The sequence below is a fragment of the Phocoena sinus genome, chromosome 18, assembly GCF_008692025.1.
Source record: "Phocoena sinus isolate mPhoSin1 chromosome 18, mPhoSin1.pri, whole genome shotgun sequence".
In the NCBI taxonomy this organism is placed as follows: Eukaryota; Metazoa; Chordata; class Mammalia; order Artiodactyla; family Phocoenidae; genus Phocoena; species Phocoena sinus.
This window is the reverse complement of record NC_045780.1, coordinates 50567476-50639564: the sequence shown is the minus strand read 5'-3', so window position 1 is coordinate 50639564 and position 72089 is coordinate 50567476.

Here is a 72089-nt window from a genome sequence, read left to right as displayed (position 1 = left end):
GACTTTGTAGGAAGTATTCTGGAGAGCTTACACATTCCAAGTAATTGCCGAATCCCCAAGCATCTGGAAGGACAGGATTAGGAAAGTTGGGTGGTCAAAGCCTGCTGGCAGTGATGTGATACCTCTTTCTTCTTTCTCAGATAGGCATCCCTCATTGTTAGAAGAATTTTTTTAAAAAGTCCAATCTACTTTCTGTTTATTTTAGCCCCATAATTATAATAATAGTATGCTCTATAATTCATGCAGATTATCTGCAAATCTTAATAAGAGTAACTGGAAACCAGTGCAATCAACAGTCTATATATACTTACCTCGACACTGGGAATTGCCATATATTTGAGTGTAATGACATAAACTGCTCCCATCTTATTATAGTAGCATAATGAGATGGTTTCTATATCTGACATCCATCTAATTAAAAGAATGTGTCAATGATAGGCATATAGGAAATAATTTAGATAATGAATGATAAACATTGACATTACAAACAACTCTATTTTTATATATTCCCATCTTTTCTCCATTCTATCAAGAGTTCTGTGGTTCTTGTCTTATTTAAAAACAGTCTTGCACAATATTTGTATTTCTTTTAGGAAAATTCTCCACAATTTCACTGACTTATAGGCAGAGGTGGGTTTACTTTGAAGCAAATGAAGCTTTAGTTTCAGTACCCCTCACTTATCTGGGCTCCTTCCAAGCCCTGTACCTAACTTTGTATTTTTGTGGAATTTTTTTCTTTAAAAGATAATTCCTCAAATTTTATCACTTTAGGCCCCAGAAAACCTGGCTCTACCCCGCCTTTAGACTTTATGTATGTAACCAATGCAATGTTAGCCTTCCCTCAACCACACCCTAATTCTGTTTTAGGCTGCATCAACCCAAATTTGGAACATAGTACATTCAATGGTTTTGTCAAGAAATCCAATAAACATCAAGAATTTTTGTTAGTGTATTTTGGGTTTTTTTGTTTGTTTGTTTTGCGGTATGCGAGCCTGTCACTGTTGTGGCCTCTCCCGTTGCAGAGCACAGGCTCCGGACGCGCAGGCTCAGCAGCCATGGCTCACGGGCCCAGCCGCTCTGCGGTACGTGGGATCTTCCCGGACCGGGGCACGAACCCGCGTCCCCTGCATCAGCAGGCGGACTCTCAACCACTGCGCCACCAGGGAAGCCCTGGAGGGCTTTTTTATATTGCACATGAGAAGATACAGAGACAGATTGTGTAAAATGATGAATAGACTTATGACAAAGACAAAAGCTAAGTCATTTTGTTCATTTCAAATATTCTGAAACCTACTGAATACTATCATACAAGGAAAAGCAATTTTCAAAATAGCAGTTGAAGAAACAAAATCTTTTTAGGTTCCCAAAATGGCTTTCTATGTTATAAGACTCCTGGCTTGAAATAAATTGTAACTTATATTTCCCTTTTAATTAGTGCCAATTCTCTTCTCAAAGAGGATACATATTTTCTGTTTCCACCAACATGTCCCCTTAGTATCTTCTGTCACTGTTGTCTCATCCCTAGAGTCGACGGGGGCCAACTCTTGGTTCAGGTTAGTAGGAATGCAGTAGTCAGGGATGAAGCCTTTGACTGATGTGCCCCGGGATTCAATCAGTCATGTCTTAGATCGGGTTTTGTCACATAGCCACTTGACGAAGGTGCTATTATTATGCTGCTGGAAATGCTCACTGGGGCTATTGAAAGGATGGATAAAGGGACTAAGTTAGTATTTTAGTGGCAATCTTACTATCAACCATTTCCTTAAATAAGCTTCCAAGGCTAGTTATCTACTCTTAGTGCCCAGTATCATTATTCCAGAGAGACAACATTAACACCAGAATTTTCCATGATTAAGTCATGATTGGGGAACTTTTTTGATTCAGCAGATCTTATATGGCATGAGATTTAATAGAATACAATAGAGATTAAAAGAAAAAATAAGCATTCTTCTTTCTTTAACAGGTTTCTATGACACTATTTATTGCAACTCCATCTCCCATTCCTCCTTAACAAGCTTAGTCATCATACTTTTTTCTTAGCATAGACAGGAACTGAATCAGAACCTAAAATATTTTTAGGGGCAGATTGACAGGAACTGGACTTAGTATTAGGAGACGTTGTTAGTTTGGGACAATATGTTCCTTTAAAAACTACCCATAGCCTGGGACTTCTGTAGGGCTTCATTTTGTAAATTCAAAGTAAATAAAGCAAACATAAGAAAAAAATTTTATTTTTATTTACCTTGTCTTTTTTTCTTGTTATTATAGTAGTTAAAAAAATGACAGCAGCCTCCATTTACCGCTTAACCTATTGATGTAACCATCATCAACCAATGATAGTGGTAGCATTGATTTCCAATTTTCAGGAAAACCATCCTGCTGGTGGAAGCCCAAATCTGTTCATTTATTATTGTGTGTATTCAAGGGAGGAATATGAGCCCATCGATCCAGCAGTGCACCAGCTGGTAAATATTTAATATTTATTCTCATCACTGAAATTATTTCAAGTTTGAATATTGACAGTCACTGGCATGCATGGTCTGGTGTGGCCTCTGGTACATATCTCCAGCAGGCTACAGTTCACTTCATCTTTGTAGATTAACTTCCTTGCTGTTTAGTAGTTTTGCAACATTATTTTCAGATGGCTGTCCTGAAGTCCAGATTTGAATTTCAGTTAATCTTGATGTCTTTTGGTGGAAGGATTATGTAAAGGACACTTGAGTCTACTCTTCCTCACCGTTTGAATATTATTCAGACTTTAACATCCTCAAGTGTACTTGAGAATTATTGACCTTTATAATGACGATAACACCTGTGTCTTCTCATGCTATTTCTTTTTTTTTTGCGGTACGCTGCAGCCTCTCCCGCTGTGGAGCACAGGCTCCGGATGCGCAGGCTCAGCGGCCACGGCTCACGGGCCCAGCTGCTCCGCGGTATGTGGGATCTTCCCGGACCGGGGCATGAACCCATGTCCCCTGCATCGGCAGGCGGACTCTCAACCACTGCGCCACCAGGGAAGCCCTTCTCGTGCTATTTCTTACTAGAGATACTTTGCTGCACCAAGAGAAAGATGCTGCTTTCAGGTTTTCACCACGACAAGAACTATTTTGCTACAAGCCACTAAGGTTATTCACATTTAAGTGTTTAAATCTTGGCCTTTATTTTGAGATCCATGCAAGTCTGCCCAGCCTCAGTCTTTGAAGCCATTGTCATCTTCCCAGCCATCATATACCTTCTGGCTCCTTCAAGGGAGCATGAATACCTAGAAGTAGTGGAGACACTTCTCCTGAAAATGCATGTCTTGTTGGACTGGTTCTGGTCCGCTAGAATTTTGACTTCAAGATCAAGGGCTTTTTGTTTCTTGTGTTGATTCTTGCCTTTTACTCTTGGATTTGACACTAAGCTTCTCTCTCTTGGGCTTTTGAACCTCATTTTTTCCCAGTGGTTCTCCATCAGCTCACCCCCTGGCCATGAGTATTCACTGCCTCTACAGTTTCCATTAAAACCTAGGGAATCTGATCCTGATCTCGACCAAATACTTAATCATAAGCCATGTTGGGTCAGATCAGCAGCCTGTTCAAGAAGAAAAAAATCATATATTGTTCGACTGTTTCTATGTTCTTTACAACAAAATAAGTATAAGACTCCTGCTTTCTGGTTAGGGGGTCCAGAGGTTCTGTGTTATTATAGCAGTGTTTGTACTTCCATTTTAAAATTGTGAATTAATATTAACTACAGCTTATTCATTAAAAATTACACATTCCCTACGAGGCCACCATCACCTTGATACCAAAACCAGACAAGGATGTCACAAAGAAAGAAAACTACAGGCCAATATCACTGATGAACATAGATGCAAAAATCCTCAACAAAATACTAGCAAACAGAATCCAACAGCACATTAAAAGGATCATACACCATGATCAAGTGGGGTTTATTCCAGGAATGCAAGGATTCTTCAATATACGCAAATCTATCAATGTGATAAACCATATTAACAAGTTGAAGGAGAAAAACCATATGATCATCTCAATAGATGCAGAGAAAGCTATTGACAAAATTCAACACCCATTTATGATAAAAACCCTCCAGAAAGTAGGCATAGAGGGAACTTTCCTCAACATAATAAAGGCCATATATGACAAGCCCACAGCAAACATCATCCTCAATGGTGAAAAACTGAAAGCATTTCCACTAAGATCAGGAACAAGACAAGGTTGCCCACTCTCACCACTCTTATTCAACATAGTTTTGGAAGTTTTAGCCACAGCAATCAGAGAAGAAAAGGAAATAAAAGGAATCCAAATCGGACAAGAAGAAGTAAAGCTGTCACTGTTTGCAGATGACATGATACTATACATAGAGAATCCTAAAGATGCTACCAGAAAACTACTAGAGCTAATCAATGAATTTGGTAAAGTAGCAGGATACAAAATGAATGCACAGAAATCTCTGGCATTCCTATATACTAATGATGAAAAATCTGAAAGTGAAATCAAGAAAACACTCCCATTTACCATTGCAACAAAAAGAATAAAATATCTAGGAATAAACCTACCTAAGGATATGAAAGACCTGTATGCAGAAAATTATAAGACACTGATGAAAGAAATTAAAGATGATACAAATAGATGGAGAGATATACCATGTTCTTGGATGGGAAGAATCAACATTGTGAAAATGACTCTACTACCCAAAGCAATCTACAGATTCAATGCAATCCCTATCAAACTACCACTGGCATTTTTCACAGAACTAGAACAAAAAATTTTGCAATTTGTATGGAAACACAAAAGACCCCGAATAGCCAAAGCAATCTTGAGAACGAAAAAAGGAGCTGGAGGAATCAGGCTCCCTGACTTCAGACTATACTACAAAGCAACAGTAATCAAGACAGTATGGTACTGGCACAAAAACAGAAAGATAGATCAGTGGAACAGGATAGAAAGCCCAGAGATAAACCCACGCACATATGGACACCTTATCTTTGATAAAGGAGGCAGGAATGTACAGTGGAGAAAGGACAGCCTCTTCAATAAATGGTGCTGGGAAAACTGGACAGGTACATGTAAAAGTATGAGATTAGATCACTCCCTAACACCATACACAAAAATAAGCTCAAAATGGATTAAAGACCTAAATGTAAGGCCAGAAACTATCAAACTCTTAGAGGAAAACATAGGAAGAACACTCTATGACATAAATCACAGCAAGATCCTTTCTGACCCACCTCCTAGAGTAATGGAAATAAAAACAAAAATAAACAAATGGGACCTAATGAAACTTAAAAGCTTTTGCACAGCAAAGGAAACCATAATCAAGACCAAAAGACAACCCTCAGAATGGGAGAAAACATTTGCAAATGAAGCAACTGACAAAGGATTAATCTCCAAAATTTACAAGCAGCTCATGCAGCTCAATAACAAAAAAACAAACAACCCCATCCAAAAATGGGCAGAAGACCTAAACAGACATTTCTCCAAAGAAGATATACAGAATGCCAACAAACACATGAAAGAATGCTCAACATCATTAATCATTAGAGAAATGCAAATCAAAACTACAATGAGATATCATCTCACACCAGTCAGAATGGCCATCATCAAAAAATCTAGAAACAATAAATGCTGGAGAGGGTGTGGAGAAAAGGGGACACTCTTGCACTGCTGGTGGGAATGTGAATTGGTTCAGCCACTATGGAGAACAGTATGGAGGTTCCTTAAAAAACTACAAATAGAATTACCATATGACCCAGCAATCCCACTACTGGGCATATACCCTGAGAAAACCAAAATTCAAAAAGAGTCATGTACCAAAATGTTCATTGCAGCTCTATTTACAATAGCCCGGAGATGGAAAGAACCTAAGCGCCCATCATCGGACGAATGGATAAAGAAGATGTGGCACATATACACAATGGAATATTACTCAGTCTTAAAAAGAAATGAAATTGAGTTATTTGTTATGAGATGGATAGACCTAGAGTCTGTCATACAGAGTGAAGTAAGTCAGAAAGAAAAAGACAAATACCATATGCTAACACATATATATGGAATTTAAGGGGAAAAAAATGTCATGAAGAACCTAGGGATAAGACAGGAATAGAGGCGCAGACCTACTGGAGAACGGACTTGAGGATATGGGGAGGGGGAAGGGTGAGTTTTGACAGGGTGAGAGAGAGTCATGGACATATACACACTAACAAACGTAGTAAGGTAGATAGCTAGGGGGAAGCAGCCGCAAGGCACAGGGATATTAGCTCGGGGCTTTGGGACAGCCTGGAGGGGTGGGATGGGGAGAGTGGGAGGGAGGGAGACGCAAGAGGGAAGACACATGGGAGCATATGTATATGTATAGCTGATTCACTTTGTTATAAAGCAGAAACTAACACACCATTGTAAAGCAATTATACCCCAATAAAGATGTTAAAAAAAAAAAAATTACACATTCCGTTGGCTTCTCTGTAAAATTATTTCTAGTATTTTTTTCATCTTTGGGGGAAGCTCATGAAAGTCTGCAAGAAGTAGGGTCTCTAAACAAACTTTTGGCTAGTCATATTTGTGAAATGGATAGAAGGTTGGAAAACAGTGTAATAATCTACCTATTACGTGTTTAATTTATCAAGTTCATTTTTAAAGAAAAATGACTTTTCCCATGGTTCTAATAAGGGATTATTAAATTCTCTAGAAGATAATATTTTGTTAAAAAAGGGGGGCGTGCCCTAGAGGCAGACTGCCTGAGTTTTAAACCTGGCTCTGTGTGATTTTGAACAAGTCACTTAATTTGGGGGGCATTGCTTTCCTCATCTCTAAATGATAACGTTTAGCGTGTCAGGAGGATGATGAGATAAAATGAGATAATGTACGGACTCTTTAGCATGGGTCTTGTTCATAATAAGAACTAAATAAATGTTATTATGATATGTATGTTAGATCAGAGTGCTTTCATCTAAATGTAACAGAAATTTGACTCAAACTGGCTTAAACATTAAGGAAATTTACTTTCTCATATGATAGGGAGATCAGTGGTAGGACACTGGTTACTGCCCTGAAGGGGTGGTTGAGTCCATAGCTCAGTGATGTTATAGAGATTCATATTCTTTCCACCTGTGATCTGCAGTTTTTATGTTGGCTTCAGGCATAGATAGTAGCATGGCCATAGTAGTTTCCTTGAAAAAACCCTGTAGAGCAAGGGAAGCTATTCCATATAGCAGCTCTCTTTAAGCAAGGATACTTTTCTTAGAAGTTCTCTAGAAGACATCTTCATACTTTTTTCCTTTGTTCTCAGTTGAGTCATAAGCCTGTTACTGAACTAGTCACTAACAAAGGAAGTGAGAGTCCCCTTAGACTAATTAAGTACAACTTCTGGATCTAAAGATGGGATCAGCTTTCTCTGAGGGAAGAGGTACATTTTCCAAGATTGTGTGAGCAACCTCAATGACATAAGAACTTCTTCAGAGATTGGTGTTAAAAATATTAAAGAGTGGTTTGTATTCTTGGGAAATGTGTCATACTGACATCACTAAGGGAAAAGCAGCAAGAAATAGGTCTTCCTTACTAACCCTTAAGATGATTTTCAAAATTCCAATTTTTTTAGAATAAAGAAGTTCAATATGGAATTTTGACATTTGTCACATTAAAATAGGATAATTAGTAAAATGTTGATTCTTCATTATCAATTTTTCAATTACATAATTCCAATTTAATTTGCCTGAGCATTTCACATTCTTTTGATCTGATCCTTAATAGACCCATGTAAGAAGGCAGAGCAAATATAAATGTCTTTATTTCACAGAGATAGAAACCAGAGATAGAAAGGTAAAGTGATAGTACTAACATCATCCCCCTGACACTGACCCCAGGCCTTTTCATTATATCATGTACTATGTGTCTATTATTTTCCTTGATGTCCTAATCTCCTTAACTAGAGAATATACTTTTTAAGGCAAGGGGCGTAATGAAATAAAATTCATATTTTAAGGCAAGACAAGAAAAAGTTAAACATAGAAATTTTTCTCTGCCCAATGGGCCTCCTCCTCCCCACTAATGTGCCTTGTGTATCTGTCTTATGCATTAACCAGACCTCCCCAATGGCAGAAATACCTGCTTAACTGTAAAGATCGTTTTTTCTTCTTCTGGCACCTTAGAAGATAACATGCCTTTCTCATCCTGTAAGGGGTTACGATGACCCACCACTTGTGTCATATGTGCAGACGTCTTTGGTGAACTTTATATACAAAGCCAATATATCATTTCCCTTAAGCATAGCGATTGGTATGAAACATACTGGCCTGCACCTCATGGAAGTTCTTAGCTTAGATATTTACATCTGATGCTGTCAGTGTTACTAGCTATATTACTTGTATTCTGCCTATTTTACAAGATTATTGTTTCTTGCATTTCCAAATGTGTGACTGATAAAAATAACGATGATTAGGTGACTTGAAATGATTACCAAATATACAGTTCTGTAAGATCAATGATTGTAGTAGTGTAACTCTAGATATGGGAAAAAGCAACAACAGGGAACCATTTCTTGGACCAGCGCAGGCAAGTAAGACAGGCAGTCCAGAGGCTTTTGGTTACTGTTAACAGGGCCTGGTCCAGTAATAGCACATTGAGTGGCCTACAAACGAAATCTTTGCCTGACCTTGGGATGTGTTACTAACACATTGGGACAAACTGGTCATGAGATGCCTCGCAAACCTTCATTGAAATTAATACTGAAAGGGAGGGGATTGTAAAATAAAGAGTGTTGCCCATCATTCGGTTCTCTAAGAATCAAGTCGTTAGCCACTGCAGTCACTGACCTACAATACACCCTGAAAGGAATTCATGGTGAATATCAGGATAAGGCACTTTGTGCTTTGGGAAAACTCGCAGAACTGGTGCTCAGATAGTTAGATATTTTCAGGAGAAAATTTCATGAACCCAGCTTCTTGCATCTTCCCATACTTAGAAAAGCACTAAAACCATTAACTAAGATATCTGTCCTCGTGAATAGCAGTAACCTTCTACCAAGCTGTGTGCTTGATTACACATACTGCTTTGTCAAAATCACATATATACTGGCCTCCCCCCTCACGTCTTTGGAACAGTCCGTAGAACTTTCTGAAAGACTAACTCCCAGATTACAGTCCTCAGGTTGGCTCGAATAAAATTCTCTATTTCTTTCTTAGATTAACTATTAATTTTTTGTAGACAGATGTATCTCCTATGTATTCTTTTTTTTTTTTTTTTGCGGAACGCAGGCCTCTCACTGGTGTGGCCTCTCCCATCGCAGAGCACAGGCTCCAGATGCTCAGGCTCAGCGGCCATGGCTCACGGGCCCAGCCGCTCCGCGGCACGTGGGATCCTCCCGGACCGGGGCACGAACCCGTGTCCCCTGCATCAGCAGGCGGACTCTCAACCACTGCGCCACCAGGGAAGCCCTCTCCTATGTATTCTAATGTCTAGGATTTTAGGATTCAGAAACTGTTTGTTGGTTATAAATACTCCCCTGAACTAAGGCAATATGAAAAATCTTGAGTTTGAGTCTTTCCTTGCCAGTGATATACCTCTGGACAAAGCAGTTAATCTCTGCCTGGGTCAGTCTTAGAGGGCATTTATTTATATCTAAGTAAACCCATTCTCCTATGAAATAAAAAAGGCAGTTTGGTACTTAATTCCGTCTTATTGACTTTTTGTGGATACTTCATAGAATGTCTCACAAATTAGATTGCATTTTAAAAACATGAAGCTGTTAACATATCTGAAAACCCAAGTATTATAAAGTAAGTCAAAGATAGATGTAAACAAAGCCAAAATCCAATCACATCGAAAGAAGCGAAAAAGAAACAGAAAGAATTCAGCAGAAGCAAACAGAATTACCAACTTCCAAGCAGGGCTTTTCCAGGAGAGAGGAGAACGTTCAATTGGAAATTGCTCAGTCACCTAATATATGCAGCTCAGGATAAGATAACAGCAGCAGCATCAACAAAATCTACCTTAATTGAGTAGTTTAAGACATCTGAGACCAATCACTTTTGTCATAAATAAATTTATTTTTATTAAATTATGTTTTAATCTAAACTTTCTAAATGAATTACATTGTACAGTGTTATGTTTTCTTATGGCTTCCGTTTGTGACTGGTGCTCTGGGGATTCCAGTGGAAACACCTGTGTGGGTCCTTTTCCACTCACAGGCCTAGTTGGGAGGATTCCTCCATGAAAGACCCAAAGTATTAAACAGTATCTAGCAAAGGCTAGAACCTAAACCCAGATGGATAAAGATGTGGCAATGGACCAGCATTTACCTGTTTAGTCTCATTTGAAAAGTAGGCTAATTGTTTTTTGCTATTTGCACCTTGAACTCTTTTTATTCCAAAATTGTTCTGGTTTTTTCGATGCTTTGATTACAACCAAAGTCAACAAGGTCATCTGCATGGACAGTTGATGCAAAGGTTTTTAAAGGTAATAAATATCTTTATTCCATGATGTGTAGCCTGCACACATTCACAGGAAGAAAAATACTGACATAAAAATATATATTGGGGCTTCCCTGGTGGCGCAGTGGTTGAGAGTCCGCCTGCCGATGCAGGGAACATGGGTTCGTGCCCCGGTTCAGGAAGATCCCACATGCTGTGGAGCGGCTGGGCCCGTGAGCCATGGCCGCTGAGCCTGTGCGTCCGGAGCCTATGCTCCGCAACGGGAGAGGCCACAACAGTGAGAGCCCCGTGTACCGCAAAAAAAAAAAAAAATATATATATATATATATAGGCATTCTATCAGAATATGACACTTAGAAGTAATATGTAATAAAAGTTTAAGAATAAAAATGTTTCTTTCCAACTATTATTTAAAATAGACCATTATTTAAATATAGTATAATGTATATTTTTATGAATGCCATTTGTAAACAAAAAACAAAGTTTATAATGTCTTTTGGTGAATGAAAGGCAGAGTTTTGGGGGCTACAAAAAGTGTACTGTTTCAGTTGTAGCACTGGTGCCTCTACTTTTGATCGAAAAAAAAAAGCACTTTTAAAACCCAAAGTAGGCTATTTCTATTGTGGTAAATGTTACATTATTCAACAGATGTGTATTGAATTCATGGATTATCTAGTTCCTTTATTTTCTCTCTTTTTTAAAACCTGCCTTCATTTTAGTCACTCCACCAGAGAAAATACAAATTAAAGATTAACAAAGAATAAACTAACAGTGATGGCTAAATTATATTGTTTGAAATACATTTTAGTCACCCATTCTGGCCTCGTCTCCTCATTTGTTAAGGCCACTTCCAACCCTGAGTGTCACTAAATTTTAATGATGTGCTGAATTTCTCCTGTAGCCTCTCAGCTGTTTTGGTCTAGTAAGGTATGGCAACCTATTTTAAACGACAGTGGTTCTATCCCAATTAACTGTAAACAACTCTGAAAAATTAATTTTCAGCCAGTACATTTTCATAAAGTATTTTTTTCACTCTAGGAGAAACTAAATTTGAAATCATACTTAAAAGTAAGAGAAAAGGTATTTGAAAGCCTTGATACAATTGCTAATTCCTTCTGGAAAACATATTAGCTGTAGTTTCAGCAACATTTTCTACTATTAATCTTATTGCTGAATTATTAAAGTATTTCTTAGGAAAATGGATTAATTCATGAAACCTGACAAGTTCTCTTGATTTTATATGGTAGATAAATCTGTAAGCACCAGGTGGTCATTTAGTTATGCGGATCCTCAGTAAACACTGCCCTGAAATGTGAAAACTGGGAGATGTAGCTGGAGGAGCCAGTGGATTCCTTTTACAGGAGGAAGCCTGTGAGGAATGCTGTTCGCTTGTGATGGTGTGAACGTGTCCAGGCTGCAATCAGAGGAATGGGCTAAATGACTTTAGAGGTTTCTTCTAGACCGAAGAGCATTTCCTGTAATTAACTGTAATTGCTGTTAAGTGTCAGCAATTTCAGTCTCCGTATTTAGACCCCTATATGCCCCATTGATTATTTTTGTATGTAACCCAGATATGAAATAAAGCCTCTTATGCTCCTGATGTCTAAAGCCTTGCTAAAATACATGGTTTTGAGAGTTTAGAGCTTGCCTCATGATTTCTGTTAATTTTCAGAACTTTCACTCATATAGTGAAAAGCCTCTATTTTTCTGCCTCTCTTTTATGCCACGTCAACCACAGAGTTCCAAATTATTTTCCTGCTTTTTCTCAAAGTAATTTTCACTCCCTCCTTCTCCCGCATTGAACCTGCATACCTAAACTCGGAGATGATTTTCTCTAGGATAACTAGTCACTTTGGCAAGATAGCAGTTTATTAGACATATGTCATATTTGATTACAATAGCTCTCCTTCCCCAAATATCAGCTACAAAAGAATTTCTTCCTCTTTCCTTTTACAGCCTCTCTTCCTTTAAAATTGTCTCCCAAACGTTGCTCCCTGGCATAGCAACCCATCTGGAACCGTTTGGAGGTAACCTGCCTCTGTTTATTCCAGAGTCTCTAGTTACATAGGATATGGTCTGGGAAAGTGAGGCCCACATAAAATTCCAGCACAGTTGGAATTTGTCCAGTTGATGTTGATAAGCTCTGCTATTTCTGCCATGTCTCTGTTAGGGATAAAGATGAAGCTTTAGCTAAAAGGTAGCATATTGAGACAAGTTAGAAATATAGGTGTCCTAAAAATATTTCCATTGCAGTTGTTCCCCCTGCTCTTATAATCAAATCCTCATTAAGCCTATGGGACCACCTGGTACTGCTACTCTGAATTATAAATTCCGTACAGATAATGCAACCAGCTGGGAATACTTAAGAAAGCTCAAATGAATGCTTTTTAAAGTTTTTAATAAAAACAGGTTTTAATACTCAAGTGAAGATCTGTGCAAGATTTGGGTTTAATTGGATGCTGGTCTAAATTAGCTGAATATTCTCTTAGAGCTTAACAAATGCTATTGAATGTCATCTGATTGTTTGTCTAGCCACAGCTGAGTGTAGTATTTTTTTCCTGAACATATTTGAGTTTGCAAAACTTTGCTTACAATAGGGACTTAAACAATTACAGGTTTGAATTCAGTACGTAGGACTCTGAAGCAATTATGTGTTTAAATAACTACAGTGAAGCCCTGGTGTATGCTTCAGCCATACGGCAAATCTATAAATGTATCTTTCTCTTTATTAAGCTTGCATTTACCTGCATGATACCCTCCCTTTTTTCTTTGGAAGGTATCTCTTTTTGTCTTTTTCTGAGATGTGTTTAATCTTCCTTTAATTTTTTTTTTCATTTAATCCAAGGATTAACTTTATTATCTCTTCTCTCTTTTTTCTTCCCTAGGAGCTGAAGCATTTTTATGATGTTCTAAATCTTATAGCACTGAATTGAATATAAATAGAATTCCAAACAAGCAAATGCATAATCGATCACCCCTTTCTGGGGTTGCCAAATATCGAAGAAAGTTTATTCTTTGCTCTCGGGGTTTTTACATATACATATTATTTTCACTTAGGCATTTAAAACACTTTATTAAGTTTTAGTGTTTTCTTGGGCTCTTCTATTTTTATATAAACTGATATGTTGAGTAAGTAGAATATTTTTCTCTTCCTATAGTTGTAGAATTGGACTATTCCATAGAAATATGTCCCTTTCTGAGGAAAAACATTATAAGTGTGCTTGATTTGGAGTAGCAGGGCCAGCAGTGAATTATTCAACACTAGGCTTTCTTAATAATAGCACCCATCCCCTCATTTTGGAGAAGAAGAGCTGAAACTCATAGAAGAAAAGTGACTCATCTAAGTTACCGGCAGAGTTCAGTGCTCTTTTGGGTACAACTTGCTGCCTCTCATCTAGAAACCTTTTCACATTCACTGAGCTCCTACTGCATGCCAAGACTATACAGGAGACATTTCCTTAATTGAATGTTTTTCAACTTTACCAAGACCTAATTGACACGTAACATCATGTACATTTAAGGTGTACAGTGTGATGATTTGATACACGTGTATATTGCAAAATTGGTACCACAATAAGGTTAGTTAACACACCCATCACCTCATATCATCACAATATTTTTTTGGTGTGTGGTAAGAACATTTAAGATCTAGAAACTTTCAAGTACGTAATACAGTACTGTTAACTATAGTCAACATGCTGAATACTAGATCCCCAGAGTTTACTCATCTTATAACCGGAAATTTGCACCCTTTGACCAACATGTTCCCCTTTCCCCCACCCCCCAGCCCCTGGAAACCACCATTCTACTCTGTTTCTATGAGTTTGGCTTTTTTTTGTTTTAGGAGTTCACATGTAAATGTAATCAGACAGTATTTGTCTTTATCTGACTTGTTTCACTTAGCATAATGTCCTCAAGGTCCAGTCATGTTGTTGCAAAAGGCAGAATTTCCTTCTTTTTTTATGGCTAAATAATATTATATATATATATGTGTATATATTATATATATATATATATATATATATATATATGAGCATTTTCTTTATCTATGTATCCGTTGATGGACACTTGGTTTGTTTCCATGTCTTGGTCATTGTGAACAGTACTGCGATGAACATGGGGTTGCAGATGTCTTTTTGAGATCCTGATTTCATTTCCCTCAGATATATACCCAGAAATGGGATTGCTGGATCATATGGTAGTTCTATGTTTAGTTTTTAAAAGGAACCTCCATACTGTTTTCCATCATAGCTGTACCACCAACTGTACACTAGGGTTCCCTTTATCCACATTCTTGCCGACACTTGTTAGCTCTTGTCTTTTTGATGATTGTTGGAGGAGATCGTCAAGAGGTTGTGACCACTGGCTGACCCATGAGCTGGACCAGGGCAATCTGAGGCTCTTCTCCCCTCCCCCATCCTTGGAATGTATGTTCTGTGGGAGGGTGTGGAGATCTACTCCTCTTGTGGCTACCCAAGACAAGCTTCATATATAAGTTCCCTCGTTTATTAAACCTGCCGTCTACCAATCTGGAGTGGGCTGCCTCTTACTTTTGTCTCTCCTTGCCCTCAGTGTATGGGGGCCAATTTCGTGAAACCACCAATAATGACTGAGATGGGCTGGAGCCAGTCTACGGGCCACTCCAAAGTCTACAGCCAGGACGGGGTCCCTTGGTCTCCTGGGTCCCTTGGTGTATAGTGCTGGTGAAGATACAAAGCCAAATGGGGCTGCAGCCAAGTCCTCAGGGGTATGGAGCTGTTTCCATTTCTGCAGCTAAGACCAGAGTTGGCAAGTCAGCTACCAGATAACAAGCCTGTCTTCTCAAAACAGCTCTCCTTGGTCTTGGACTGCACTTTCACTGTCTTCTACCTGGATCCCAAAGCTCCCACAAAGGCACTTTTGTCCATGCAGGGATGCCAAATTATTGTTGAGGGGGGATATGTATGAGGAACATATTCGACCATTTTTCTCAGGATGCTATTTTTATATGGTATATATTTCTTCTTAATCTTTATGGCTTCCCAAACTTCAGAGTATATATACTGAGAGAAGCACATTAACAGTTATTTAAATAAATTTTGTTTAAGAAATTGGACCTGGGCTTCCCTGGTGGTGCAGTGGTTGAGAGTCCGCTTGCTGATGCATGGGACACGGGTTCGTGCCCCGATCCGGGAAGATCCCACATGCCACGGAGCGGCTGGGCCCGTGAGCCATGGCTGCTGAGCCTGTGCGTCCGGAGCCTGTGCTCCGCAATGGGAGAGGCCACAACAGAGAGAGGCCTGCGTACCGCAAAAAAAAAAGAAATTGGACCTAAGCAAACCAAGCGAATGACAGAAATAATTCACCTAAAAGAAGGGCACTTGAATACAAAGTAATAGGATTTGTTATTTCATTGAGTAATGATTCCAAATAAATGGTTTGACACACTTTTGGTATACATTTTCAGATAAGAAGCCGCAACATAAAAATCACAAGAACGTAGGCTCTGATATCAGAGAGGCCCAGGTTCAAATCCTAACTCCATCATCTACTGGTTGTTACTCATGGCCAGCATGACGTGGGGGAAACCAACATACAAGTAAAAGTATGGAATCTGCATAGCATGTGCACTGATTGGGACAAGTCCAGGATGCTATGAAAATGTGGATAAGGGGCCCCAGCAAGGCTGGGGATGTTGAAGAGGTTATACCTGACCTTCCGTGATTGAGAGGCTAATATCAAGGTCTGCAGTGTAATTTGTGAGATGCAGAAAAACTCTCTTGTTCAAAAATATTTCTCTCTATCATCAACTGTTACTCTCAATAACATAATGCTTGAATGCCTAAAATTGCCACTGTTGTAATAACTTCTTTGGGATAAATCTTTTCTCTAAAGAACCTCAATAACATACAAATATGTCCAAAAAGTGGGGTGGCATTCAGAACATATCCCCCTGCCCTTTCTTTTCTTCCTTGTTACCTGGAATCAGGTCATGGCTTTGGGAATACGAACAAGGATAAAAGAGTTGCAGCAAAAAGGCTGGGAGAGAGTTGGTGAAAGGGTGGAGTCCCAGATGTCTGGAACGGCAGTCCTCTGGAGGAAGGAGGGAGTGTGTAGTGGGCACAAGTAGCTATAAGGATAAACTTTGCTGACCCGATTATTTTTCTGAGACCAGCCAATTCCTAAAAGTGGAGACAAATTTTCAGGACGGTGACATTATAAGATACTGACAATTGAAAATCTGAGACTATCCAGGAAGCATTTCCCCTTATCTACAGCTTTAGCATGCACATTTTATGTATTTTAAAAAATGAGGGGAAAGTCAGCATATTTACAAATGTGGAAAATGCAGAAAGTAGCTACTATTAGGAATTACCTTTCATATGAATAATATTTTATATATTTGTCAAAGCCTAAATCCAGGGTTGAATGAGAACTAGAATATGAGGCAAAAACTTTGAGAAAAAGTATCTAACCAACCCCAAAGCTGCAGTTTTCAACTTGTATGTCTTGTGACACCGCTGACTGGGTCCTAGGGAATTCTGGGATTACCATCAGAACTCCTAGTGCAGCAAAGGGCACCTTGGACCACTGCTTTTGGCTCAGCTCTGCTCTTAGGCCTGCATCTTAGCCCTTGGAAAGCCAAATAGCTGAAGGTTTACTTCATTTCTGGCATCCTGGCATTTGCACTTTGAACAAAGTAGATTCTATCATATCTTATCAACCATAACAAATTAGTGATATGAGCAAGACATGTTTTTGGAGTCATTGTTAATATTCGACTTCACTTTCAAATAGAGGTATGAATGTTTGATATATCTTGGAGCCAGATAATATCTTTATGCGCTTTACATGTTGAAATTCTATCAATGTCTGAAATCAAATGTACAGTAATAAAAGATGATTAGAAAAGTCATTCGTTTTATATAAAAACAGTGATGAAAACTTTTAAATAATTGAGTAAGGAAACAGATTAGCAGTTACTAAAATATTGTAAGTGCCTTAACTCGGAAACTTTAGGAAGGATAGTATATACTTTTATTTATTTATTTATTTATTTTTAACATCTTTATGGGGTATAATTGCTTTACAATGGTGTGTTAGTTTCTGCTTTATAACAAAGTGAATCAGTTATACATATACATATGTTCCCATATGTCTTCCCTCTTGCGTCTCCCTCCCTCCCACTCTCCCCATCCCACCCCTCCAGGCTGTCACAGAGCACCGAGCTAATATCCCTGTGCCATGCGGCTGCTTCCCACTAGCTATCTACCTTACTACGTTTGTTAGTGTGTATATGTCCATAAAGTATATACTTTTAGATATATGGTTCTAGAAGTTTAAATAATGCAAGACAGAGTAAGAGGGAGTAGATAATATAATTTTAAACATTACAATCATTTGAGGTATTAACATTCATAATGTCAACAAAATGACTTGTAAAAATTGCATTTAATTTTAACTTATTTATTTCCATTTAGGGCTTACATCTTTTAAGAAAAAAATCCTTTCTTCACGTTTGTGAGGAAAATTAAGAACAGAAGGTCAGTTGTGCCACCCGAAGATTTTCAAAGCAGGAAAATCTTCAAAATAATGTGCAACATCCATGAAAGTCATCTCTGGTCCAGATATAATGAAGGCTATAAAGAATGCGAACAAACATTTATTAGATGTTATTAGGCTGAGTAGTTATGATAATAACTAAAAATTCTTATGAAAATTGATTAGCTGCAGGTTTACCGATGCTGCAAGTGATGTTGAAATATGCATTTGGCTATTCAGCTTTCTGAAGGCCAAGGGTGAAGCTGACTGGCAATTTCAGGGATGTCTGTGACTGAAATTAAACAACTTTGCACCTTCAAATTTGTAGGAGAGAAGGGCTGCCTCAGATACCTCCATATCTCCAGAGTTAATAATTAATGAGTCAAAGGATACATACGTGTGCCTGCCATGCAGAGTGGCCTTGAACAATTCTGAAGACATAGAACTGTCAGGGGATGTTTTATCCAGCTTAAGAATGTTAGTTAAGAGTTAAGGGCACTTATAGGCGGGAACATAACCTGGCCTAGACATACAGAGGTGAAAACTCAACCCATTTTGGAGCAGGTGGTCTTCTTTTACACTGCTGCCAGAAAGGCATTCCCAGGTAAAAATCAAGATCTTAACTTACACAATATGATTGACCATATTCCAAACAAAAATAAATGTTTTCTCAGGTTTTTTCCCTTTGCTAGTTCTAGTGGCTAGAAATCAGGTTATCAAAATCTACCCAGGCAATATGTTGGAGATCCTTACTTCTGTGATCTCATTGAATCATTTGTTTAAACTGCCCAAGGAAACTCTAAAGTTTGAGATTCCCTGCTGTTGTGGAATGCTCTAATTCCAGGAAGTTTGATGAATGAAACAGGAACAGAGCTAGATGGTAGTAAATGGGGTATCCATAATATTTTCAATAATAGTGCTGATAAGGAAGATAGATCTTTAGTTTAGAACCAAACTATAGATGAGTCTCTAGGGCGAGGCTGATGTAATAATCCCGGCTCTGTGGCCGTAGCCCTTCTATTGTGCCATCTTGTATGCATGTGCATCAGGAGGTCCAGCACCACTTGGCTCATTACCAAGGTAGATCAGTGGTTTTTGCGTGAGCCCTATTATTCCCTGGGTATAACCAACTCCTGGGTCTATGGCCACGACTTCTGGCAAATTTTGAAGATGTTGGAGACCATAAATTTTCAAAAGCACCCTTCTTTTTAAGTGTCTGACAAACTTTCAGGGCAGCAGTAACTCTGTTGCCAGCCTGGTTTGGAGCAGTGGCTGGAAAGTGCAGGAGGACAGATTTTGTTTTCAGGCCACGCTTAATGGAGTTGAGAATAAGTCAAAAGGCAGCATCCAAGGTGGAAACTGACTAATAGCAAGACTGTCCGGTGGTGTTTTCATCCAAAAGAAATACTCAGGAGTGATGGGAGTTGGAGCTGTCCAAGTATTAAACCATAGGGAAAAGATAAGATGAAAGAGGTTTATTCATTCAACAGATATTTATTGCATCCTTATGTACAATAAGATATACGAGGCACAGGTTTAGGCATACTAAACCTGTATACCTAGCACATATACATAGGTGGCATATAAGGGTAGAGTAGTGGGTAGAGTAGAGCCTGAAGGAGTCTTTGTGCTGAAGAGTGTAGACCCAGATGCTCTGCATAGGCCTTCTGAAGCCCTGGGTAGAGCGGCTTGAGATCGAAAGGTCTGAGTGATGGGATGCATTTAATCTCTTTAGCATGACTTACAATACCTTTCTTGATCTAACTCTCACTTAACAACTTAGCCTTGACTATTTCCATGCCTGTTTTCAAAACGATCATTCTATCCGTAATGAACTATTTACTCTTTTATGACTCGGCATTCCTCTTTCTTACCTCTGAGACTGTGAACCTGCTCTTCTTTCTGTTTTGAATAATTCTGCTTCCTCCCCTTCCTCCATTTTGGATACTTATTTCCTGGCTAACTGCTACTCATTCATCCTTCCTGGGTCAGATGTTCCTTCCCTTGGGAAGTTGTTCCCAATTCCCAGGCCTAGGTAGTGAGTCTATCCCATGTACTTCCATAGAATCTTGTACTTAACAACTGTCATTATACAAAACACATCGAATTATAATTTCTGGTTGACTTTCTGTCCTGTCCACAGGATTGTAGCCATTGCTACAGGGATTCTGTAATGTTACCATTATTTCTCCAGATACTAGCACAATGACTTAGACATGGTAGGCACTCTGAAGTATTTGTAGAAAGTGTAAGTTTTTGACAATATCTAGGAGAAACAATCTTCAATGCACCAAATGGAGGGCAGAGAAAATTATTGTTCTGAATCATTTTAAGTTAACCAGGTGAAGTCATTCATTCGCGCATTTATTTATTTATTTTTATAGCCAAACTGGGAAGGCATGAAGTTCATTTAGGCAGAACTTGAAGGATTGTTTCAGATGCATCTGGCACACCAGCAATTGCGTTTTCTGAATATGGCTGCACCAATATGTATCCCATCCCATATGCTCTTCAGAGAATATTTTTTGGCCATTAAAACTAGGTGTGTGTTTGCAACTGCCTTGACCAACAGAATGTGGCAGAAGTGATTCTGCGTGACTTTCAAGTCTATGATATAATTAGGCAGTATGATTCCACTTTGCTCTCTTTTTCTCTCTCTTTCAGCTTGCTCACTTTTAGAACAGAGCCACCATGTTGTGTGGAAGCCCAGGCCACATGGTGAGGCTGTGTGTATGAGTCTCCATGCAATAGCCCTAGCTCAGTACTCAGCTGACAGCTGGAATCTAATGCCAGACTTGTGAGTAAACAAGCCTTCAGATGATTCCAGGTGCCAGCCTCCAGTCTTCTAGCTGAGGCCCCAGGCCTAACGGAGTAGACCCCAGTTCCCCCACAGTGCCCTGTATGAATTCCGACACGCAGAAATCATGAGCGATAATAAATGACTGTTGTGGTTTTAAGCCACTACACTCTGGCGTGATTATTATGCAGCAGCATGTTTCAGCAGAGTCATTTTCCCCCTCTCCTGCTTGCTGGCTTTTCCCACTGTCGTCAGGACATCCTTCTTCATAAACAAAGTCAATACATGAAGTTTGTATAAAAAAAGAGGAAATTGAAATAGAGTTCCAAGAGGAGGATAAAAGGTTAAAATGGTTATTTAAAAAGTGAAGTGATTGAAAATTAACAATGAAAATATTAATATAAATTAAAACTACAAAGATTAAGAATAAAAGTAAAAGAAATAATTTTAAAACTAAAGTAAAATTAAAAATCAAAGTTAAATTGTAAATCAAGTATACTCCAATTAAAATTTTAAAAAAATAAAATTAAAAAAATTTAATAAAAAAATAAAATCAAAGTTAGGAGTAATATAAATAAAAGGAATTTAAAATGTTAAAATGAGAAATCCACTTTTTGTTTCAGTGTTCCTTATCCTATGTCTTGTCTCCTCCCTCCTTCCCTATGTCCCTTCCTCCCTTCTTTCCTTCCTCCCTTCCTTTCACAAAGAACCAATTTTCAAGTAAAACCTGTCCTTATAAAAAAGAATTAAACATATGAAAGGATAATCAATTTTACTCACAGCTGACATTCAAATTGAAATTCCAATTAAATATGTATGAATATATATACATACACATAAATAAATATTTTATATATATATATATATATATACACACATACACATTTTATACTAAGGTCCATCCTTTATTCAGATTTCCTTGTTTTTTACTGGATGTCCTTTTGTGTTCCAGGATCTCATCCAGGACACCACACTACATTTAGTTGTCATGTCTCCTATTTTCCTCTTGGCTATGACAGTTTCTCATACTGTCCTTGTTTTTGATGTCCTTGAAAATTTTGAGGAGTGCTGTTCAGGTGTTTTGCAGAATATCTCTCAGTTGGGTCTGATCTTTTCCTCATGATCAGAGGAAGACCACAGAAGTAAATAATCAATCATATCATATCAAAGGTATATCCTATCAACATGATTCATCCTTGCTGATATTAGTTGATCATCTGGGGGACATAGAGTTTGTCATGTTTCTCCATGGTAAAGTTACTCTTTTTCCTAGAGTTTCCACACTCTACTCTCTGGAAGGAAGTCACTATGTGTATCCCATATTTAAGGAGAGTTATATTCCACCTCCTTGAGAGCAGTGATCTACATAAATGTGGAATTCTTATTTGGAATTCTTCTGCATAGATTTGTATTTTCTCCCTCATTTATTTATTATTCAGTTATTTATTTATATCTGTATGAATTCAGGTATTTATTTTATACTCTGGGTTATAATCCAATACTACTTCATTTATTTTGTTGCTCAAATTGTTACATCTTTGGCTATTCCAAGCTCCTTCAGTTGGCTTCAGTGTCCCTTTTACAAACACCCATCACTGTGTTTTTACCTTTTTTTTTTAAACAAAACAAAACCAAAAAAGCCACTTCCTTACTTTCTGGAACTACAAGATGCTCCAAGCTCATTTTGTGTATTTTGTGCTCCAGTTCTAGAATTGGCCTTTTCTCCAAGGAATCCCAGTTTCTTTTTTTTGTTGTTGTTCGGTACGCGGGCCTCTCACTGTTGTGGTCTCTCCCGTTGCGGAGCACAGGCTCCAGACGCACAGTCTCGGCGGCCATGGCTCACGGGCCCAGCCGCTCTGCGGCATGTGGGATCTTCCCAGACCGGGGCACGAACCCGTGTCCCCTGCATCGGCAGGCGGGCTCTCAACCACTGCGCCACCAGGGGAGCCCCCAGTTTCTTTTATTGGAGAATGGGCATTAGAAACTACAACTTGGGTGTGAGGTGTGCTTGCTGCTACTGGGATGTAATTGCTTTTTGGACCTTACAGTTGACAGAGCAAGGAAATATATGTGTGTACACTAATCTGTGCATATACATATATCTGTAAATATTTCCATAATATATCCATCTGTATCTGTATTAAGCTAAACATCAATTTATATGGATGGATATATAACTCCAACTCTAATCCATTACCAGGTAGATAATTCTAGCGTCTCTCCTCCCCCCCACCTTGCTTGTCTGTAAGCTCCTACTACAACAGTGAGAGATGGTTCCAACCATCCACCATGCACTTATTTGTTAACTTCCAGTATACTTGTATGGTGGTTACAGAATTGTTAACCAGAACTCCCATGGGAAATAACTTGTCAACTAGAGTATAGTGCTTATCTATGATTTCTTTTGCCTTTAGTCTTACAGTCTCCACTCATTTCCAGAGTTACCTAGATCAGCACTTTTTCTTCCATTCCCTTCAGTGAGGTTGTTTCACGTATTTGTAATACAGTTAGATTCTTTTGTCACATACTATATTCCATCCTGGTATTCCCTGACCTTCTAAATTTTTAAAAATTTGCGTAACGTTTACTCTTTGTGCTGAAAAGCATTATGGATTTTGACAAATGTGTAATGTCATTTAGCTACCATTACAATATCATAAAAAATACATTCACCACCCTAAAACTCCTCCATGCTTCATGCATATAACACCCTCTGATATAATTGGAAAGTATCGACAATACTTGTAACTGTTTTCTTTCATTCTTTGTATTTCTCCCTCTTTAATTGACCATTTCATATGATTCCAAGTTATCTTCTCTCTTAATGTATCAATTATATTTCCCTAAAAATGTTTAGTGGTTGTCCTAGAGTTTAAAATATACATTTTAAACCAATCTCAGTCTAGTTTTGAATAACTCTCTACCACATCACATATGATGCAGGTAACTTAGGGCATAGTATTCTCAATTCCTCCCTTCCATCCCTCATTATATTGCTATGATTCATTTGACTTATCTATGTGCTATATTCACCCGATACAGTGTTACTATATTGTTTAACAAACTGTTATTTTTTAAATAAGTTAATAATGAGAAAAAAATTTAAAATATTTTAACTCTATATCTATTGAGATTCAATCAAAGAAACAGAACCAGTAGGAGATATATATTGAGATTTATTGCAAGGAATTGGCTTAGGTAATTTTGGGGGCTTGCTAGGCAAGTCCAAAATCCACAGAGCAGGCTGTCAGGAAGGGAAGCTTGGAATTCTGGGGCTTCTGAAGCTGAAGCCACTGTCCACACAAGCAATTTCTTTTTTAGGAAAACTTAAGCTCTGCTCTAAAGAACTTTGAACTGATTGAGTCAGCACATTCAGATTATCTAGGATAATCTCCCTTACTTAGAGTCAACTTATTATGTACTTTCATCACATCTACAAGATACTATCATAACAACACCTAGATTAGTGTCTGACTGAACAACTGAAGACTGTAGCTCAGCCAATTTGATGCATAAAACTGACCATCATGCCTTCATTTATTCCTTCTTTGACACTCTGCGTTCTTAATGTAGATCCCTGTTTCTGACCAATGTTCTTCTGTCAGTAGGTCTGCTGGTGATGAGTTCCATGTTTTGTTTGAGAACTTCTTAGGAAGTCTTTACTTCTTTTCATTTTTTAAAGATAATTTTACTGTGAATAGAATTGTAGGTTAGTGATTTTTGTTCAGTACTTTACATATTTCATTCTCATTCTCATTCTTGTTCTTCTAGAGCTAATGTGTTTTTTCTCCCTCTGGCTTCTTGGTTTCTTTCAAGATTCTTTCTTTGTCTTTGATCTTCTGCAGTATGAACATGATATGCCTGGGTTTAAGTTTTTTGTTTGTTTATTTTTTAATCCTGCTTGGTATTCTTTGAGTTCCTGGATCTGTGATTTGGTGTCTATCATTAATTTTGAAAAGTTCTTGGTCATTATAACTTAAAATATTTCTTCTGCTTTATTCTTTCTCTCTTTCCTTCTGGTATGCTAATTATGTGTACTTATGTCTTTTCATATAGTCTCACAGTTCTTGGATGTTCTTCTCTATTTTATTTTTAATTCTTATTTTGCTTTAATTTCACTTTGGGAAATTTTTACTGCCCTGTATTCAAGCTCACTGATTCTTTCCTTAGCTGTCCAGTCTATGAATGAATCCATCAAAGGTATTCTTCATTTCTGCTAGTGTTTTGATGTGTAGTATTTCCTTTTGATTCTTTCTAATAGTTTCCCTCTGTCTGCTTACCTTACCCACCTATCCTGTCTTATGGTCTACTTTTTATATTAGAGCTTTTTATGCATAAGTCAGTTATCTTAAATTTTTTTTTGTTTAATCACGTCAACATCTGTGTCATATACGAATCTGCTTTTATTATTGCTTTGTCTGGCACAAAGTAGGTTTCGACTCTAAGTGGGAAGAGTGAGAAAATGAAAAGTAGAATGAGTAAGTATAACAGAAATCTCTTACTGAAGTACAAAGGTTTAAAAACATACAGATATATGTTTTGTAAAAAAAAGATTAAAAACGGAAAGAATGGTAACACACTGTAATAGATTGAATAATCACTCCCAAAGATATCTAGATCCTAATCCCTGTTACCTGTGAATATTACTTTACATGATAAAAGAGACTTTTCACATGGGATTAAATTAAGGATCTTGAGAGGGGAAGCTATCCTGGATTATCTGGGTGGCCCTTAAATGCAATTGCAAGTTTAGGCAATGTGACCACAGAAGCAAGACTTTTGCTTCTGGTTTTGAAGATGAAAGATGGGACCAAGAGCCACAATGCAAGGAATGCAGCTCTAGAAAATGGGAAAGGCAAGGGAATGGATTTTCCTCTAGAGCACAGTCCTACTAACTCTTTGGTTTCATCCTAGTGAAACCATTTTGGACTTCTGGTCTCCAGAATTGTCAGAATAAGTATCATTTTAGGTCACCAGATTTGTGGTACTTTGCGACAGCAGTCGTGGGAAACTAATGCACATGCTGAAGTTTTTAAAAGAGATCTGAGCTGGCTCTGGCTTCCTATAGAATTGAAGAGCCCCACCTGAATGGAAACCCTCTCTGGGGTGGAACCCCTGGTTAGTGGAGAGCCTGAGGCAGAATACTCTAGATATCTCTTCTCTGTCTTTCCTTTACTGTCCAGCAGCTTGAGCTCCTTGCCAGAGCACCTATTTCAAGTGGAATTTACCTGCCAACCAATTAGAGATTTTAGGCAAAAAGGAGTGATTCATGCCTTTTCTGTTATGCAGCTTCAGAGTCTCCAATGGTGAGCCTCCTGGCATAGCCACAGAGCTAAATACTCAGCAAAAATGTAAACAAAATGAAAGTTGTCTTAGATAAATTGGGCAAAAATTTCTGAATATAAACAAAATTGAAAAGGATACATTTGAAAGGGATGACAAAAATATCAAAGAAGCTGAGAACATGCAAACATGTATGAAATGCTGTCAGTTATTGAATTCTTTTTAGAAGTAAGAAATTAAAACAGAAATGTCTCCAACTTGACTAAAGACATTTTTGAAATATTTAATTTGTTAAAATAGAAAACTAAAGCAATAGAAAAAAATCTCAGGAAGTGTTATATTGATATAGCATAAATAAATTAAATTTTGATAAAAATGGACTTTAGGTGAATATGCCACTAGAAATTAATAAGGAAATGAGTCCACATAGTCCCATATATGGTATGAAGTAATTCTAATGTTTTAAAGACTGCAAATGTCTGTAGCACATATCTTTCTAGTAAGTGTAACCCGCCAAAGACCCTTATTTTACTCCAGTAACTGACCAAAAAGCCTTCATCAAGAATTCATTCTAGAGGATCACCTAAATTCCTTCTATTCTTTCACTCTCAGATCTGCCCCAGTCATACACAATATTGAGATCATCACACACCATCTTTTCAATTCAGTAAATATTCATTGAATATCTACTATGTGTTAGACACTACTGAAGTTTCTGTCTCCAGGGAGCTCCATGAATTTGAAGTTTTATGGACAATAACTTTATTTGCTCTATCATTATCACAGCTAAGTAAATGGGTCAGATTGAAAGGATGAAGCTGTTTTCAAAGGATACGTCTGAATTAGACTGCTGAAAAAATTTTGCCAATACAGCAGGTTTCTTGTCTATCTACATAGTTCTTAGTGCTCAGCGTTAGGAGCCATTTCTCATTCTCAGAAGTTTCCTCTCTTGTGTTGATTGAAAAAATTTAAGGATAACTTAAGCGTTATATGAACATAGTGGGGCCATGTCCTCTGCTCTAAATTTTGGCTTTGATATGATACACATCCCTTATATTTTGCATCCATGCTGTTCTGTCCGCATCTACTCTTCCTATTTATTAACTTATTCACTTTTACTACATGAGTTGGTTTTTGCAAAAGATCATGAAACTAGACCAAGATAAAGAGTTTGTGTTATATAAGAAATTTTGTAACAGGGATGCTTTGGCCTCATATGTTCATTAATTGTAATGGCGTCTGATTTTATTTTATTTTCTTTGGCCTAGTAACTGAAGTGGCACACCAAGAAAAGCTATAAATCACAGTGTCACAATTTCTGAAGTGACACTATATATGTTCAAATTTGTTGGCCCACTGCCCCTGCAGAACTTCAGTGCCAGCAGGTTGTCTTTGTTCCTGTGGATGTGGTAGGGACGTGGCCAAGGCCCCAGGCATTTAACAGGCTCAGGCAGGGGCTCATAGTCTGGTCAGCTTTGTTGCTAGTCCTTTCAGAACCTTGGCCTAGTTAATTGGTCTTTCAGTAACCAGGCCTCAGTGTTACTTCTCCACATTCTTTTTATATCCAGACATTCTGCTTAGGATCCCAGTTCCTCCATGACCAAATTTTCTCTTGTTTCTTGCCAATCTTGTCAGGTCTGAACCCTTCTCTTGTCTCCAAATCCCAGGCATCAGGACTGGATTCCAGTTCTTTGGTGTCAGAACTCTCTGCCTAGTTTCCTCCATCTTTGTGTCCTACCTGGCAACAGAGCCCCCTGAAGTCTCCTCCTTGGAACTATGCTCTGTCTGCTGAGAATCTGCTCTTGGCTGTTCACAGTACTGACTATTTGAAGCTTTGCTTTTTCCTTACAGAAAGTGATAAGGATCTTTCCTCATTACCTGCTGTCTCCACCCCATTGCCATGGCTGAAGCATGACATCAACTGCTATTTCTGTATTTATAAGTAAAAGACAGTGGTAACTTGAAAAAGTTATTGCTTACTGCTTTCTTTAAATTTGGCAAATTATTTTTATGAAATGTATGTTTATATCAAATACACCAAGTAGTAAAAAGCAGTGAACAGTCCACCTTTATTTTCATCTGATCTCACTCCTTGAAGAAACTAGAGTTAACAGTCTATCAGGAGTAGTCTTCAGGTATACCTGTCTGTTGGAATTATCAGAGGAGTTTGGAAAATATGCTGATACCTTCCAACTGGCTCTGTGGGGTGAGGGGGGGGCAGTGGCTGTTTCCCAAGCCAGTATCAGCACCAGTATCCACTGCCTCCTCCCTCATCCCATCCGGCCCCGCCATAAGTGAATCAGAATCTCTGAGGATCAAGCCAAGGAAATCTGTCTACATAGAACCCTTGTAAGGCAGTGCTGGGCACCCTGGGTTTGTAACCTGTCTCTATCCCTTAATATTTTTGTAACGTTAGGAAACATTATACCTCTATTTTCCCAGCTATAAAATGGTGATATTAACTGTCCCTATCTCTGAGGGTAATTACAAAGATTAAAGGAGTTTATCTGAGGCCATTAGATGAATGTCAGGCATGTTAGCTCTTATTTGTCTCTCTTAGCTCAGTTTCTTCCTGTTAATGGGGCCTCTTGGAGAAGACTTTCTCGAAGAAGACAGTCTCCGTGGGAATTTTTATGTATTGGGTTGCCTCAGATCACTCAGAGATGTGTTGGAAAGAATTAAGGATGAGCCTAGATTAAGAACTTAGACTGAGGACAGATTAGAATTTTAATTAAATAGACAACTAAAATTCATAGAATATTGTATTTCATTTCTTACCACAGACTGGGTCAAAGGGGTTAGAGAACTTTTGATCAGCTCAAAACATTTCCTATGGACTCATTCCAATACTGTGAACCTGGGTTCAAAATGCACGCTACTTTGGCAGTACACAACGCATAAAGGCAAGCTCCTCTAAAGAAACTTGCCTCCACGGAGTATGTACAGTTTTGGGCTTTGATGAATACTGAAAGCAGAAATCAGTCCCTTGAAATGAATTTCTGAAGAAGAGCCTAAGGGTTCAGATCCACTGCTCATATCATTAAAAATCTTGATCTCTTAAGGAAACCCTGCTCACTTTAAATCATAGAAATTTCAAGCCAGAAGGCACCTTAGAGATCATTCCTTATTCACCTAAAATAGAAGAACTTGTTGCTAACCAGTCTTGAGTTTTAATAAGCAAGTTCTGAATAAGCCCCTGGCATTTTCTCAAATGTTCTTGGGCTCTCAGTTTTTCCCTCCCTCAGCTGAGCCTACTGAATGGAATTTTTAAAATAAACTGCAAGTTTCTGTTAACTACACTTTGCCAGGTCACTCTGAACAAAGGGACACTTACTAAATGAGAAAATACAGGAAAATAGTACAATGTTATTCCTAAATAATGGTACTGGATCAGCTTGGAAATGTGGTTTTTTGTTTTGTTTTGTTTTTGTTTTGTTTTTTTCAGCAATGCAGCCTCTGCTATTGTATGTAGGGCTCCACTCCACAGCAAGTTGTGGTCTGTGTTAAGTGATAATGAAAGGTCCATCCTGTCTAGATGATCCACGTTCCCACCACTTTTTGGATCAGAAAATAACTGTTTACAGTGGAAGAAGTAAGGTACCAGTAAGATATGATTATTCTGCAGGCTCTCCAACAGAGTAGCGATTATGCTCCTAGCTTTTGTTTTTCTCTGTGGTTCAAAAATCTGGAATTTCATCTTTTGAAAAAGTGTTTAAAATTTCACATATGGCGTGAAATACTAGGGGGCAGTGGGAAGAAAAGAGAGCAAGCATTTTTAAAATTTCTTATTTCACATGGGACACGGCAAGTTGTAGTTTTCATGGATTCTCCCATGAAACCTAACTTCCACCACTGTCATGAGGTGGGGAAACCTGAAGACAGTGGCGGAAGTTAGGCTTCATGATGTGTTAAAGTTGTAGGGTTACTACGTAGCAAAACTGTCTTGCTCAGCTGGTTCTGGCTCCAGACATGTTATGAGTCCCATACTGTTTGTGAAGATGCAGGTTGAATGCAATATTGTTACAAGGGCATTGCCTGTTTAGGTATTTACTTTGCCCCCTCTTCTGTGAGCTCCACTGAGAGTAGAAATACTGTCTTCTTCATCTCTACATCTATCACCAAGCAGTATCCCCTGGGACATAGAGGAATGTTCTATGTCTGCAATAATTGGAAAGATTGCAACCTTAACATATATAATAATTATAGGCCCTATCAGATTTTCAAAGACTGGATTTTCAAATCTCTTGATAGAAAATTAAGTAGGACTTAAATGCTGCCCTACCTCAGAACTTAATAGTTGCTAAATAAAATTTAATTTTCTTCTACCCCTTTATGCAGTCCTGGAGGTGGGACAAGGAAGGGTATCATGAGGAAGAGGTATGGTGAAGTAGGTGATATGCTCTGGATTCTTGAGTATAGTTGGAGGTTTGCTACAGTGGAAATGGTACAACTAGTGCCAAATGGAATCAAATATGCTAATGAAGATTGGTGCCATCATTTAAACATCATTTATATGGTCTCTATGAAGAAATTCACTGAATCCTAAATAAGTGATGATAAACTTTTGAACCAGCACTGGTCCCTATTTGATCTGAACTGCATAGGATTCATATAAGCATTTCAGGTTAAATATGCTGAAATTATCCAAATTTTCTGAGAAAACGTGGAATAATTTTGTCTTCCCACATTTATTATTTAATATTCATAAGGTAATATTTTCATGATACAAGTTTACACAAGAAATATTATCACGATGAATAATGACTAAATAAGGTTTCAGTTGAGATGCATATTATAAGATAATAGACAGGATGATGTTTGAAAACACTACATCTTTTTTGGGGGGGGACGGGGTGTGCTACACCATGTGGCATACAGGATCTTAGTTTCCTGACTAGGGATCGAGCCCGTGTGAGCTCTGCATTGGGAGTGTGGAGTCTTAATCACTGGACTGCCAGGGAAGTCCCAAAAACACTACATCCTGTGTGAGAAGTAGAGCTGGAGAACTTGCCCTTAGATAATAGCTGCTCTTAAACCCTGGCTTAGAAAACATGTAGAAATTCCTTGCCCAAAGTTGTTTATAGTTTCAAAAAAGGCATGAGATAACCACACAAAAGTCTGGGACAAGTAGCAAAGAATCAGCTTCTCCCACAGAAACAACCCAGGCTATGTGTTCCATGGCTCAGGCTGAGATAGGAAGTCTGTAGACATCAGGGTCCACCTGAGTTTCAGCTGGGAAGATTCAGATCACAGAGAAGCTAGAAAATACACTGAAGGAAGGTTCTCACTGACACGCCTTTGAAGGGGCAAGATTTCTTCAAAGTATCGTGAGGCTTAAAAAGCCTTTCAAGTGCCCGCTGGAAGGTTGGGACTGATCAACTCCAGATGCAACCAGAGCCCTTAACTTTTTCTCCCCACTTGGTTCTCTAGACAGAATTCTTGGTGCCTTAAGTGTGGGTTGAAGTGGCTAAATGTGGCATCTGGATGATGAGAAAACTATAGTTTTTCTTTTGGGTGATCAAGATGTGGGAAGAAGCTATTGGAGGCATTCAAAACAAAACAAAACAGAACTCCAACGAGAACCCCAAATCAGGAGAAGAAGCAATCACCCTGCTGACCTTGGAGAACGCTTTGAAAATCCACTCAGACTTTGCTATTCCACTTAAAATCTTCTTTCTGCCCTGTCTTGATAGGCTGTGACTGTTTTTACTACTTCTTTCATTTCTAGTTTTTTGGCCAGGTTTCATAATCCTGAGTTCATGATCTCTTATGCTGATGCCTTATTTGTGCTAATATCAGTTGTTGTTTGTGGGTGGAAAGCAGGAAGTGCTTTGGGCTCCCTAAATTAGTGATTGATTCTAGTTCCAGACTCTAAAGCCAATTCCAGCCACCAGGGGAATGTTTAGAGATGAGAGTGAGGAATTACAGTTTGTAAGAACTGGAGAAGCTCCGTGGTGGGAACAGCCAGGGAGAAGGGGTCTTGAGACATTATCGGACGTGAATGCCAAGTGTTTAGAAATCTGTGGTGCCCTGCAGCTGACAAAAAAGTGTAGTCAATAAATTAAAATCCCAGGGGAAGAAAAGGTGTGCAGTAGATAGAGAAGCAAAAGGCAAGTCAGAATTAACGGGACTTCCGGGGGGGTTGAATTTGGTTAAATGTGCTGATCTGATTCTAATTGGACAATCTCAAGATTTCCTTTATCGGTAAAAATACACATTTTCTAGTAGAATAGAAATATTATGCATCTCTCAGTAATTAATAATAAAGTTGACGGGATCATTGCAGTGATTTCTCTAGTTATTGTGACAAGAGCATTGATTTTTCATTGGCACTGCTTAAGAATATAATACAGATATTTCCTTCTCTCAGGAACATACAATAGTATTTAAAAATCCCAACCTAATATTGAGGAAAGCATATTTATTTGCGTTAAAAATAATTAATTTCAGGACTTCCCTGGTGGCACAGTGGTTGAGAGTCCGCCTGCCGATTCAGGGGACACGGGTTCGTGCCCCGGTCCGGGAAGATCCCACATGCCGCGGAGCGGCTGGGCCCGTGAGCCATGACCGCTGAGCCTGCGCGTCCGGAGTCTGTACTCTGCAACGGGAGAGGCCACAACAGTGAGAGGCCCGCATACGGCAAAAAAAAAAAAAAAAAAAAAAAATTAATTTCAGAGTTTCTTTTAATAGACAATTTCCTTTGTGTATTTAAAGCAGCATTCCTATTGTACAAATTTTCAGAAAGATTTAATTTCACGCTTGCGGAAATTCAAAATTTGCTTGCTTCTTATTTAAAAGATTTATATTAGGGGCGTAGAATTATGGAGGAAAGATTACTCAGTAGCTGTGAGATCTTGAGCATCTCTTTTAACTGCTCTGCTTTGATCTAATCTATAAAAGGAAAGAGCTGAGATAGGTATTTCTAAGAGAGCTTCCAGTTATCTTCTCTGTAGGTCTATAATTCTGCTACATACAAGACAAAGTTTCCTAAAAAGTCTCTTTCATGTCACTGTGCAAATGAATTTCTATGTGGTAAAAGATAACCTAGCCAAAGAGCAGAAGAGGCTTATCTGATTCTAACACCTTCTCCCCTCTGGTTCCTGTTCCTGTAGCAGTCATAATCTGTGGTGTGATGGGAGGAGAAGAAATCTGTAGAGCTGTATCTGAATTCTCCCAGGTTCTTTTGTTCCAACAGAAAAATTGCAAGTAGCAATCATCTTTTAATGCTTCTTTTCACTCCACTTCCCAACTCAAACGTCTTCATTTCTCCTTAAAGAAAAACCACCAACCAACCTCAAGGAAAACTACCCCCCAACAAACCATGAGGATCAACATGTATAACAAATATTTTTATAATCAATTAACTAAGCAAACAAAATGATGAAAAATATATGCACTTCCGCAGCACCCTGTCTTTCCTTCATTTTTACGCTCATTATACCTGCATAGCTCTGTGAGGCTAGGGACTATACTTGTCCTATAAAATGAATAAGAACATAAATGCCAGAAACTTAGAGGAAAACAGATAGCATTTACATGATGTTCTCCTCCTTGACTGGAATTCCAAATTAATACTTTTTATTGACCTTTTTTACTAGCTAGGCAACGTCTTTACTTCTCTGTGTTTTTCAGAAAAGGAAATCTACTTTTAGCACAATTTTAGTCCAGCAGGCAGTCTTATAATTCATGCAGCTTCTCTGAAAACTGAATGTTACTGTATAAAAGGAGAGAATGAATGAATGGCAACATACAGTCACTGTTTGGAGTGTCAGGAATGCCAGCCCTCCTTTTTGTTCATCTGCCAAAGCTACTTCTCTTTCTCCAGGATTCTGCTCCAAAGACTTAGCCTCAGGTAGCTGGTTACTTCTTGGTATTTCAAAATGTGTTTTTGCGTACTTACCTCTAGGGATTCAACATTTTGTTACATTAAGGGATTATCTCACTCTGTTTTAATTTTTCATTTTCCATATCTGTCTCCTGCATTTCTCTGAATTAGTAGGGGGATTTGATATCACAAATAAGTAGAATGAATAAATAAGAGACCATAAACACATGGAGAAAATGGCTATGCGAAGAAATTAGCAGAAATAATTTATTTCAAGAATGAGTAAGGGAAATGTGCTAAAATAGAAGAGATAGATAAGAGACAGAAAGAAGTCAAAAGGAAATCTAGGAGAGAAGAGTGAGAGAGAAGTTAAGGGAAGGGTTTATATCCGAATATGTGAGATCAACAGGGTCAAATGTCCATTTTGAATCACTCAACAAGCATTCTAGAAAATATTGTATTTTTCTAGAAAAGAGTACTTTAATAAAAATCTGTAATTACAAAATATGTGTTTATTGAAATTAGTGAAACAATGCAAAGGTGTACTTAAAGATTTGCTTTTCTTTCCTTTATTCCCAGTTCTTCCAAATTAATTTGCTTGTTGGATGTTATGGTTCCACGATTTTCTCAGTGCTCATACAAATGCATGTACATTTATAGGATCTCATGTGCTCTTTCACCCAAAAGGATTATCGTACTATACTTCCTCACATGCAAATTAGCAATGCATCTTGGATATCCCTGTAGTGAATACTGATCTGTCTTTTCCTTTCATTTATTTTCCTTTCTTTTTCTTTTCTTTCTTTCCTTTTCTTAATTTAAAATTTTGTTTTACTGTGGTAATAACACAACATGATATCTGCCCTTTTAACAGATGTTTAAGTGGGCAATACAATATTGTTATCTATAGGCACAACGTTGGACAGCAGATCTCAGAACTTGCATTACTGCAACTTTATACCTGTAGATTAGCAACCCCCCATTTCCCTCTTCCTTTCTTCTCCTTTTCAAGAGACATATCTCCAGAATGGATATTCCACAATCTATTTCTGTATTGATGACATACTTTGTTTCCAGGGTATTTTCTTTTTCTTTTCTATCTTCACAAAAATAGTTGCAGCAATCATCCTTGTATTTATTATCATGCACTGATACTTTTCTTTCTGCAGGATAGACTTTCCAAAGTGAAATTACTTATTCAGACGGTATGTATAGTTTGGATATTGATAGCAATTCCTGGACCTCTTTTTTTTTTTTTGCGGTATGCGGGCCTCTCACTGTTGTGACCTCTCCCGTTGCGGAGCACAGGCTCCGGACGCGCAGGCTCAGCGACCATGGCTCACAGGCCCAGCCGCTCCGCGGCATGTGGGATCTTCCCGGACCGGGGCACAAACCCACGTCTCCTGCATCAGCAGGCGGACTCTCAACCACTGCGCCACCAGGGAAGCCCCTGGACCTCTTTAATGTTAGCTTACTATAAGGAGCTTGAGCAACTCGTAGTCCCATCAATAAAATATGGGAGCGCCCATTTTCCCATATCTTCATCAGCATCGAATGCCCCAAATCTTATTTTTGCTGATTAGGGTGAAAAATACCATTTCTCTGGATACTAGTGAAGCTAAGCATCTTTTCATGTTTATTGCCAACTGTGTTTCATCGTCTGTGAATTGCTTGTTTGCAGCTTTTCTCTATTTTTCATTTTTTCAAATTAGAGGCATTCTTTTTGCTTTTTAGAAGGACTGGTCCTTTGTCACATGAAGTGCAAATGTTTCCCTGGTTTATCTTTTTTATTTTGACTTTGTTTGTAGTGAATTGGCCATATAATATGTTTTAATTTTTTTTAAGTCAAAATATGTCTTTCTTTTATTTATGATTTCAGGCAATTACATTTTGCATAGGAAAATTTTCCTCTACCTCAGGTTTATGAGAATATCTTTTCTAATTTTGAAAAACTTGAAAAATATTTTTGCACTAAACTTTTATCCATCTGGAATTCATTTTGGCATATGGTGCGAGATAGATGATCTAGCTTGTTTTCTTCTAGCCAATTATGCCAGGATCATGTATTAATAAACCAATTATTTCCCACTGAATTAAAATGTCACTTTTGTGGATTTACTTCTGCCCTCTGTTTTGTTCCACAACTATATTTGTCTATTTCTGTGTCAGTGTTAAAGATTATAGTGACTTTATAGTAAATTTAAATATCTGATAATAAACATATTCTCCTCATCGTTTTTCTTTGTTTATAATTTTCCTTTCTACCATAGACACTTCCTTTACTTATAAACTTTAAAACAATTTGATCCATCCCTCCACCAAAAACAACAAAAGGATCATCAAAATTAGGATTTTGATTGAAATTGCATTAAATTATTAAATTAATATTGGATGAACAAAAGTTTTGGAGGAAGCTCCTACTTTTTATAAGAATTGTTTGGGTATTTGTGCACTCAGTAGACTATTTTTGCTTCCTCTCTTAAATGACTTTATAATGTTGATTCCGCCCACCCCAACACAGATCCTTTTTATTTTTTAATTAGTTGGGACTTTTATTACTATTTTTTTGTTGTTATTTTTTATGACAGCTTTATTTAGATATAATTCAAATACCATACAATCTATCCATTTAAAATGTACACTTCAGTGGATTTTGGACTTGTAACTTTTATTACGAAGGACATATGCATATAAACATTAAAAAACACCAGCTAGTGAATTATCACAATACCATTGTGGTATCACAAATGGTAGCAATCTTTTTCATTTCTGTCACTCTGGTGGGTTTATAGTGATAGTGATTTATGATCTTAGCTTGCATTTCCTTGATTACTATTGAGTTGGACAGTGTTCATAATTTTATTGGCCATTTGGTCATCCTTTTTGGTGAAATTCCTATTCAAATTTATAGAGTTATCTCTTCTATGATGATTTGTAATAGCTCTTTAGTCTATGTATGAACCTTTTATTGGTTATAATTGTTGAAAATATCTTCTCTACTTCTGTGACTTGCCTAATTACTTGTTTTGTTTTGGGATATTTCAATAGAGTTCTTCATATCATTTTAACTTAATGTACCAGCCTTTTTCTTTATTACTAGGACTTTTTATATTCAGTCAAACTACTTCAAGGTCCTAAAGATATATGAAAACATTTTCATCTAGGAAATTTGTCTGGCATTTCACATTTAGATCTTCAATCCACCTAAAATTGACTCTTCTATATGACATGAGGTAGGGACCTGGTTTCACTTTTTTCTAGTTGGATATCCAATTGACATAGAACCATCTATTGACAGACTCTCTTTTCCTCTAGTGCTCTGCAGTGTTATCTTTATCATAAATGAAGTCATCAGATATATGTAAGTTTCTATCTAGACACTTTAATTGGCTGTATTGGTCTATTTATCTATCCTTGAGACAATACCACACTGTTTTAATTACTGCAGCTGTATATCTAGTTGAGTAGATACTCCCACCTTGTTCATCATCTTGATTATTCTTGATTTTTTGCATTTTAATATGAGGTTTAGATTGCCAGCTTCTATCAAAAGCTGTAGACATTTGAATCCATAGACAAATTTTGAAACAATTGACATCTCTATAACACTGAGTTTTCCAATTCATGAAAACAGTTATAACCATCCATTTATTTAGGTCTTATTTAATTTCTCTTAATAATGTTTTAAAAGTTATTGATTCCTAAGTATTTGATATTTTGATGCTATTTTAAATGCTATTTTTAAAAAAACTTACAGTTATTTATACTATATAGAAACAAAATTATTTTTGTATACTGATGTTTGTATCCAGAACTTTTGGTAGCATCACATTAATCCTAATAATTCATCTGTTTGTTTACAAAATTTTCTGTGTATTACAATTATCTCATTTTGTGTGACTCCTTTAGACAAGGGAGCCAGGGAAGACTTCTATGTAGAGGGAGCAGATAGAAGAAAGCTTGCTTCTACGGTTTCAGTCTCTTCTCAAAACAGAAGCCAGAAAGCCTTTAAAAATATATCAGAGCATGCGATATACTTGATTTTATACCTTTTAAATTGATACTTAATATTTACTTTTCCCTCTCCATTTCTCTACTTTTGTTGGCTTACTAAAATTTTCCTTTTATCTGCTTGTCAGTTTGAAAGTTCTATCATACTTTTAAGTTGTGACGAATGTATAAGCCTATATAACCACCACCAAAATAAAGATGTAAAACACTTCCATCACTCCCCCCCCCCCAAACAAAGTTTGCACGCTCCTTTGCAGCCAAGCTCTTAATTCCTCACCCAGGCAACCACTAACTTGTTTTCTGTGTTAGTTTTGCATATTCTAACATTTTATATAAATAGCCTCCTTAAGTATATACTCTTTTGATTCTGGTTTTTTTTGCTTAGCATAATGACTTAGAGATTTAGCTGTGCTGTTGCATGTATTTTCATTAATTCCTTATTTATTACTAAGTGGTACCCCATTGTGTAGATATGCCATAGTTTATGCTTTCATCTTTTTTTTTTAAACATCTTTATTGGTGTATAATTGCTTTACAATGGTGTGTTAGGTCCTGCTTTATAACAAACTGAATCAGCTGTACATATACATATATCCTCATATCTCCTCTCTCTTGTTTCTCCCTCCCATCCTCCTTATACCACCCCTCTAGGTGGTCGCAAAGAACCGAGCTGATTTCCCTGTGCTATGTGACTGCTTCCCACTAGCTATCTATTTTACAGCTGGTAGTGTATATATGTCCATGCCACTCTCTCACTTCATCCCAGATTACCCTTCCCCATCCCCATGTCCTCAAGTCCATTCTCTACGTCTGTGTCTTTATTCCTGTCCTGGCCCTAGGTTCTTCAGAACCTTTTTTTTTTTTTTCAGATTCCATATTTATGTGTTAGCATATGGTATTTGTTTTTCTCTTTCTGACAACTTCACTCTATATGAGAGTCTCTAGGTCCATCCATCTCCCTACAAATAACTCAATTTCGTTTACTTTTATGGCTGAGTAATATTCCATTGCATATATGTACCACATCTTCTTTATCCATTCATCTGTCAATGGACATTTAGGTTGCTTCCATGTCCTGGTTATTGCAAAGAGAGCTGCAATGAACATTGCAGTACATGACACTTTTTGAATTATGGTTTACTCAGGGTATGCCCAGTAGTGGGATTGCTGGGTCGTCTGGTAGTTCTATTTTTAGTTTTTTAAGGAACCTCTATACTGTATTCCATAGTGACTGTATCAATTTACATTCCCACCAACAGTGCAAGAGGTTTCCCTTTTCTCCACGCCCTCTCCAGCATTAATTGTTTGTAGATTTTCTGATGATGGCCATTCTGACCGGTGTGAGGGGATACCTCATTGTACTTTTGATTTGCATTTCTCTAATGATTAGTGATGTTGAGCATCCGTGCATGTGTTTGTTGGCAATCTGTATATCTTCTTTGGAGAAATGTCTATTTAGGTCTTCTGCCCATGTTTGTATTCGATTGTTTGTTTTTTTGATATTGAGCTGCATGAGCTGCTTGTAAATTTGGAGATTAATCCATTGTCAGTTGCTTCACTTGAAAATATTTTCTCCAATTCTGAGAGTTGTCTTTTCATCTTGTTTATGATTTCCTTTGCTGTGCAAAAGCTTTTAAGTTAATTAGGTACCATTTGTTTGTTTTTGTTTTTATTTCCATTTCTCTAGGAGGTGGGTCAAAAAGGATCTGGCTGTGATTTATGTCATAGAGTGTTCTGCTTATGTTTTACTCTAAGAGTTTTATGGTGTCTGGCCTTACATTTAGGTCCTTAATCCATTTTGAGCTTATTTTTCTGTATGGTGTTACGAAGTGTTCTAATTTCATTCTTTTACATGTAGCGGTCCAGAATTCACAGTACCACTTATTAAAGAGGCTGTCTTTTCTCCATTGTATATTCTTGCCTCCTTTATCAAAGATAAGGTGACCATATGAGCATGGGTGTATCACTGGGCTTTCTATCCTGTTCCATTCATCTATATTTCTGTTTTTGTGCCAGTACCATACTGTCTTGATTACTGTAGCTTTCTAGTATAGTCTGAAGTCCAGGAGCCTGATTCTTCTGGCTCCAATTTTCTTTCTCAGGATTGCTTTGGCTATTCGGGGTCTTTTGTGTTTCCATACAAATTGTGATTATTTTTGTTCTAATTCTGTGAAAAATGCCACTGGTAGTTTCATAGGGATTGCACTGTATCTGTAGATTACTTTGGGTTCTATAGTCATTTTCACAATGTGGATTCTCCCAATCCAAGAACATGGTCTATCTCCACATCTGTTTGTATCATCTTTAATTTCTTTCATCAGTGTCTTATAGTTTTCTGCATACAGGTCTTTTGTTTCCTTAGGTAGGTTTATTCCTAGGTATTTTATTCTTTTTGTTGCAATGGTAAATGGGAGGGTTTCCTTAATTTCTCTTTCAGAATTTTCATCATTAGTGTATAGGAATGCAAGAGATTTCTGTGCATTAATTTTGTATCCTGCTACTACTACCAAAAACATTGATTATTTCTAGTAGTTTTCTGGTAGCATCCTTAGGATTCTCTATGTATAGTATCATGTCATCTGCAAACAGTGACAGCTTTTATTTCTTTTTCTTCTCTGACTGCTGTAGCTAAAACTTCCAAAACTATGTTGAGTAATAGTGGTGAAAGTGGGCAACCTTGTCTTGTTTCTGATCTTAGAGGAAAAGGTTTCAGCTTTTCACCACTGAGAACGATGTTGGCTGTGGGTTTGTCATATATGGCCTTTATTATGTTGAGGTAAGTTCCCTCTATGCCTACTTTCTGGAGGGTTTTTATCATAAATCGGTGTTGAATGTTGTCAAAAGCTTTTCCTGCATCTATTGAGATGATCATTTGGTTTTTATCCTTCAGCTGGTTGATATGGTTTATCACATTGATTGATTTGCATATATTGAAGAATCCTTGCATTCCTGGGATAAACCCCACTTGATCATGGTGTATGATCCTTTTCATGTGCTGTTGGATTCTGTTTGCTAGTATTTTCTTGAGGATTTTTGCATCTATGTTCATCAGTGATTTGGCCTGTAGTTTTCTTTCTTTGTGTCATCTTTATCTGGTTTTGATATCAGGGTGATGGTGGCCTCATAGTATGAGTTTGGGAGTGTTCCTCCCTCTGCTATATTTTGGAAGAGTTTGAGAAGGATAGGTGTTACCTCTTCTCTAAATGTTTGATAGAATTCACCTGTGGAGCCATCTGGTCCTGGGCTTTTGTTTGTTGGAACATTTTTACTCACAGTCTCAATTTCAGTGTTTGTGATTGGTCTGTTTATATTTTCTAGTTCTTCCTGGTTCAGTCTCAGAAGGTTGTGCTTTTCTAAGAATTTGTCCATTTCTTCCAGGTTGTCCATTTTATTGGCATATAGTTGTTTGTAGTAATCGCTCATGATCTTTGTATTTCTGCAGTGTCACTTGTTACTTCTCCTTTTTCATTTCTAAGTCTAATGATTTGAGTCTTCTCCCTTTTTCTCTTGATGAGTCTCGCTAATGGTTTATCAATTTTGTGTATCTTCTCAAGGAACCAGCTTTTATTTTTATTGATCTTTGCTATCATTTCCTTCATTTCGTTTTCATTTATTTCTGATCTGATCTTTATGGTTTCTTTTCTTCTGGTAACTTTGGGGATTTTTTGTTCTTTCTCTGACTGCTTTAGGTGTAAGCTTAGGTTGTTTATTTGAGATGTTTCTTGTTGTTTCTTGTAGTAGGATTATATTGTTACAAACTTCCCTCTTAGAACTGGTTTTGTTGCATCCCATAGGTTTTGGGTCGTTGTGTTTTTCTTGTCAGTTGTTTCTAGGTATGGTTTGATTTCCTCTTTGATTTCTTCAGTGATCTCTTGGTTATTTAGTAGTGTATTGTTTAGCCTACATGTGTTTGTATTTTTTACAGATTTGTTCCTGTAATTGATATCTAGTCTCATAGCATTGTGGTCAGAAAAGATACTTGATATGATTTCAATTTTCTTAAATTTACCAAGGCTTGATTTCTGACCCAAGATATGATCTATCCTGGAGAATGTGCCACGCGCTCTTGAGAGGAAAGTGTATTCTGTTGTTTGGGGATGGAATGTCCTTTAAATATCAATTAAGTTCACCTTCTTTAATGTGTCATTTAAAGCTTTTGTTTCCTTATTTAATTTCCCTTTGGATGATCTGTTCATTGGTGAAAGTGGGGTGTCAAAGTCCCTTACTATGACTGTCTTACTGTCGATTTCCCAGTTTATGGATGTTAGCATTTGCCTTATGTATTAAGGTGCTCCTGTGTTGGGTGCATAGATACTTACAACTGTTATATCTTCTTCTTGGATTGATCCCTTGATCATTATGCAGTGTCCTTCTTTGTCTCTTGTAATAGTTTTTATTTGAAAGTGTATTTTGACTGATATGAGAACTGCTACTCCGGTTTTCTTTTGATTTTCATTTGCATGCAATATTTTTTTCCACTCCTTACTTTCAATCTGTATGTGTCCCTAGGCCTGAAGTGGGTCTCTTGTATACAGCATATATGTGGGTCTTGTTTTTTGTATCCATTCAGCAAGCCTGTATCTCTTGGTTGGAGCATTTAACCCATTTACATTAAAGGTAGTTATCAATATGTATGTTCCTATTACCATTTCTTTATTTGTTTTTGGTTTGTTATTGTAGGTCTTTTCCTTCTCATGTGTTTCTTGCCTAGAAAAGTTCCTTTAGCATTTGTTGTAGAGCTGTTTTGGTGGCACTGAATTCTCTTAGCCTTTGCCTGTCTGTAAAGCTTTTGATTTCTCTGTCGAATCTGAATGAGATTCTTGCTGGGTACAGTAATCTAGGTTGTAGGTTTTTCCCTTTCATAACTTTAAATATGTCCTGCCACTCCCTTCTGGCTTGCAGAGTTTCTACTAAAGATCAGCTGTTCACCTTATGGGGATTCCCTTATGTTATTTTTTGTTTTTCCCTTGCTGCTTTTAAAGAGGCTTAATGGATAATCTCTTAATGGGAAATCGACAGTAAGACAGTCATAGTAAGGGACTTTGACACCCCACTTTCACCAATGAACAGATCATCCAAAGGGAAATTAAATAAGGAAACAAAAGCTTTAAATGACACATTAAAGAAGGTGAACTTAATTGATATTTAAAGGACATTCCATCCCCAAACAACAGAATACACTTTCCTCTCAAGAGCGCGTGGCACATTCTCCAGGATAGATCATATCTTGGGTCAGAAATCAAGCCTTGGTAAATTTAAGAAAATTGAAATCATATCAAGTATCTTTTCTGACCACAATGCTATGAGACTAGATATCAATTACAGGAACAAATCTGTAAAAAATACAAACACATGTAGGCTAAACAATACACTACTAAATAACCAAGAGATCACTGAAGAAATCAAGGAGGAAATCAAAACATACCTAGAAACAACTGACAAGGAAAACACAACGACCCAAAACCTATGGGATGCAACAAAACCAGTTCTAAGAGGGAAGTTTGTAACAATATAATCCTACTACAAGAAATAAGAAACATCTCAAATAAACAACCTAAGCTTACACCTAAAGCAGTCAGAGAAAGAACAAAAAATCCCCAAAGTTACCAGAAGAAAAGAAACCATAAAGATCAGATCAGAAATAAATGAAAACGAAATGAAGGAAATGATAGCAAAGATCAATAAAAATAAAAGCTGGTTCCTTGAGAAGATACACAAAATTGATAAACCATTAGCGAGACTCATCAAGAGAAAAAGGGAGAAGACTCAAATCATTAGACTTAGAAATGAAAAAGGAGAAGTAACAAGTGACACTGCAGAAATACAAAGATCATGAGCGATTACTACAAACAACTATATGCCAATAAAATGGACAACCTGGAAGAAATGGACAAATTCTTAGAAAAGCACAACCTTCTGAGACTGAACCAGGAAGAACTAGAAAATATAAACAGACCAATCACAAACACTGAAATTGAGACTGTGAGTAAAAATGTTCCAACAAACAAAAGCCCAGGACCAGATGGCTCCACAGGTGAATTCTATCAAACATTTAGAGAAGAGGTAACACCTATCCTTCTCAAACTCTTCCAAAATATAGCAGAGGGAGGAACACTCCCAAACTCATACTATGAGGCCACCATCACCCTGATATCAAAACCAGATAAAGATGACACAAAGAAAGAAAACTACAGGCCAAATCACTGATGAACATAGATGCAAAAATCCTCAAGAAAATACTAGCAAACAGAATCCAACAGCACATGAAAAGGATCATACACCATGATCAAGTGGGGTTTATCCCAGGAATGCAAGGATTCTTCAATATATGCAAATCAATCAATGTGATAAACCATATCAACCAGCTGAAGGATAAAAACCAAATGATCATCTCAATAGATGCAGGAAAAGCTTTTGACAACATTCAACACCGATTTATGATAAAAACCCTCCAGAAAGTAGGCATAGAGGGAACTTACCTCAACATAATAAAGGCCATATATGACAAACCCACAGCCAACATCGTTCTCAGTGGTGAAAAGCTGAAACCTTTTCCTCTAAGATCAGAAACAAGACAAGGTTGCCCACTTTCACCACTATTACTCAACATAGTTTTGGAAGTTTTAGCTACAGCAGTCAGAGAAGAAAAAGAAATAAAAGCTGTCACTGTTTGCAGATGACATGATACTATACATAGAGAATCCTAAGGATGCTACCAGAAAACTACTAGAAATAATCAATGTTTTTGGTAGTAGTAGCAGGATACAAAATTAATGCACAGAAATCTCTTGCATTCCTATACACTAATGATGAAAATTCTGAAAGAGAAATTAAGGAAACCCTCCCATTTACCATTGCAACAAAAAGAATAAAATACCTAGGAATAAACCTACCTAAGGAAACAAAAGACCTGTATGCAGAAAACTATAAGACACTGATGAAAGAAATTAAAGATGATACAAACAGATGTGGAGATAGACCATGTTCTTGGATTGGGAGAATCCACATTGTGAAAATGACTATAGAACCCAAAGTAATCTACAGATACAGTGCAATCCCTATGAAACTACCAGTGGCATTTTTCACAGAAGTAGAATTAAAAAAATCACAATTTGTATGGAAACACAAAAGACCCCGAATAACCAAAGCAATCTTGATAAAGAAAATTGGAGCCAGAAGAATCAGGCTCCTGGGCTTCAGATTATACTAGAATGCTACAGTAATCAAGACAGTATGGTACTGGCACAAAAACAGAAATATAGATGAATGGAACAGGATAGAAAGCCCAGAGATACACCCACGCACATATGGTCAGCTTATTTTTGATTATGGAGACAAGAATATACAATGGAGAAAAGAGAGCTTCTTCAATAAGTGGTGCTGGGAAAACTGGACAGCTACATGTAAAAGAATGAACTTAGAATACTTCTTAATGCCATATACAAAAATAAACTCAAAATGGATTAAGGACCTAAATGTAAGGCCAGACACCATAAAACTCTTAGAGGAAAACATAGGCAGAACACTCTATGATATAAATCATAGCCAGATCCCTTTTGACCCACCTCCTAGAGTAATGGAAATAAAAACAAAAATAAACAAATGGGACCTAATGAAACTTAAAAGCTTTTGGACAGCAAAGGAAATCGTAAACAAGACAAAAAGACAACCTTGAGAATGGGAGAAAATATTTGCAAGTGAAGCAACTGACAAAGGATTTTTTAAAAATAATTTTATTTGTTTATTTATTTATTTTTGGCTGCTTTGTGTCTTCGCTTTTGCGCACGGGCTCTCTCTAGTTGCGGTGAGCTGTGGTTACTCTTCATTGTGGTGCATGGGCTTCTCATTGTGGTGGCTTTTCTTGTTGTGGAGCATGGGCTCTAGGTGCACGAGATTCAGTAATTGTGGCTTGCGGATTTTCGATCTCAGGCTTAGTAGGTGTGGCACACAGGCTTAGTTGCTCCATGGCATGTGGGAACTTCCCGGACCAGGCCTCGAACCCATGTCCCCTGCATTGGTAGGCAGTTTCTTAACCACTGCGTCAGCAGGGAAGCCCAACAAAGGATTAATCTCCAAAATTTACAGCAGCTCATGCAGCTCAATATCTAAAAAAACAAGCAATCCAATCCAAAAATGGGCAGAAAACCTAAGTAGGCATTTCTCCAAAGAAGATATACAGATTGCCAACAAGCACATGAAAAGCTGCTCAACATCACTAATCATTAGAGAAATGCAAATCAAAACTACAATGAGGTATCACCTCACACCAGTCAGAATAGCCATCATCAAAAAATCTATAATCAATAAATGCTGGAGAGGGTGTGGAGAAAAGTGAACCCTTTTGCACTGTTGGTGGGAAAGGAAATTGATACAGCCACTATGGAGAACAGTATGGAGGTTCCTTGAAAAACCAAAAATAGAATTACCATACGACCCAGCAATCCCACCACTGGGCCTATACCCTGAGAAAACCATAATTCAAAAAGAGTCATGTACCCCCAATATTCATTGCAGCTCTATTTCCAATAGCCAGGACATGGAAGCAACCTAAGTGTCCACTGACATATGAATGGATAAAGATGTGGCACATATATACAATAGAATATCACTCCACAATAAAAAGAAACGAAATTGAGTTATGTGTAGTGAGGTGGATGGACCTAGCGACTGTCATACAGAGTGAAGTCAGAAAGAGAAAAACAAATACCGTATGCTAACACATATATATGGAATCTAAAACAAAAAAGGGTTCTTAAGAACCTAGGGGCAGGACAAGAATAAAGACATAGAGAATGGACTTGAGGACATGGGGAGGGGGAAGGTTAAGCTGAGACGAAGTGAGAGAGTGGCATGGACACATATACACTACCAAATGTAAAATAGATAGCTAGTGGGAAGCAGTCACATAGCACAGGGAGATCAGCTCCGTGCTTTGTGACCACCTAGAGGGCTGGGATAGGGAGGGTGGGAGGGAGGGAGACGCAAGAGGGAGGAGATATGGGGATATATGTATATGTATAACTGATTCACTTTGTTATAATGTAGAAACTAACACACCACTGTAAAGCAATTATACTCCAGTAAAGATGTTAAAAAGAAGTAAAAAAGTAAAGTTCTGAAAAATTTGGAAAAAAAGTAATAAAATGAAAAATACAAGAAGGAAAGAACAGAACAACCAAACCAAAAAATAAATCTACCAATGATAACAAGTGCTAAAAACTATGCTAGAAAAAAAAAAAAAAAAGGAAAAACAGACAGATAGAACCCTAGGACAAATGTAAAAGCAAAGCTATACAGACAAAATGACAGAAAGATGCATACACATACACACAAAAAGAGAAAAAGAAAAAAAAATCTATATACATATATAAAAAAGGGCTTCCCTGGTGGCGCAGTGGTTGAGAGTCCGCCTGCCAATGCAGGGGACACGGGTTCATGCCCCAGACCGGGAAGATCCCTACATGCCGCGGAGCGGTTAGGCCCGTGAGCCATGGCCGCTGAGCCTGCGCGTCCGGAGCCTGTGCTCTGCAGCAGGAGAGGCCACAACAGTGAGAGGCCCGCGTACGGCCAAAAAAAAAAAAGAGCAGCCAAATCAATAAACACATCTACCAGTGATAATAAACTGTAAATACTAAACTAAGAACTAAGATAAACATAAGACTAGAAACAAGTTAGATGCAGAAAGCAAACTTCCTCTTAAAGTCTACCGCCTTAATTTTGGGTTGATTCGTTGTCTATTCAGGTATTCCACAGATGCAGGGTATGTCAAGTTGATTGTGGAGCTTTAGTCCACTGCTCCTGAGGCTGCTGGGAGAGATTTCCCTTTCTCTTCTTTGTTCGAACAGCTGCCGGGATTCAGCTTTGGATTTGGCCCCGCCTCTGTGTTTAGGTTGCTTGAGGATGTCTGTTTCCCACTCAGACACAACGGGGTTAAAGGAGCAGCTATTTCTGGTGCTCTGGCTCACTCAGGCCTGGGGGAGGGAGGGGCATGGAGTGCGGGGCGAGCCTGTGGCGGCAGAGGCCTACGTGACGTTGTACCAGCCTGAGGCGCGCTGCGTGTTCTCCCGGGGAAGTTGTCCCTGGATCACAGGACCTTGGCCGTGGCGGGCTGCACAGGCTCCCGGGAGAGGAGGTGTGGAGAGTGACCTGTGTGTGCACACAGGCTTCTTGGTGGCGGCAGCAGCAGCCTTAGTGTCTCATGCCCGTCTCTGGGGTCTGCATTTTTAGCCGGGGCTCGTGCCCGTCTCTGGAGCTCCTTTAAGCGGAGCTCTTAATCCCCTCTCCTCGGGCACCAGGAAACAATGGTCTCTTGTCTCTTCTGCGGCTCCAGACTTTTTCCCGGACTCCCTCCCGGCTAGCCGTGGCGCACTAGACCCTTCAGGCAGTGTTCACGCCGCCAACCCCAGTCCTCTCCCTGCGGACCGAAGCCCGAGCCTCAGCTCCCAGCCCCGCCCGCCGCGGCGGGTGAGCAGACAAGCCTCTCAGGCAAGTGAGTACTGGTCGGCACCGATCCTCTGTGCGGGAATCTCGCCGCTTTGCCCTGCGCACCCCTGGTGCTGCGCTCTCCTCCATGGCTCCGAAGCTCCTCCCCTCCACCCCCCACAGTCTGCGCCCGCGAAGGGGCTTCGTAGTGTGTGGAAAGCTTTCCTCCTTCACAGCTCCCTCCCACTGGTGCGGGTCTCGTTCCTATTCTTTTGTCTCTGTTTTTTCCATTCTCTTCTGCCCTACCCAGGTATGTGGGGAGTTTCTTGCCTTTTGGGAAGTCTGAGGTCTTCTGCCAGCGCTCAGTAGGTGTTCTGTAGGAGTTGTTCCACATGTAGATGTATTTCTGGTGTATTTGTGGGGAGGAAGGTGATCTCCGCCATCTTGACGGTCTTCCTATCCTTTCATCTTTTGATAGAAATTTAGGTGGTTTTATTTTGGGGGCTATTATTAATAAAGCTTCTATGAGTATTTATTTCAAGGCTTTTGTAAACACACATTTTCATTTCTCTTTGATAAATATCTGACAGTGCAATTGCTGGGTCAAAACTTTCTCTAATGAATTCTCCAATGGGTTTGTACCATTTTACATTGCCATGAATAATGTATAATAATTCCAGTTGCTCCACATTCATGTCAACAATTGGTACTATCTGTCTTCTTAATGTTAAGTTGTGAGTGGCTTATAATATTATCTCATTCTTGTTTCAATTAGCTTTTCCCTGATGACTAAAGATATTGAGCATCCTTCCATGCACTTACTAGCCATACATAACGTTTTTTAGTGTGTGAAGTGTCTGTTTAAATCCTTTGCACACATTGCTTTTTAATTCTCTTCTTCTTCTTGAGTTATAAGAATTCTTATATCTTCTGGACATACGTCTTTTGCCAGCTATATGTATTGCAAAGAGTTTTCCAATCTTGGCTTTCCCACTCTTTGACTTGGCTTTTCCACTTTCTTAGTGGTGTGTTTTGAGGAGCAAGATTTTAGATTTTTTAAAACTTCTAATTAATCACTTAAAAATGGTTCATTTTTGTGTATTCTCTATAAAATCTTTGTCTCTCTCAAGGTTTCAAAGGGTTTTGCTCAATTTTTTCTAGTAGTTTTTATAGTTTCAATGTTTATATTTAGGTTTATAATCCATCTGGAGTTGATTTTTGTTTGCCATGTGAAGTAAGGGTCAAAGTTCATCTTTTTTTCCACACTGACATCCAGTTATTCATTACCATTTATTGAAAATACAATTTTTTCCTCCCCAAATTACTTTGGTGACTTTGTTAAAAAAAAAAAAAACAAAAACAACCTACCCCCAAAACCCTCACTCCCTGATAAACCTCTCCCCAAATGGAGCAGACACATGTAGGTCTACATTTGGATTCTCTATTTTGTTCCATTTTTTATGTCTATTTTTATGCTACTATCACACTGTCTTGACAACTGTAGCTTTATATAATAAGCGTTAATGTCAGGTGATTTACATCTTCTAACTTTGTTTTTCATATTTTAAATTATTTCAGCTATTTTAGGTCCTTTCTATTTTCACATGATTATGCGAATCAATTTGTCAGTTCAAAAAAACCTAATGGCATTTTTTTTTTTTTTTTTGAAATTGCGTTGAATCTATAGATCAGTTTGGGGAGAATTGATATCTTAACCTTGTATCAATCATTCCATGGACATGGTATATTTCTCCACTTATTTAGGCCTTCATTTGTTTTTTCAGCATTGTTTTGTAGTTTTAGTTTGGAGGTCTTGTACATGTGTTTTAAGCTTATCCTCAGTATTTTACTTTTAAATAATATGCTAAATGGCATTTAAATTAGGGTTAGGGTTAGGGTTCCAATTGTTTTTTGGAATATAAATATTGTTGTTGGTTTATAGAAATATGATTGAGTTTTTACATAGCTTATTCTGTAGATTCCTTAGGATTTCCTGTGTACAAAATTATGTCATTTATAAACAAAGAAAGTTTTACTTCTTTCTTTCCAGTTGGAATGCCTTTTCTTTTTCTTGACTTATAGCCAGACTGACTGGGACCTCAAATATTACATAGAAAAGGAGAGAGCCGACATCCTTGCCTTGTTCTCACTGTGTCACTTGTAATTCTTTTTTATTCTCTTTTAATTTATAGATATATTTTCTAATTTTCTATAATAAACACATTATTTCTTATGGAAAAGATAATTAAAAACAGAAGGAAATGCTGATCTGTGAATATGGGAACTAATGTTAGTAGCTAATAGTGTTGATTTTCAATATTTTAATGAATCAGATACAATCTTAGAGTTCTCTTTCTTGAGATTAAGCATAGATAAAACTTTAAAATCTCAGATATTCGTGTTTTGGTTTTGTAGGTTGTAACTATGAGATTAAAATGTATACATATGGCAATGCTGAAGTAGCCTGTTGGCCCTCTCAGGGATATATGTGGTTCACCCCACAATCATTTCAGCCATTGCTGAATATTGCTATTGGTCATTAAGAGACTGAAACTTGTAGGATGGCTGGCTCTGCTGGTGGCATTTGGTGCCTCAATATAGATAGTCATAGGCTCAATATCTTTTATTGCAGCCATTTTCCCACTGGATTTTTAAATTTGGTAACTAGAATTCACAGCTAAAAAATGTTTCTCAATATTTAAATTAAACACATAGAGTTTTTATTGTGGTAAACGCACTGATTTTACAGCTGAATCCTTTAACAGTACCATCCTGAAAGAGTGATTCTTGGCATGATTTTGCCTAGGAACCTTCTATGAATGTAAAAGCATTCTTGGTAATGACAGACAACCTCATTGCAAACTGCTTTGCACAAAGGCAGTTTAGGAATCCACTTTGGTTTGCACAAAGTGGATTACTAAAATTGGATTTCCATGTCTAAATTCTTTCTGTTTGTAGAACACCTGGTTCTCAAAATCACTTTTGATGCATGGGCTCTTGCCTAAGTTTTCTCAAGTTAATTTGGTTGTACATTTATACTTACTTTTGCTTGTCCTTCTACTTCTTGGCATTAGTGGCCTTTCCAGATGCTCTAAGACCTAGGATGAAAGATGTAAGACACAATCTCATACAATGTTAAATTCCCCAGTAAGCCAACACAAGTTAGTGGGGGAAAAGGATTAACATATATTAGCTACTTGTTTAATAATTGCTGCCTGTCTTCCTTAGTCTAGTTATTAATTTTCACTAATCTCATCCTAATTCATTAAGATCCTGAGTGTTTGCTTACAGAGCTGCCTTATACTTTACATGAAAATTTTTAAAATGGATCTGTTATTTCTGGGAATGATCTATCTACTCTAAGTTGATTGCCAAGCCCACTGTTTTGAGCGCTTTCTGTGGAGTCAGGAAATCTGGGCTTTTGTCCCTATTCTGCTTCTAACTAATTGTGTGTCCGTGTATAAGACACTTGTTCTTTCTGGTACTCAGTTTCCTCATTTTGTAGATGACAAGATTGGTCTAGACGGTCCCTGAGATCCTTTGTAGTTCCAATATCTCGGGATTATAAATTGATTAAAGTTCTTCACTGTAAATTTCAGTCTCCAAATGGATTTCTGCAATAGAAGATTATATGTGGTTATTTGATTTCTATGTCACATTTGTTCTGCATGGGCATATCACACAAATGATGTCAAATGGGTTATTTTAAAGAGTAAAATGTCAGTACATTTATAATATCAGCTAGTGTGATAGATGACAAATCATGCATGTGTCATGTCAGTAAAGGAGAAAGACATTCGTACCGTTATATTAAATCACTCCCATCGTATTTATTGTCTACCTAGAGTAAAACAAAAGCTAATTTGTCACATTACTGATTCCTAGATGGGAATGTTTTGCCACGTGCTTACTGAAACTGCAGAAGAGAAAATTATTTTTCTGGTTTCTGACAAGTCTTTCAATAGTCTTCTGTTGTTTCAAGAAATCATTCCCTTAGAGCCAATAAGTTTCACACCCACTAGAAAGCCTAGTCTTGTATTTTAGGACTCTCTTGGAGCAAGTTTTATACAGGCTGAGCTCCTGAGTTGTCATTGGTGCTGCTAGTTTAGCAAGTAGAATTGTCTGTAATAAAGAAAAAAAGTGCTTATAACCTCCCAGCTTCTCGCCTTTTACATCAGAAGCTTTCTAATTTAATGTTTCTACAGACCCCCAGGGAGTTTGGTTTGCTGGGTACAGGATGCCTCAACCAAGGATAGCTGCAACTTCACCTTCCTTGGTGAAGTTTGGCACCTATTTTCAACCTGCTCACATTACTCCTTGACTCCCTTTCTATGTGACTCCCTTTTTATATTCTGTAGTATTAGAATTTGGAGCACATTAGCAGCCAGGGTTCACTGCATTACTTATTATTGTCTGACAATAGCTATCATCTATTCAGCTCTACTAAGTTCCAGTTACTAGACTACGTACTTCACCATATTCAACATCATTAAACTCTTGCAGCAATTAGAATATTGCCCTTTGAGGCACATGGATGCTAAAAATCAGCAGAGTTAAGTAGTTTGCCCAAGGCCACACAGTAAGAGGAGGAGCTGGAGGGTGAGCTCAGCTCTGTGACTACAAAGCTTTGTTCTTTCACTGGGTCTTAGGTATGGTGTGCAACACAGCATTGTTCGCGTGTTCACTCTGAATATCAAAGTCGCTCATAACACTTATTGTATTAGGTTGGTTATAGATTAAGCAGTGAGACCACTACTTCATCCATCACATTCCTTTTCCCCAGTTATCTGCATCTTTTTTCCCCACTGATATCATATTCTGTTGGAGTTATTTGCATTATGATCTTACTTCCTTCTATTTGGGCCACTTCCTACAAATAAAGCCACAGCCATTCTTAATAACGGCACAGACATGCAGTATAAGGCCTTTAAATAAGCTTACTCTTATTCCCAGCTGTGACTTCTGTTATTAAAAATTTTAGCCTCTGATCCTTAGTCACAGTTACAGAATCATAAAATAAGAAAAAAACTTTTGAAATTATGGGAAAGTAACCCTTCACTTAACAGAAGAGGAAATAAGTTCCCCCAAAGGTTGAATATTGCTCGATATATTTATGGAGCTTGGGGAATTTTTTTAGTTGCTTAAATTATTGAAAGAAAAAAGGACACTCCCATTACTATGGTTAGGTCTACATAGTGATATATAATCCAATTAATTTTGTCCTTAAGTCTTTCAACTTCTTGGATATCCTGTAAACAATAGTGTATAAAATGGTTTTAAAATGATTTTTCCCCAAATCATCTTATCATGACCTGTTTTCTGATTCCTAAAAATGTTCCTAATGCTTGGCTACTTCATATTTTTGGCGAAAACTATATCGTTTGTACAATAAGGGCGTCTTTGCTTCAGACAGGATCTGTTTCACTTGACCAAGTTTAGTGGGGTTTACAGAGCTTCATTTAGGGGGTCTCAACACCAAAATTTAAAAAAAATGCTGTCAGTAGATAAAAATACTAATTAAAAAAACCCAGTTATCCCATATGAAGAAAGGATTGGATGATGCAAGCATGTATTTTGTAAGGAATTAAGAATGAACTCCCAGGGTAGAAGACATACATAACATTTTATTGAAGACTCTTGGATTCAGTTCCTTGATTTGGTCAAGTTGGTCATTCTTGTCTATGAGCAGATGTTCTGCCATATACACACTTCTGTTGAACTAAAGGAAAGCTGTCTTGCATGCTCTCATGTAAATAATTCACTCAGTGTGTCATGCATCCACTCTGGAGAGAGCTAGCCATTTACTTACTTCCCACGTGAAACAACTTAGTTTCCGTGGTTCACCATTATAAACCCACAGCATCCCTGAAGTCCTTCGTCTGGTCTGGTGCACTTGCCTAGTTAGACACTATGAGTCAGCTACTCCAATGAGGCTGTCATACAGGGCAATCCTACAATACATCTTTTGCATATTTTATTTTTCATTTTTCAAAACAATTTCCAACTCTCTTTCAAACTTTCCTCAAACTCTTACACACCCTCCTTCCTCACTCTTAGCTGATGACTTTGTCTCATATTTCACTGTTGAAATCATATCATAATTTTTCTTAATTTTTTAATATCTTGGCTCCACCAGTTTTCTCCCTCTGACTCTTGCATCTTCTGTGATTTTCCACTGTATAATTTCCATTGATATCTAATGAAATTTCCCTTCTATCTTAAATATCCTTTCTTAAAAAAGAAGAAAAACTCATTTCTCTGTGGTTATAGCCCCATTTCTCTGCTCCCCTTTGGAACAAAATTTCTTCAAAATGGTTTATCTTTTTTCCCACATGATATTTCTATTCTCCCCTCAATCAACTCTAATTTGCCTTCTATCCCCTCAACTAAGCTGGGGTGGCTCCTGTCAAAATCATGAAATGACCTCTGGGTTGCCAATAGAATGCTTATTTATTTGTTTTAATTTTTATTGGAGTATAGTTGATTTACAATGTTGTGTTAGTTTCAGGTGTACAGCAAAGTGAATCAGCCATGCATATACATATATCTGCTCTTTTTTTAGATTCTTTTCCCATATAGGCCATTACAGAGTATTGAGTAGAGTTCACTTCTCTGTTTTTTTAATCTTTGTTGACCTCTCAACAGCATTCAACATTAGAATGTTCCTGGGACCCTTCTCCTCTCTCTATATTCTCCCTTGATAATTTCATCCAGTCCATTAAAAAAAAGAAGCAAAACAAAAAAATGTATAGGCCGATGACTCCCCGCCCTGTATCTTGAGTCCTGATATTTCCCCATAATTCTAGATTCATATATCCAGTGCCTACTGGAACTCTCCACATAGAAGTCTAATTGATACTTTAAACTTAACATGGCCAAACAGAAGTTTTAATTTTAGGCACACCAGAACTCCACTGATTTTTTTTTTTTTTTAGTCTTTCTCATGCTGATAAATGGTGTCACTATCCCTTCAGTTGCTCAAGTAAAGAAACTGGGAGTTATCCCTAAGTTTATATTTATCCCACTTGCTGCATCCACTTTCCTAGGAAGTTTTGTTGATTATATCTCAGATACATTGACCCCATTCATTTGTTTTCATTTCCACCTTTACCCTCCTAGTCCAATCTTCCATAATTGTCATTTGACCTACTATATAAGCGCCCTCTTGGTCTCTTTGTTTCTACTTTTACCTGGGCTGGTAAACTGTCTTTTTCGTTCTCTGATCTCTTGTTCAGCTCTGTGCCTCAGAGAACTAAATTTCCCAGCCTCCCTTAACCTCTGGTTTCTGAATAGATTGGGCCAAAAGAAGGAAATGGTGGAAGACTGCCTTTTGTGATGTCTCTTACACATTTTTCTCTGTGGCTTCAGCTCCTGCCAGATAGTTCCACCTAACTCTACTGGAAAGCCTTTCCATGCTACTGTCAGTTGGATGACTGAAGCATCAGGACCCTGCTCATACTACCTCTTTCCTTGGTTCCTTCAGTCCCTGGCTATGGCTATGGTGAATCTCACATTGCTTCATCATACCCTGTTTGAACTCTTAGCTTTTCTATCAGCTGTGTGCCCAGTTCCTAGTACTAAATGTCCTTTGTTTAAAAGACCCTAAGTGATTTTTAAAGCATTTCTTTATTTAACATTAATTAATATACTCCTACACAGTATAATTTCCACACAGCAGCCAGAGAAATCGTTTCAAAAATGAAACTTAGATCCTGTCACCTCTCCCTTCCCAAACTCATTTAAGTCTTTCCCAAAACTTCTTATCACAATGAGAATGAAATTTAAACTTCCTACACTGGCTGACAAAGTCTACCATGATCTGGTTCCATTTTGTGACTCTTATCTCATTTATACCGCTTTACCTTTCACTCATTATACTCCAGCCATGCTGGCCTTTCTTCTGTTCTTTGCATAAGGCAAGTTGTTCTGGCTTCAGGAATTTTGCACAAAATCATCCCTTTACCTGGAATGCTCTTCTCTCTGATCCTCATGCTGTGCTTCTTCCTGTCATTCAGATCTCAGTTGTTGTTTTTTTTTTGCGGTACGCGGGCCTCTCACTGCTGTGGCCTCTCCCGTTGCGGACCACAGGCTCCGGACGCGCAGGCTCAGTGGCCATGGCTCACAGGCCCAGCCGCTCCGCGGCATATGGGATCTTCCTGGACCGGGGCACGAACCCATGTCCCCTGCATCGGCAGGCGGACTCCCAACCACTGCGCCACCAGGGAAGCCCACAGATCTCAGTTTTAACATCAACTCTTCAGTCAAGACTTTTATGATTCCAATTGTAAAGTGTGATTCTTCTTTACTCTCTCACGTAAATCTATGTTAATTCTTTGTGTATTGTTTGTTAATATGTAATCATTTTTATTCCTCTGTCAATTTTCTGATTTATTCAAGCATTCATTTTGTCTCTATCTTCTAGGCAGAACAATGTTTGGCACATACAAATCATCAATAAATATTTGAATAGATGTATGAATGAATGAAAATCAGACTTCTGGTTAGGCAAGGGTTACATGGATAAGCACTAGAATCCCTAAATTAAGTAGTTAAATAATCACTTAGTGTTTAGAAGGTAAAGTGAAAAATGTTGCTAAAGTGCTAAGTACTATGTATAAAAGAAGACTGTGGCCTAATATAAAAGAAGGTAAAATACTAGAGTCAAGTTCACTACTCTATGTCTGCAGGCCAAGCCACAAATATACTCTCACACTCTTCATAACTGAGAGGAAAGAGATTAAAAAGAGTGACTGTATGTTTCATCTGCCTGGGACTTCAACTTCTGGTAATGGCTGATAAGGTAATTCAGTATAATTCTAATATTGAAAATAGCTTTAACAGGTGGAAAAAATAAACTAAAAATACCTACTAGAAAGCATTGGTGAGCTAGTAAGGCAGTAAAAAATTACAGAAGCAAGATCTGGAAAAAAAAAAATGAGGTCCAGAGAAGTAAGCCCAGCATTTGGGTCAGTTTTTCTCTAAGGATATCTGCTGATTCTGAAAGAGGTAGCAGAGAGGCTGAAAAATACAGCAGAGCTTTTGACAGCTACATGAGACCAAGGGTACAAAATCACAGTAAGGATGAACAAGAAGTAGACTGAAAATCTAGTTACATCCAGAATGTATAAATAACTCCCACAAATCAATAAGCTAAAGACAGGCAATGAAACAGAAGCCAGAAGACTTGACCAAACACTTCCCAAAGAAGGATGTACAAATGGCCAATAACATGGAAAGTGCTCAACTGCATTGGGGATAAGTCAAATGTAAAGTAAAACCACAATGAATACCATTATACAACCATCAGAAAGGATATAATAAAGTGTTGGTGAGGATATGGAGCAACCAGAATGCCCATATAATTGGTGAGGCTGTAAATTAATACAACAAACCTTGGGACAATTTTGGCATTATCTTCCAAAGTTGCCACTCCAACAGAAATGCATGTGCTTGTGTACCAAGAGACATATACAAGAATATTTATACCAATATATTTGTTACTTCTACTGTTTCTTCTGCTCTTTTCTCTCTTTCTAGTATTCCAATTATGTATATATTATACTTTTTTATATTGCTCCACTGTTCCTGCATACTCTATTCTTTTTTTCTTTTCTTTCACTGGTCATATCCAGTGCAGTGATGAACACATTGAAACAATCCTTCATTTCTGTTACAGCGTTTGTGGCTTATAGCATTTCCTTTGATTCTTTTAGAGTTTCCACCCCTTTACTTACATTATCTATCTGTTCTTGCATGTTGCCTACTTTTTCTAACAGAAAAAGGATAGAGTCCTTAACATGTAGTTATTTTAAATTCCCTACCTGATAATTTTAACATCTATATCATACCTAGGTCTCGATGGCTTTGTCTCTTCAGATTGTTTTTTATCTTTGCTTTTCATATGCCCTGTAATTTTTTGTAGAAAGCTGGACATGTTGTATCAGGTAATAGGAACTAAGGTAAATGGATCTTTCATGTGAAAATTTATGTTAGTCTGCCTAGGAGCTGGGCTGTGTTTAATGTTTGCTGTAGCTATAGGCGCTAGAGGCTTCAAATTCCTCCAATGTCCTTGTTTTTGTTTCCCTTCTTGACTTTGGGATTTCCTAATTAATCCTTCTCAAAAAGAGACTGTGTCTTGAAGCTTTTTCAACTGTAATCCACTGTTTTATACTAGAGCCTTGTTGGTGTGGTGATAAGATGTGGCAAAGGGGAGGAAGTTTATAATCTTCTGATTAAATCTCAGATTATTAATGGGCTGTAGACTAAGTATGGTAGGCAGAACTTCTTGGATGGGTCTTCAGCATTATACACCTCTTAATCCCTGGAACCTGTGAATGTGATGAGCTACATTTCCTTGATTGTGTTATGTTATATGGTATATCAGTTTGCTAGGACTACCGTAACAAAGCACCACAAATTAGATGGCTTAAAACAACAAAAATGTATTGCCTCACAGTTCTAGGAGCAGATATCTGAAATCAAGGTATTGTCAGGACCGCGCTCCCTCTGAGACTCTGGATAGAATACTTCCTTACCTCTTCCTAGCTTCTGATGGGGGTGTGTAATCCTTGGTGTTCATTTACATTTGCCTCCGTCAGTCTCTATCTTTGTCTTTACATGACATTTTCCCCATGTGTCTTCATATCATTTTCCTTCTGTGCCAGTCTCTATGTACAAATTTCCCCTTTTTATAAAGATACCATTATATTGGATGAGGGTCCACCTTAATGACCTCATTTTACTTGATTACCTCTTTAAAGACCCTATTTCCAAATAAAGTCACATTGTGGGGTCCTGGGGGTAGGACTTGAACATATCTTTTTGGGGGGATACAGTTGAACCCATAACATAAGGCATAGCTGACCTTAGAAAAGGGAGATTATCTAGGTGGGCCTAATATAATCACATGAGCTTTTAAAAGCAGAGAAATTTCTCTGCCTGGTGGCAGAACACGAATTGAGAGAGATCTGAAGCATGAGTAGGATTTGATGTGTTGTTGCTGGCTTGAAGATGGAGAGGGCCATGAATCAAGGAATGCGGGCATCCTCTGGGATCTGTGGGTGGACTCTGGTTGGTAGTCACCAAGGAAAGAATCTCAGACGTAGGGCTGCAAGGAAATGAGAGTTCTGCCAGCAACCTGAATGGTTTTGAAAGTGGATGCTTCTCCTGAGCCTTCAGATAAGAGTCAGTCAATATCTTGATTTTGGCCCCATGAAAACTTAGCTGAGTCCACCTGGACTTCTGACCTACAGAGCTACGAAATAAATGGATATTGTTTTAAGTCACTAAATTTATGGTAATTTTTATATAGCAGTAAAAAGCTAGCACAGTACAGAGTGCTATGAACTCATTTCTAGAATTTATGCTAAGAGAGCCACACTGGGATCTAGAACAATTCTTAAATAACAGTTAATTTCCCCTTCCCTACAAGAGCTGCTGACAATCAGATTTGGGGGACAGACTATGACTAGCAGCGGAAACAGATCCTGGAAGTTTCTGGGGGTTAAGGGGCAATTCAAGAATTTGCTGTGCTATTAAAGGGCAGCTGAAACCACTGTTGAGCCCTGCTAAAGGGGCTTCCTGGGAGTGCCAGAATAAATATATCGACAGCAGCCATCCCTGTAAGCAATGGAGACATTTTAATTGGAAACTTCTAGTCTTTTATATCAGTGTTCCGAGAAATACGAAATTGCCACAGATTAATCGTGGCCCCAGACAAGCGGGTTGGAATTAGGACAAAATTTAAGAGTCAGTGGGGGAACTCAAGGAACAAATAGGAACAAGAGAAGTCCTATCATATAAATGGGGCACACATGGTAGGGCTCAGACATAAGCTGGCAGCCTGAGAGCAAAGAGATCTTCAAGGGCTCACGTGGGACAAACTGGATAACATCCACAGGGCAGCCAGACTAGGGGTGCGACTAAAGCTCCTGTACATGGCAGGGCTTACTGATTAACTGAGGGGCTGGGTTGAGCAAGCAGCATGGAACTCTTCAACCCTCATCCTTGGGCATGTGGGAGCTGACCTGATATGGTTAGAGACCCAGAAATCCTGATGAAATCTATAAATGCAGAATCCTTGGATTGAAACTGATATTCATAGTCTCAGCTTCTCAGGGTATTATTTGGGCTTGGAAAAGGAATACATACATGCCTATTTCCTTAGATCCTCTAATTTCTAAATCACTGTTTTCCCTGGACGATGTATTTTTATCCTTTACTTAATAAGAAGAATCCAGTGTAACTGTTTCAACAGAAAGTGAAAGTTACACGCTGTATTGTGAAATAGAATTTGGCCTTTTGTTTATATCCGGTTTAAAATTATGCACCAGTAACTTATGAAGTCAACAAAATGTGAAAGAAACAACCTCTTAAGAACTGCTTGGTCTCAGCTTCTGTAATTCTTCTTTCCCCTCCGCTGGTGTAATTGGTCCCCTCAGCACAATGAGCCTGATCCCAACACCTGGACGTAGCCTGACCATGGCCAAATTAGGTTTAAGGGCTGATAATTCAGCCTCAAGTAACTGTTTCTGCTCAGCTGGCCTTGCCCTTGGTCCCCAGAATCTGCTCCTAGACTCTGCACCACCTCACCTCGGTAGACCAGTTCTGGTTCTGAGTGACCCCAACCAGCTGCAATCATTCAAACCTAGCCTCTCTGCAGTGCTTCTGTGTGTCTTCCCCTGGCCAGGCTGCAGTGACTGATGCCTGCTCTGCTGAACCTGCTTAGTACCTGATAACCTGTAGTTATTCAACGCTTAGCATAAACTACCTTGTTAAGGTATTTATGTTTTTGTTTAACCTGAACTCATTGACATTTTAGAGCTATGAGTGCTCTAAGCAAGAATTGATTCTAATCTCCCCATTTTCAGAATATGAATCTGGCCTTGAAGAGATTAAGTATTAGGCTAAAATCATATCGAGGAAGGGCCAAGGCTAGAATTATATGAAAGAACACTCCTTGTCTTCTGTTATTTTTGTTGTACAGTCAAGGCATATTTTATTTTGTATTCTCAATGGAGTATCAGCCCCTCAGTGATCAAGGACCTACCTTTGTTTTCTCTACATTTATAGTAGATAAAACATATTGATGTCACTAATGAGAAAGCTTACTGATAAGTATCCTAGTCATCCTCCATGGCTATATATAGGTCATAATGATTGTGGCTGCCTTTATTTATATCATGAAGATTAACATCAGTGACATAGTTTTTTTTCCTTTATGGACTTCATGAAGATATTGTCCAAATTTTAGCATCTCTATAAGTCAAATAGGAACCAATCCTGTAGTAAAATTCAATATAGGTAATGAGTTTGACAGAGGAATAGCTTTAGCCAAAATACATTTCTTCAAAAGATAGGAGAAACACTTAAAATATTATATATTAGTCCATTTTATCAACTTCTCTTTCATTGAGAACACAGGCATACTTGAACTAGGAAGGTTAATATAAGTACTAGAGATTTGATGATGGGATGGAATTTTTTGTTATGATATATATTGACTATGAAGATTTTTGACGCCACATTTATGGTTGAATATGATACACCGTAACAATGCAGACGTAAAATGTTTTCTTAATATCTCATTAATGTAAAACATATATTGCTATTTGCTGTAGCCTGGTAATAAGTCCTAATAATAAATTTAGCCAGAAATCTAGATTTAGTTTGCATACTTCAAATTGCTGGTGTTTCTTGATTCGAAAGGTTCTTTCCAGGGTATCATCGTTAAGATAAAAAAGTAACAACTTTTGACATGCGTATTTATTTAAAGGAATTTGAGTTACTTGCGTATGAATTGAACACTTTTCCGGTCAGTTATTAGTGTCTGTTCTGCATCAAGAAACAGAATTTCACTCTGCAGCCCTCTTTTCCCTCGTACCTTTTTAAAATGATTGTTGTGTGACAGCTTACTGTAGGAAACATTAAGCAGTTGTTCAATATTCTTTGCTGAATTTGGCAACAGACATTCCAGTGTTAAAGTATTTATTTGTGAGATTTCTACTGACTCATCAGCTGGGTCATGGAATGAAAGACAATAAAAAATGGCAGTAAACACTAACCCAAAAGTAACGCTCGGATCAACCCTGGTAGTTGATGGAGAATAGGATATGGTTTATGAAGTGTCCTTCAAAATTCTTGTTGTGTCTAATTGTGGAGTTAGGAGTCACAGGCTTGAAGAGCAAGGAGGAAACTCTACACATCCATGTCAACAATTCAGACAACTGGGGAGCAGCAGTCAGTATGACTACCCTCCCCCTACCCCCTGCAACAAAATCACATCAGTTGGCAAGTTTGCCAGTGATCCTGGGCAGCAGGGTGTTTTCTATTGATGCTCAATCTAATCTAAACCAACGCTAATTTTTAATTTTCTAGAATTGGCTTAATCAGCATTTTAAAGTCAATTTATCCATAGAATTAAACATCCTGCAGTGAGACACAGCAGTCTCTTAGAAGCTAGATGACCCTTTCAGGTCTGTGGCCAGTACACATAGCCAGAATCAGGTTTGCATATCCCCAAACCAGATATGCAGGCAGCAGCTGGGGTTACCCCTCACCAGGGCAACCACGGGGCAGCTTCTCCTTAAGGCCACATAGGGCTTGGTGTCACGTGCAGCACAATTCTAGGGAAATAAAACCTGAAGCATAAACGTTTTTGGAAAATAGCCCATAACCATATATAATGAGCCACAGAAGAACAGGAATTTCTTTCTAAGGAGGACACACGTTTTTAAGGTTTTCTTTTTTTAGTCCAGTAATTAGGTTGCCCATATGAGAAATCCATTGTAATCTACAAATTTAATAGTCATAAAATGATAGACAATGTCAAGTTATGAATAAACTCTACTGTGCTAGATAACAGGAGAAATGTATGGATTGAAAGTGATCTGTCTAAAGGAAGTTGTGTGCTTGAGATCTTTACTAGGGATCCTCCCAGTCTCCTGGTTTTGCTCTCCCTTGGCAGAATTGACTGCTGGGATTTTTCTTGGATGTAGTTTTCCTGCCCCTGGAAGTCCTCCTTCCCGTCCTTCATACCTGTCCAGTCAGGTGAATGTTCATTTCTGCTTCTCACTGTTGATGAAAAATACCCTTTACAAGGGGAGCCCACTGTGGGACCAAGGTTCTTTGGCAGAATGATTGGTGGAGCACGATGCAGATAACTTGGCAAACCGTAACTTACAGCACCCAACGTACCTGCTGGCTCTATGCGGGTAATGATATGGTCAGTTGGTAACTTGCTTGTGAAAATCCTGGTTGTTTTGTTTTCTAAATGTGACTCATTAATTTACTTGTAAATTAAAAATCGTTTCCTGTTACCTTAGTTTCTCTTGCTTCCAAAAAAAAAAAAAAAAAAAGAAAAGGAACAAAAATTCCAACCAAACCCTACTCAAAAGGTTCTATTGAACAGGCCAAAATAGCCTACGGTGCTAATTAAAAATAATTGGTAACAGGTGGCTAGTTAAGGTTCCCCAGCTGTAATCATGAAGACAAAGAGAACTTTCATGGTCAAGGTTGGGGCCTTCAACATACTTTTGATGTGAATGGAAGCCTTTGTAAGGATAAGGAATAAGAATACAACGAAATACTGTATCAGCAGAATGCTGTCAAATGCTAGGAAAACTAAAACATAATAGTCATTTTTCAATTTACAAAAGCATTCCTTATAATAAATTCTTACTCTATTTCCCACTTTTTACTCATAGATGTAAGGATTTATATAATTAGAAGAACCATTTTCTTTACTAATCATGAGATGATTGATGGCCAGAGTTAAGGCAGAATTATTTGGGGAAGTATAATTTGTTCTTAAAGGAATGGTATGTGTTGTTTAGATTAGTTATTCTGTAATATTTCTTTGAAAAAAGTGATTAATTTATTAATAAATTTATTTTAAAGCAACATTTACTTCTTGAAACCATGTTAGGAACAATGAGGCTAAGCATTAAACTTGATAGACACTTAATTAACCAAGTTATACAATTGCAGAGTTGGCAGAAATAAAAATAAACCTTAAGTAAATCAGAAAGGAAAGTGTTGACTTCATGTTTTAAAGAAAGAGTAGGAGTGCCTATAAGGACTTTCATGGAGTTTTCCAGTATTTGACTTTGGTTTCCATGTTACTAATATTTATACTGTAACTCTCCATGAATTTCATATTCTTTTCTCCTACTCTTTGTATTGTTGTAGGGGGGAATCAAAAGGAAAAGTGCCTATACTCATCTTTCTGCTACTTAAGATGTTGCCCTATTTGCCCCTTCAATTTATTGCCGTGCTTCTTCAAAGATTATTTTATTGTGCTATATATGTATTGCTCTCTGATTCCTTGGAATCTTATAATAATAAATTGTAGCAGCAAACATTCACATAAAGCTTGCATCAGGCAGTGATCTCAGCACTTTAAATATGTTAACTCATGTGATTTTCATGTCCACTCTCTGAAGTAGGTGCTGTCCTTATCTCCATTTAATAGATGTGGAAGCTGAGGCAGAGAGAGAATAAATAACCTGCCCAACATCACAGAGCGAGCAAAAGGTGCAGCTAGGATGCAAACCCGGGCAGTCCCACTCCAGAGTTACCCAGGCTGCCTCCCACTCAAGGTTTACATGATCTCTTAATTACCATCTCAAATGACTTTTTTTTAGTTCTCCCGTTGCTTGGCATCTTGATAGTACTCGACCCTGGTAATCTTCCTCTTTCAATCCTCCCTTGGATTCTGTGACCATGAAGTCTTCTGGTTCTCCTAGTTATCTGCTTTCTTCCTTTTTTGTGGATTTTATTATAGTGTTTACTTTTTTGTGTGTGCTCTACATTCATACACTTACCAAGGCACTATCCTCATTCTTCTTGTTTGTTTTCCCACTCTAGTACCCTTCCTCTGGAAATCTCTTCATCTATCACCACTTTGTTTTGATGATTCTCATGTATTATTTCCACGCCCAATCTCTGCCTGAAATATATGCTACATCTCTCTCTTCTGGAACATTTCATAGGTACTCTAAAGACAGAAGGTCCCAAAATTCATCTCCAATATCCCCTTCCCTCCCTTCACCCTATGTCTGCATCTCAGTTCACTTAATGGCACCACTATCCTTCCATCCATCTAAATTAGGCACCATCAGAATTATCCTCAAAAGCTCTCTTCCCCTGACTTTTTGGGTAGAGTTAGTCATAAAGAATTTTAGACAGAAAGAACAGTTTGAGGAAAGGATAATGATATGAATGTTCTTGGCATGTTAGGGGAATGGTGAGCAGCATAGAGGGTCAAAGGAAGAAAGAATAAACATGGGAAAGAAATGATTAAAAGAGGTTGATTGAGTATAGTTTGTTGACCTTCGAACAGAAGTGTTCTGTGAGGTCAAAGTGTATCACTGATTGACTGACTCTTCATCAATAGGCTTCTCTTCTTTAGGATAACCTGGCCTTGGTGAAGGTACTGAGGTCAGATCTGATCTCATCCCTGCAGATCCAGGACCTTGGCATTACCAGTATTTCTAGAGACGAAGAGACTCTCAGAAATGGACTGACACCAACCAAAGCACCATCATCCCTTTCCAGTGCTTATGTCCCCCACTCAGGGCACTACCCCAATCATCAAGCCCCTTGGGAAGCCAATCCAGTCATCAGAGCACCTTGTGAGCCTGAAGAGGGAGTAAGGATAGAAAGTAGCCTGGAAGCAGGGAGGGTGGTTTCTCCTCCATCCCTCTACTCTGAGAACTGATGAGTTACTAGTGAGTAGCATCACGATAGCACCTCTCCTGCCCTATTCCAGGCACAGCTGCCAAAGGTTACTTCCGCGAATTCTATTCCAAATCCTCACTCCGTTCATCTTCTTTCAAGCACACATTCTTAGGTAGGAAAGCTAGAGGCAAGGAGATAATTCCTTAGGATATGGAAAGCACTCTATCTTTTTTACTATAAGATCAAGTCTTTATTCAGGTTAAGGGGGTGGGATTTAGGCAAATAAATGATGTTTTAGTGAGTCAGAATAAGCAAGTATTTTATCATGAACAGAGAATCTATAATCCTCCATTAGGGCAGTGACCTGGCCTTTGTGGGTGCCTCTGGCTGATGTCAGACTTAACAGAAGGGCAGTCTTGAGGGGAGCTGTGTCTAAGGAATTGAAGGAGGGGGAAAGAAGCTCAAAGGAAAGATCCTTGCTTACTAGCTTTGTGAGATTCTGTTTAGATACTAGGGAGGATTTGGGAGTTTCCCAGGGTTTTCTAATGTAAGACATTTTATTTTGATAAAGCCAGAATAAGAAAATGTGTTCTCTAAAAATGCTCAATAAACTATCAGTTCCTTTGTACTTCTTTTAGGAGCCTAGCTTGTTTGAAAATTGAATGAGTCTCCTCCCACCCTCACCAAACAAACATAAAAGGTAGAACATGGTAGTAGTCTGGTCACCACCTCTGAGTCATTCTCATTCCCCTTGAGAGTTCTAGGGGCTCACATCATGAAGGTCCAAGATAGATCATACCTCTGCGATGGGAGATACTTTTTTTAAGATTTTTTTTTTTTGACGTGGACCATTTTTAAAGTCTTTATTGAATTTGTTACAATACTGCTTCTGTTTTATGTTTTGGTTTTTTGGCTGTGAGGCATGTGGGATCTTAGCTCCCCAACCAGGGATGGAACCCACACCCCATGCATTGGTAGGCAAAGTCTTAACCAAAGTTTTCACCACTGGACTGCCAGGGAAGTCCCTGTTGGGAGATATTTTGATATAATTGTTTCTTTGCTTTAGTCTTCTTCGTTTTGGTTTCCTCACTGTGGTTACTTTACACTTAGTCTGTTTTATAAATTAACAGTTGGCAATTTGTCAATGAAAAGAAACCATAAACTGCTAAAGAAAGTGGGAGGAGGAAATAGAACTAGTGAAACATAGAAATCTGAACATATGGTCACCATATTTCCTGCATGAAACATCAGTACACACTGTCTGACCAGTGTGTGTCTATCTAGGGACAATAACACCAAATATATTATACCATGAGTATTCCTGCAACTTGGCTTTTACGATTTCTACAAGCCTTAGAATAAGGGACCTATATGGGCGCCTACCACTGCCAGCTACGGAGGGTATAAGTGGATCCTTGGAGAGGGTCCATTTAAACCCTTCAGCTCTTGTTCTCAAGGTGATATTGACAGAGAAGGGAAATTCATTCCCCCATTCCCGTGAAAGGATCAGCAGGCTTCAAGCAGCAAAATCTCTTACCAAAGTTCTGACGTTTGATAACACTGGCTTTTCTAATGTAAAAACTCCAGGAAAGTATTCATAAGGTGACTAAGAGCACAAAACTGCATATCTTATTAACTTTACTATGCACTAAAAAGTTGATTAAAGTCAGGCTTGATTCTTAACTGCATCACTGTGCTCTTTCTGTATGAAAGAGATTCATGCAGAGCTATACACTTAAAAGGACGTGTGTGCTTTTCTACAAGCAGATTTCCTCTTAACAATAGGTTCATAGCCCCTTTCATGCTTTTATGTATTTGTGTACCTTTTTGTGTTCCAGTGGTTGGAAACATTTTTGTAAAAATAAAAAAAGATCTCTGTAAAGAGTAATCCAGTAAAAGCACTCTTTCTCTATTTTAATTTGCATGACAACTTCAACTTTTATCCTGTCCGTATTGGATAAGACTAGAGTGATACTGAATGATTAAGAATTGTGTATATATATATATAGCTTAGCCACATGCTTACATTTTTACTCTTTTTATTTGAAGACGTTACAAGCTGTTAAAACACATAAAAACATAAGAATACTGTGGAGATGGGAAGCTTAGGCTTTGTGAATATGAAATGAAATATTCCTTGGTACGTCTTCTCTTAAACTGTCCTCTGAAGTTCATTCCTGGGGGGAATATTTTGGCTTTGATGTTTTAATAGGTCTGGAAGTCATTTTGCAAGTGCCAGCTTCCTCATTCTTTCTTCTTGATTCTATACCCTCCTCCAAAGTCATAACACTGATAGAAATTAAAAGACAACGTTGGTCCGTGGGGAGGGAAAAGACCTCTCCCACCCTTTGATCCTGTCCTTCATTCCGCAATCGTCCTCAGTAGGGGAGCTAGCATCCCATTTCTGCCACTTGCACTTACTATAAGGCAAAGAAGAACATTAGTAATAAGACATAAGTTGTCCCAAGCTAAAGCCAGAAATTAAAATGGACATATTGGTCTTCAGGGTGAGAATTCATTTTACTTTTAACTCAGGAAAGCCCCTGAGAACTATTATAATAGGGAGAAAAGATTCAGTTCCCACACCACAAGATGTTCCTGTTTTTAGCCAAGAAATTTCACATGCCCCCTGTTTCTTCTCCCTCTGCCCATGTTCCCAAATTTCTGCACCGTAGAAATTCTTGCTGAGGTTTGGACCTCCAATGTCAAATACAACCCCAAGCTGCATTTACTGCCAGAAAATAAATTGGTAGGTTGTAGTGTTCCTGTTTCATTTATTACCAAGTAGATAGACTTGGGAGCCTTGTTTTGTTAAGTATCCATGTCTGGGCTTGTCTCAGAGAAGCACTCTTTACTGCACTCTGACAGCTGTGCTCAACGGCAAGCAATTGTCCCTTCCTTATGAAGAGCTTCCAAAATGCCTCACTTATGTGTCATCATATATTGTACTGTCTTCAGATGTTCTCCATAAAAATATTAGGACGCAGAATCCCTTGGTCTTATTTCTATTTTACCACCCTTTGTGTTGCACCCTCACGAAGTTCTCAGTGTAAAAATGGGTCTTGTCATTGATTCAGCGGGTGGACTTATACATACAAAGAACTTTGAGAATCTTGGCTGTATGGTTAATTTTATGTGTCAACTTGCCTTGGCTAAGGGATAAACCCAGCTAGGTGGTAAAACATTATTTCTGGAGTATCTATGCGGGCATTTCAGGAAGAGATTAACATTTGAATCAGTAGACTGAGTAAAGTAGATGGCCCTCCCCAGTGCAGGGGGGCATCATACAATTCACTGAGTGTCTGAGTAGAACAAAAAGGCAGAGGAAGGGCGAATTTGCTCTCTGCTGTAGCTGGGACCTCCCTCCTCTTCTGCCTTTAGACATTGGCTCCCCTGGTTCTCAGGCCTTCAAGTTTGAATTGGAACTATACCACTGGCTTTCCTGAATCTCCAACTTGCAGATGGCAGGCATGTCTTGGGACTTCTTAGCCTCTATAATTGCATGAGCCAAGGACTCATAATAAATCCTGTAAATATATATATATGTATATGTATATGTATATCCATCCCATTAGTTCTGCATTTCAGGAGAACCCTAACTACTAATACATTTGCAATATGTCATCATGCAAGTTCATCATGCAAGTTCAAATTAGTCATGTGACTAAAGACCTGAATCAGCCTGTGTAGGGCAGTAGTTGTGCCCTGTGGTGGCCTAAATCGGAAGGAAATCTAAAAAAAGAGTGGATATATGTATACATATAACTGATTCACTTTGCAGAAACTAACACAACATTGTAAAGCAACTATACTCCAATAAAAATTAAAAAAATAAAAGGGCTTTGGAGTCAGGCTGCTAGAGTGTGAATCTTGGCTTTGCTGTTCACATTGCCTGTGCATATTGGGGAAGTTACTTAACAGCTCTTTATTTCAAATTTCTCAGCTGTAAACTGGGAGTATGACTAGTGCTTACCTAATAAGATTGTTTGTAAACATCTGTAGGGGAGCAAAACTTGCAACCCCAAAATGCCTCCTTGGCATGCGGATTGTTTGGAGGGGAAAAATTCAAGGCCCAGGAAGAAACTTTGACCTTTCCCATAGCTGTCTAAAAGAATTTGTATAGAGGGCCTGTTCCTGGAATAGAGCTTTGCTGAGATAGCTGCAGAGTATGGGCCAGGTGCAGTGGGGGAAATGCTAGAGACCAGAGTCCACTCTGTGTCCTGTTGTCTCTGCATGACCCAGCAAACATTTATTTACCAAACATAGTCTTTTCCATCTTCATGTGAATTGCCTGCCTCCCTTTTGAGGTTCCAAAGCACTACCCCCAGCATCCTCTTTTGTCTTTAGTTGAAGATGGTATTTGAGGTGAGGGTTTTGGCCTTTTTTCGCAAATTACTCAGGTTTCCTGGGTCTCTCCCACGCATACATGGTATTAAACTTTTGCTTGATTTTCTCCTGTTAATCTGTGTCATGTCAATTTAATTCTTAGACCAGCCAGAAGAACCTAGGAAAGTAAATGAAAATTTCTCCCTCCCCGACACACCGTGTGAGATGTGCATGCAAGGTTTTTAGAATAGTCCTTGTCATGTGTTACCAATTATTTTAAAATTTCCCATCGGGCCTTCCCTGGTGGCGCAGTGGTCGAGAGTCTGCCTGCCGATGCAGGGGACACGCGGTCCGGGAAGATCCCATATGCCGCGGAGCGGCTGGGCCTGTGAGCCATGGTCGCTGAGCCTGTGCGTCCAGAGCCTGTGCTCCGCAACGGGAGAGGCCACAGCAGTGAGAGGCCCGCGTAACGCAAAAAAAAAAAAAAAAAAAAAAAATTTCCCATCTTCCCACTTGTTGCTGTTTCTCCTTCCCTATTTCCCCTCTTTGGCTACATATGCTGGGGCTTCATACTCCTGACTGGGTAGGTCCCATGTATATATGATTGCAGTGCCCTGTTCTCTGGACCCACCCTTCCTCTTACCATAACCGAAAACCTTGTGCAGCAGGTTCTCCACTTAAGATATAATAAAATAATTCATCCTAAGATGTTAATGACTGAAAATATCTATGCATGTTCTTTCTTCCCTGTCTTTGTATTTAAATAGGGCACAAGATATTAATTTAAAGCACGAATTCCTAAAGGGTAGGCTTTAAGATGGGATATATTTCCATTGGTGTTTAGTGCTAGAATATTGTTTTCAAGCCATAGATGGAAGGCAGTGGTCAACTCTAGTTGTTTAAAATTCTAATCAACTTCCTTGCTCATTTACGACTTGTCACTGTCACATCCTCATCATTGTGGTGGTTATCATTTGAATAAGAATAGTCACTTGAGCACTTTCCTTGGCATTTTACAAGATTATCTGATTCCTAAAAAAAAATCTCTGCAAGGTAGGTATTACTCTTCCCTTTTGACATATAAGAGAACCAATAGTCAGAGAAATTGACTCGGCAAAGGCACCCAAGTGGTGGATGTTTGCTGTTCGAGCTCAGATAGTGCTCCAAGTCCACCTGGCTCTGAAGGTAATGCTTTAATCCCTATAGAAATAGAATGAAATAAATAGGCACCTGGTTTATGTTCTTCCTGCTCTAGTGGACAGCCACAGGACAGCAGGCTCAGTGCCTGCCTCTTCCCATGATGACCCACAGTTCCCAGCACAGTGCCTTGTTCAGAAGGTCCCACTACATGTTTGTGGGAAGAATAAATAGATGCATGAATACATTCATCAAATCTGAACATTTCTCAAGGAATGAGATGTGACTAATGACTGTTGGCTGGGTTTGTTAGTTTTCATATAATGAATGGTTTAAGAAGTATTAGGAAAGTAAGCTACCTCATTCACTGTTCACAGACCCTCTTAGTAATGTTAGTAAATCAGAAAAACCAGGTATCTGAATCATATTCATTTGCACCTGGTGCAAACAGAACTGCCTACGATCACAAGCAATATCTGACAATTACACGATTAATTTGACCAATAAGGAGACTAGTTCCTAGATCCATCTTAGAACTTAAATGAGCTCACTTAGGTAGTCTCCCTTGTCCAAATTAACTGATCTCTCAGATCCTCTACTCTCTTTGTGCTTTACCTGCCCAACCACAGATAGTGTATTTTACTGTTTTCAGTTGTGCTGTA